At 46.2% G+C, this 71,658-nt stretch overlaps 2 protein-coding genes across 6 annotated transcripts in view; both read right to left on the reverse strand.

Moving 5' to 3' along the window:
• Window positions 1-7,796: 7,796 nt before the first annotated feature.
• Anxa2 (annexin A2) lies at window positions 7,797-46,088 on the reverse strand. Its single transcript, XM_021652653.2, has 13 exons — window positions 45,966-46,088; window positions 34,605-34,666; window positions 30,379-30,478; window positions 22,862-22,956; window positions 19,106-19,219; window positions 15,897-15,987; window positions 15,079-15,158; window positions 13,697-13,756; window positions 12,460-12,553; window positions 11,489-11,584; window positions 10,989-11,047; window positions 9,565-9,687; window positions 7,797-8,146 (listed from the first exon to the last, which is right to left on the reverse strand). The coding sequence occupies exons 2-13, from the start codon at window positions 34,650-34,652 to the stop codon at window positions 8,087-8,089; spliced, it is 1,020 nt and encodes a 339-aa protein (XP_021508328.1). The 5' UTR covers window positions 34,653-34,666; window positions 45,966-46,088; the 3' UTR covers window positions 7,797-8,086.
• Window positions 46,089-65,189: 19,101 nt separating this feature from the next.
• Ice2 (interactor of little elongation complex ELL subunit 2) overlaps window positions 65,190-71,658 on the reverse strand; it is a 43,944-nt gene continuing 37,475 nt past the window's right edge. For 2 of the 5 annotated variants that reach the window (XM_021652655.2, XM_021652656.2), the window contains 2 exons: window positions 70,340-70,598; window positions 65,190-66,825 (listed from right to left, as the gene is read on the reverse strand). In XM_021652655.2, coding sequence (XP_021508330.1) covers window positions 66,697-66,825; window positions 70,340-70,598 — 388 coding nt within the window. In that variant the 3' untranslated portion in view covers window positions 65,190-66,696. Of the gene's footprint in view, window positions 66,826-70,339; window positions 70,682-71,658 lie in introns of those variants that run through there. The other 3 variants (XR_009592231.1, XM_060384827.1, XR_009592232.1) reach the window with 3 other exon arrangements.

Below are 71,658 nucleotides of genomic sequence, written 5' to 3' on the forward strand. Positions count from 1 at the left end.
CACAGTTAAATAAACCCTTTAACCCCTTCGTTTGCCTTTTGTCTAGGAATTTTATCACAGCAACAACAATGAAACTAGAATAGGCCATCCAGCCAAACAAACCAAAGGTTGATATTGGGGTCAAACCCAGGTCTTTACAAACCTTAGGCAAGCAATCTCCCCCAGGGCCTCCACTTCTTGTTGGTTTTTGAGACAGAGTTTCACTGATGTTCCAGCCCGCCCTGGTACTAACCCTCGAGAGTGCTGGGGTTTTACATATGTGCCACCATGCCAGGCATCCGAGGCTCAAACCGCATCTTTATTACCCTGGAAGGGGAGTGCCCAGAAAGTAGGTTGAGAGGACTCACATCCACTAGTGACGATGCCCCAGTTTTGCTCAGAACTCAACACAGCTTTCAGAGCAGGAGGCTCTCCCCACCGGCCTGTGCCACTACCAGGATGCCTATACAAAGCGGCTCCTGGCCCACTCGCCCCTCTCACTCTGGTGCGAAGAACTAGGCTAAGGCATTCTGATTAGGAACGCATGGCTGGGACCAACACAAATGCAAAAGAGGGCATTGGCGGGGGCGGGCGACTGTGCTTCTCTCTAACCGGAAACCTGCTGACATAGAGGATGCTTCAGTCTTCCCACAGAAATGCTGCCTTCCGTGGACAAAATTCCAGCCACAATCAAGCTAATTGAATGCACAAATGTAATCTTTTTTTTTTTCTTCCTGGGCACCTCCAGCCTAACACCCAGCGAGATGGCTTCCTTCGCATATATTTACCAAAGCCTTTCTTCACGAGGCGATGTCAGTTCAGATGGCTTAGAGATGCTGAGATAGCAAGTCAGCCTTCTAACGTAATGAGATAAGTCATCTCCATAAACTTTGCTTGCTCAAACGCATGCAAGTAAAAGAAATCAGGCTACAGGCTTTTCTCAATAAATAGAAGGACCGGCGAGAGCTTGATGGCTGTAGCATGCTCTGCCTCATTGCTATGAGAGGCTTCAAATCGCTCCCTTCCCTACCCCCTCTCCTTCCCTCTGTCCTTTTCCCTCTCCTTCCCTTCTGTCCCCCCACCCACCCACTCACTTTCTCCCTTGCACCAGAGTTTTCATTTTGATCATAGACAGAAAAAGGAGGGAAAAGAAACAACCTGTATATCAAGTCATGGGGAGAAGCCTAGTCTCTGGAGTCCTCGGCAGCCTCAACTTTGATCTAAACAATTTTTGCCCACAAATCATTCCTCTTGCTAAGTGTAGCTATCTACTTTGTGAGCCTGCTTTCCCCTGCATTAGCTCTTCCTACTAACAATCTGCATTCTGGAAACTTCGTGTTCTGAGGAAGATTCTCATACATCATCATTTTCCCTCTGCCCAGTGACCAAGCCAAGGAGATGTGGGACCTCCAGGGTCTCCCCAGCTTCCGGTTGGATATTTGTCTCTTAACTTTTTATTTATCTTATTATCTTGTTTAATTTTTAGCACAGGCTTGCCTCGGTCTCCATGAAACTGAGGCTAATCTTGAACTTCTAACCCTCCTGCTCCCGCCTCCTAAGTGCTGGCCTAGCATACATGCACAGCCGTGTCCAATGGACGCGGTGCTAGGCATCAAGCCCAAGGCTTCGTGAAGGAGCCATGCTTCACCTACCACCAGCTGAGGCCCAGCCCTTGCCTTGTTTTCTTGCTTCTTCATCCGGAAGCCCACTTCCTAGAAAAATCCCAACAGACCATTTCATACAGGCCTTGGGAGCTGCAGTATAGACCCATCCTGCCTGGACACTGGAGATGTAAACTGCACAACGTCACGGGTGAATGCATGTACATGGATTTCAATGTGCAGAGCACCTCAAGTTGTGCAACATGACTGCCCTAGGCCACACTTATGTCAAGATTGAAAAAAAAACCTCACATACACGGTCAGAGTGCAACATATTTCCATGGCTCCATGGTACAACCATTGCCTTTTACACCCCAAAGAATAAAATGAAACTTTTTGTTATGATCAGTTGACAAAATACCTAACATCTTTCCCCCATCTCTCAGCAAAATAAAATCGGTTGAGAGTGCGCCGGTCTCCAGATGGTGGTCTTTGCTTCAAGAGCTGCTTAGGACGCGCTGACTGAGGAGGGCAGGCTGCTCCAGAAGAAACTGCGATGGAACTCCAACAGCCTCTGCTGTGGCTTTTGGAAGATGCTGGACAACCATGACGCACACAAGAAGGACGCAAACAGGTTTTGATCAGTTTTCAGGGGCCCTTTCTCATCAGCCTGCCTTTTGGAGGGTCAGAGCTAGCAGGCTAGAGGCCAGGCTCTTCTGGTCCCCCTGAGTCTGGCCTTTTCTTCATTCTGACGCCTCCTCCTCCCCCACCCCACACCCTGAAGCTCATTTTCTGGAGAGAGTAGTGTGAGCCGCTCACTGGGGCAGAAGCCCTGCCCTGGCAGCCTCTATCCAGCCCTCTCGACTCGCCGTTCAGCACAATAATTTGGGGTTAAAGAGAGAGGGCCCACCCCTTGCGCAGTTCTGTGAACTCTGCCCCTAAGCACACGGATAAGTGGATTTGGGGATTCGGGGCACTGATTCTGATGTGCAGGGAGATTATTAGATCCAACAGCCTAGGTCCGTTGTAACCTGTTATTGGTAAAGACATCTTAGTAGCCTTAGAGGCACATTATGGGCCCTTCATGACCCAGGAGCCGCACTCCATCTGAATTCCCACCTCAAGGGTCACAGTAGCAACGCAGTCAGCTCACAGACACATTTAGCTTGCTCAGCGCTGCTGCTGCTTTTGCTGCTGCTGCTGCTGCTGCTGCTGCTGCTGCTGCTGCTGTCATTGTTTTAATTGCTTCTGAATTCCTAGAGCAGAGTGGTGGCGTCCACATTTCCACACTTCCCGCTTCTGTCTGTGGCTCATCTGACATACAAGTCCCGTGCCTGGTTAATAATGCCTGCAGACTGTTGAGCACAGCCTTTGGCAGCCAGGTATCTCCTGATAGGAAAGTGTAGTGAGGGGCTTGGGAGGGGGTCCCTCCTGCTCGGGGACAGTACTGACACAAACTGCTGTCAACAGGACGCTGGACCAGCAGCCTACACTCAGCGTGTTCACACGTGTGATCACACATGGTGATATAAAAACACACATGCTTATCTCACGTAGCCCATTCACACAAAGATCGGCCAGAGACCAGAGACTCTAAGGAAGGCCACTGGCTGGCCAGACAGAAGACAGAGGACCATGATGAATTCTCATTGTATTACCATTGTGTTACCAAGGCAAAGTCTCCATATAAAGATAAATAAAGATAAACTCACTTTATTTCCTCTTGGATGACTCAAAAATCACAAATTTGGGCTGGTGGGATTGTTGACTTGTCCAGGGTCATTATGGAAATCAGTAAGGGGATTCGTCAAAAATACTAACAATACCCCAGCTATGCCACTCCGGGGTATGTAGTCCAGAGATACTTGCACATCAGCACTGACCGCCAGCGAGGACTAGTCACAGCAAGGAAATTATGAGAATAACCTAGATGTCCAGCAACAGGGGAATGGATAAGGGAAGATGCTTTACAAACACAGTGACTTTTTTTCTCCCATAACAAAAGAACAAAGTTACGTCATTTACAGGAAAATCAACACAAGTGGAGATGATCATACTAAGTGCACCAAGCCAGTGGCAGAAAAGACAAATGTCATTGTTTTTTCCATTTAAACGTTAATGGTTTTGTCATTTGTGGCTCCTAGGTTTTATACATTCACACAAAAAAATTGTGTGTGTGTGTGTGTGTGTGTGTGTGTGTGTGTGTTAAATGAAAGCAGATGTAAAACTGTCTAGGGGAGATAGGGATTAATGGGTGGGATGGGGATAGGCGGGATGGAGAAGGTCAGAGAAAGACTACGCTCAGCATACAGTATGTATGCGCACACAACAAACTTAGAACACCATCAGTGCTGACGGCCATACAGTTAGACAATACATCATTTGCCTCCCAGTAGCCTTGTGGAGGGCACTGGGCTGGCTATGACCATTACCTAAGCTACTTTCCAGGGACTCTCAGCATCTCTCACTGAGACCTGCACCAGTCTCACAGGTGACCAGAACACAAGAAAGATATCTTTGACATCTGTCTTCACATTTGTCTGTCTCCTTTGTGGTCTTAACCTTTGGGCTGTAGACACCTGTGGTGACTTGAATAGATTCATGTGTTTGGATGCTTGGCCCATAGGGAGTGGCACTATTAGGAGGTGTGGCTTTATTGGAGGAGGGGTGGCCTTATTGGGGGAGGTGTGGCCTTATTGGAGGAGGTGTGTCCTTATTGGAGGAGGGGTGGCCTTATTGGAGGAGGTGTGGCCTTATGGCGTAAGTGTGTCACTGTGTAGGTGGGCTTTGAGGGCTCCTGTGCCTCCTCCTGGCTTCCTGTGGCAGACACTCTCCTTCTGGCTGCCTTCAGATTAAGATGGAGAACTCTCAGCTCCTTCTCCAGCACCATGTGTGCCTGCATGCTGCCATGCTTCCTGCCATGATGATAATGGACTAAACCTCTGAAGCTGTAAGCCAGCTCCAATTAAATGTTTGCCTTTATAAGAGTTGCCTTGATCATGGTATCTCCTTTCAGCAATAAAACCCTAAGACAACACCTACCAGCTTCCATGAGTGGAAGTACAAAGATATGACAGGAACAGAAAAGCGTTGCACTAGGGCGTTGGGAGCTAACCAGTGGGTAGGTACTCAGTAGTTCAGTGGTAGTGTTCACTTAGCATGCATGAAGCTCTGGGTTTGATCCCCAGTACGAGAGTTTGATGGTTTTAAATGTCAACTTGCCACCACTTGGCCTCAGCTGAGCAGGGGCATCAATTTAGAAACAGTCTGTATCAGGTTGGCATGTTGGAATCTGTGGAGGATTCTGTTTCTCTAGCGGGTGTGAGAAGGTCCAGGTGTGAGCAGCAGCCTCTGGCAGCAGCCCAGACCAAGAAGGATATGGGAGAAGGAAGGTTATCGGCTTTTTGCTGCTCGGCCTTTGACGAGTTAGTTTACCCCAACTCTCCTGCTGCTGCTGCTGCTGCTGCTGATGATGATGACGGTGGTGATGGTGGTGATGGTGGTGGTGATAATGCTGCTGCTGGTCCTTTCACTGATACTAGCCTTTCCAGACCTCCAGATGATGACCAGCAGCTGTCCAGGAACCCTCTAGGCCTTTAGTACCATAATGGGCCTGCTGAGGCATCCAGTCCTGAGGATTGAACAACTATCAAGTTTTATACCTTTCAGGTGTGAGACAGCCACTGTTGGAGTGATTTTGACCCTATTGTGTAAGCTGATTGAACAAGTCTTTATATATATATTCACTATGTAATTTCTTCCTAAGGCTGCAACCCTTTAAATACAGTTCCTCATGCTGTGGTGACCCCCCAACCATAAAATTGTTTCACTGTTTCTTCATAACTGCAGTTTTGCCACTGTTATGAATCATAATGTAGTTATATGCTGTCAGGATATCTGATATGCAATCCCTGTGAAAGGGTTATTCAACTCCCTAAAGGGTCTCGACCCACAGTTTGAAAACTGCTGCTCTAGAATCTAAAGGACCCTGACTAATCCCAGGGAAGGGCTAGACACGAACATTCAGTATTCCCCTGACTCTGTAACTCCTTTCCCCTGACCTGAGCCTGCTGTGCCAGCAAGGCTCCTGCTCTTCCACTCTTTGGCCAACTGCATAAAGCTTGCTCTTCTGTCACCTTGTCTCTTAAGTCAGTGACTTTATCAAGTGGCTGCAGAAATGAACCATTTATTGGGCTGCAGTTGGACCTTTTTCCAGTTGTATGAATGGCCTGTCCATCGATGTACTCTGAACTCTGGATGGCAGGTCCCTCTCAGCTATAAAGACCCTCCAGGCTGTAGGGCCCAGAGCAAATGTTTCTTTCTTGATGTTATCTCCCTCAGTCCTCTCCATAAAGAAGTGTCCTTCCTCCTCATGTTCCAGATCTACTCTGGGTAGCCTAGTCCTGCTATATGAGCACACTTGTAGCCTGACTCACTCGGCAGGCAGGCTCCTGAGTTTGGGATTGGATGCAGTTTATCTTAAAAGTCTAATGACTTCCAGAGACATTTGCAACACTGGCTACAGAATCCAGGCTACAGAATTCAGCTCAGTAGTAGAGTGCCTGCTAGCACTCTATGAAGCCCTGGGTTCAATCCCCAGTATTGCATAGGTTGGGCAGGGTGGTATTGTAAAAAAGGGTTTTTCCTCTTGCCATAAGCTCCTGGAATAATGGCTCATGAGACTCAATTATTATTTACAATACCTAGGCCATATAGCTAGGCTCTTCTCTGGAAAGTTCATAATTTAAAATAACCCATTTATACTAATTTACATTCTGCCATGTGGCTGGTTACCTGGGCTCGGGTGCTGTGTGTCCGTCCTTCTCACATCTTGCTGGTGGGCTCTCACATGCCTGCCTCTATCCCAGAATTCTTTCTGCCTGCCAGATGTTCTACTTCCCACTTCCTGCCTAAACTATAGGCCATCAGATTTATCATGCTACATCCACATAATACACAAGATTTTCCTTCTACATGGTGGCACATGCCTATAATCCCAGCACTTGGGAACTGGAAGCAGAAAGTCATCCCTAGCTACACAATGAGTTTGAGACCACATGAGGTTGCCTGAAATACTTGAGCCTCTATGAAATAAATAAATAAGCAAAGAAGAAATAAAAGGGACTGGAAGGATGGCTCAGATGTTAAGAGCACATACTGCTTTTGCTGAGGACTTGAGTGCCATTTCTAGCACCTACATCAGATGGCTCACAACTCCAGCTCCAGGAGACCCGATGCCCTCTTCTGGCCTCTTCAGTTACCTGCACTCACATGCACACACATACACACAGGTGCACACACACATACATATAATTAAAATAAAAATGAATCTTTTAAAAGTAGTCACAAACAACAAACCCACCACAACAACCAAAGAAAACCGAAAGTATCCCATCCTATGTCAGAGTTCTCCCTAGTTTATCGCAGCCTGCTTTCCTCTACCCCCCCAGCAGAAGAGTTACTGGCCCTTGCCTTCCAAGCCCTCTCACCTATCGGTGTATGGAGCAACCCAAAAAAACTCCCGTTAGCGTGAAGATGTTCTCTTTGCACCAGAAACGGTTACTGAGCTTTTGAAGTGTGGACAGACTGACCGAAGCGGCTAATTTTTTTCTTTTTTGTGGGTAGGGCTGGGCTCTTATACACAGGTGTTGTAGGACACTGTCTTCCAGAACATGGCCTGGTCTTTGCCCACCTGAAATCTCAGCAGCTGTGATACCCATTCAAGAACAGTCCACTTGAAGCAGAGAGGGGCCTGGGAGAGCCTCTCCCTTCTCTGGGGTGTACTCGTCCTTAGTATGTTACTGCGTGGGTGAGGAGAAGTATATTGCCCACACTACCCCCATGCTCCTGTGAGTAACCCTTGACCCCATGTTCTTGTAAGTAACGCTAACTGAGCTCGTTGTTCACCAGGTTAGACTGGATGAAATCATTTCTTTGGTGTGTTGTCGGTGTTTATCTGCGTGAATAACACGTTTGTTGTCTTCAAGGAAAAGTACACACAAACTCAGATGAGGGCTATGGTCCTTGCCTAAGAACTGAATTTTGAACTGTGTATATTTAAACTCACTTGTCCTTAAGAAGCCACCTCTGTATACCAGAGGAGAGAGCTCAGTTCTAGAACTGTCTTCCTCCGGGGACAGCCTCCTGGGGTGGACAACCAATCCCGGGCACGTTTGACTTCTGAACAACGGGAGGGAAACAAAGGCGATGGCGCTGTTGTTCCTAAAGTAAAAATGGTTTATTCACCGGCACAGTACATAAGTACCATCAGGTCACAGATGGTACGTCCAACTCCCTGGAATGTTCATTTCTTTGGCATAAAGGAGAGAATGAGGGGGGAGCCAGGCAATGCTAAGGCAGCTAGGGTGGGGGACGGGTCAGCAGCTCCATCGTCATCTTCACAGGGAGGAGGAGCCCAGGGGTCCATTAGTGGCAAGCTGATTCTCTAAGACGTTAGTGGGGGCACAGGTAGGGCCACTTCCGGGTAATCCACCATGCCAAGGCCTTTAGTCGTCCCCACCACACAGGTACAGAAGTGCCTTCTGGTAGTCACCCTTGGTGTCTTGCTGCAAGTGCCAGAAAGGGGAGAAAAAAACAATTTTAGTGTCAGAAAAAAAGAAACAACTCCATAGCAACCTGCCATAGCCTTGGGATGCCATGAACATATTGCAGGCCTGTAGAGTGTACCAAGGCCCTGGCCCTCCGAGGCACCATGAGAAATGGTGCTCCGAGTCCTACCGTGACTGCAAGGGTGGAGAACACACACTGCATTCTCCTGCAGGGAGTCCTGCAGCAACCCACTCTTCTCCTGCACCTTCACCCTTCTGAGGAGGACAGCGTGGCCCCTCAGCTGCCTCCCTTTCAAGTTCTGTGGGTTCTTAAAGTCTCGTGAAAATAGCTAGTGAAGTGAAGACATGATATCTAAGAGTTTCACTGGCTTGAAATGTGCCCCAAGAATGGCTGCGCTCACCCCCGACCCCTCTGTGATTGCCCTTGGTGACTACAGACCAAGACAGATATGGAAACGCCAGGATCTTTTGTGAAGGGGAATTGTAGCCTGGCCTGGCAATGGATGGGGCAGGAGGAGCGCAAGTTCAAGGCCAGCTCAGTAAGAACTCAAAGTGAAAAGGGACTGGCCGGAGAGAAAGTTTAATCCATACAGTGCTTTCCACACAAGCACAGTGATCTGAGTTCAATCCCCCGCTTTAAAAAGTCACCATTGGTGATACATAATGTGATTCCAGAACTGGGGAGCAGAGACAGGAAGATCTCTGGGGGCTGCTAGTCAGCTAGCCTCATTCACTCAGTAAGTACCAAGTCTCAGTGAGAAATTTTGTCCCAACAAACAGGTGGACAGTTCCTGAGGAATGACACCAGAGGTTGACCACTGGCTCTCTCTCTCTCTCTCTCTCTCTCTCTCTCTCTCTCTCTCTCACACACACACATGATTTAAAAAGCTGTGGATGCTAGCTCAGTGCTTAGCAAATGCAAGGGACTTGTGGGAGCTGAGCACAGTGGGAACCCTGGGAAACTCCATCCTTCCAAAGGGCACAGACGCTAAGCTGACTGAAGAGGCGGGAGTGGTAAGTGACAAACTGTCAGGCCCTTCTGACGACCTTTGAGACGCAGGAGTATCACAGAACACAAAATGTCTTTGAGCTTCAAAGCGTCTCAGATTGTCACCGAGTCTTACAGGGTGATGACCACTGTCAAGTGACACATGTGGGAAACGTATGATCCTGCTCGGGACCTCCAGAGTCCATGACAAATCACAGAGATTGCTTTCCATAGAAATTCCCGATATGTGGTGCCCAGCGTCAATTCTCCACAACATGGGAAAACAGAAAGGTCACCTCTCTGCCATTGTTCTCTCCAGCCACCTGCCCACACACACACATGCACACACACACACACACACACACACACACACACACACACACACACACCATGCCTGCTGGAGCAAGCCCAGTGCCACAGGCCTTACCTGGATATAGTAGTACAGGGACTTGCCATATTTCCTCTTGAATTCAGATCTGATCTTCAACATGTCCACTTCACTTCGAGAGACCATAATTCTAATCAGGACCTTGTCCCGAGTCCCCTTGCCCTGAAAGTCAAATTGATGGTCCGAGTTAATTTCCTTGACAGTGTTATCATTATAAAAAGCATTTACTACATTTTTCTGGCTGGTGTGTGTGTGTGTGTGTGTGTGTGTGTGTGTGTTTTAAGATTGATTTTCTATTTTTTTTTTCTTAAACTTGTATGTGTTGGGGCAGGGGGTGGCCCTCCAGAGTCCAGAAAAGAGTGTTAGATGCCCTGGATCTGTATATGTAGGGGCACAAAGAGGCCAGAAGAGGGCATCCGATCCCCTGTAGCTGAAGCTACAGGAGCCTATGAGTGACTCAAAGTAGATGCTGGGAACTAAACTCAGGCCCTCTGCAGGGGCCATCTGTGCACTTTTCTGCTGAGCCACCTCCCCAGTCGGCTCTGTGCTCACAAAGGCCAGCCTGCAAGCTTGTATGTGCAACAAAGGGTTGCTGATGCTTAGGAGTCAGGATCATGCCGTTTCCATGATCCTGTGTGAATGCATGGAACCGTCTGCATAGACGAAATTATCTGTGGCAGGGAACCCCAGCAGAGCGGGCAGAGGGGTGGTGTGGGAAGGGAGGTGCTCCAGAGAGGAAAAGCAGAGGCCCAAAAAGCGGAACACTCATGATGGGGTGAGGGATGGGAGATGGGCTGGTCTGGGGCCTTTCATGCAGGAAGAACACACAGCTCTAGATCTGCTGTGTGACTGCAAGCTGGCTGAGGGTCCTGGAGCGCCAGCATCCTTCGTAATCAAGAAGGTAAAACCCTGCAGGGTTTCCCGCCAAGACTTAAGGGAGGGAACTGGAAAGCTGTTGCATAGTACCTGCTGACGGTCTCTTTCATCCTGTTTGTTTTTATCCTGGGGATAACAGGAGGCCATCGCTGAAACCCTTGGCAGGAATCAGACACCTTTGTCACCTAACCCTTTCCCACTTCATTCTGGAGCTGCATCACTCATACATAGAGGGTTGAGGGAAGATGGATTGGGGCTTTCTCACCTGACAAACACAATTTCAGCTAGCTAGCAGGAACACTTCCTCTAAACCAGCGGTTCTCAACCTATGGGTTGAGACCTCTTTGGGGGTGCATATCAGATATCCTGCGTATCAGATATTTACATTACGATTCATAACATTAGCCAAAGTACAGTTCTGAAGGAGCAACCAAATAACTTCATGGTTGGGGTCACCACAACACGAGAAACTGTTATTAAAGGGTTGCAGCATTAGGAAGCCTGCTAAGCATTAGTCAAAAAGATTCAGTTTGAGCCAGAGAGGAGGAGCCTAGTGGAAATGGGGCCTCCGGGCCAACTGCCCTTACCTTCATGGAGTCATACAGCCGGTCAGCAAAGTACAGGGGCTTGTTCTGTATGCACTGGACTGTGAAAAGAAGACACAGGTCAGGGTGAGGCTGCTTGCCTTTTCTTGAAATGAGGAAGATGATGCCCTGGCCCTGACCAGAATAGGCCTGTCATACGGATTCAGGATGTAGATATAAGGAAAACTCAGACTCCTGGGAGCCGCTATGTTCTGCCCACTGTGGTATTTTCAATCATGAATGGGGTGGAGGTCAGTGATGACCCCGCGGAGTGTCCCCATCACAGCCCTCTCCTCTCCAGCTGCGCTAGCAGCTAGCAACTCTCAGCTCTGCTGACTTAAGGCCATCTGCAGCTTCACATCTTTAAACCTACAACCCTGAAACTCCCCAGGGCATGCAGAAAAGCCACTGCACTTCCCAAGTGCCCTGGAGGTAAAGAGCTAGCCATTCGCCCCTCCTGCCTCTGACCTCCCTGTCAGGGAGAAAGGGCCACACTTGCTTACCCAGGTTCAGGAAGGCGTTTTCCAAGTCTCCTTTGACTTCCTTCTTGATGCTCTCCAGCATGTCATAAGGGCTGTAGCTCTTGTACCTTTCAAACACTAAGAAAAGCAATAAACACTATCAGAAGTGCTAGTTAAAGCTGTACTGATGACCTATGTAATTACACAGCATAAATAATAATAATAATAATAAAGAAAACCAGCAACAAGCAAAGGTGATCACAGATGCCATCCAGGGGTTGGAGGTCACCCTGGCAGACCAGACCTGATTTGCACTTGTCTTGCCAGTGGACCCAGATCTAGCTCCTGTCCTTAATGGCTCTGTCTAGGCCACATAACATGACCATCATCACCCTCTCTGACTGGAACCCATCTACCTGGATGTCGTGAGAAACAGTACAGAGCCAGCAGGTCATGTCCATCCTCTACTTCAACAGACACAGCAAGAGCAAAGGCTCCTCCAACAAGAAGGGGAATAAGCCAGGGCTAGGGAGATGGCTCAGTTGGCAACATGCTTGTCTTACAAGCATGAAGAATGAAACTCATGTTTAAAAAAAAAAAAAAAAAGCCAAGCTTGGGGTTATGTGATTACAATCCCAGTGCTAAGAAGGCCTAGGCAGGTAGATGGCGGCTCTCTGGCCAGCCTGCCTAGCCTAGTTGTTGAACTCAAGGCCAATGAGTCTCAAACAAAAAACCCAGGGCGAAAGGTATAACACCTGTGGTTGACCTCTGGCTCCTACACGCACTCCACACATATGTGCACCCATTTGACTATGCACACACATGTACACTCTGACACACATACGGGGTGAAACAAGCTAATACACCAAATATAGAACATATCTGGGGACAGAGGTTCCAGAACGAGAAAGGCGGCCAAATGATAAAGGAAACAGAGAGCCTCGTAGAGAGTGAGCCTGCACCTGTGCCACCTGAGAGCCCCCTGAGGGCCTCCCTGGCACCACAGCACCCACCTTTCTGGAGGTGGCACACGCTGCGCTCAGTCATGATGCTGATCCACTTGGGAACGTCAGTTCCTTTCCTCTTCACTCCAGCATCATAGAGATCCTGTGAGAGATGCAGCCAACCGGGAAGTTACCCCCACCACCCTGAGCAAGCGTTACTCCAAAGTCCATTCCAAACAGCATGTGAACATGCCAGCCCACACAGAAGCTCTTAGAAAAGGTGCTTCAACTCTTGGGCTTCTTGGGGGTCACAATGAGCACAAAGCCCACTTCTAGCACTTATTAAAAATCGTTCTCTCATACCCAGAACTACACAGGATTTTAAAACCGAGGGACCTGATTTTGTCAAAAGCTTTCGTGACATGCTTTGAGATAACCCAACAGCTGACCCTCTAGGCGAAGCATACCTACCTCACAGCTATCTAAATCAGGTTTATGAGGAAGTGACAGGCCCCTGTCACCTTCCTCTGTCCCCACTGAGTGGAGCAGGGAGCCTTGCTATCCTGGTTGTCCCCACGCTGTTTAGCCCAGCTTCTCCACTAGCTTACTGTCAGGGCCTAACTTCCAATTAACCAAAGCCTGAATGAGCCAGCAGGAGCCGGGTACACATGGCTAATTAACACCAGCATTACAAGTCTGGGTCCCAGGAAGTAGAAACAAACCTCATCTTCTCGGATGGGTTGAGGCTTAAAAGGTGCCATTACTCCCTTGTAAGGGACATTACTTAGCTGTAGCCCTCCCATGACTGTGAGGTGGGCTGGACTCATGGACTCACTTCTAATGATCAGAGTAGGACAGTAGTGCCAGTATGACACTCGGGACTGGGCCATAAAAGCACGAGGGCGTCTGGACCCGTCTGGGGTCACTCGCTCTAGGGAAGCCAGCCGCCATGTTGTTAGGACGTTCATGCAGCCCCATGGAGGCCCGAGTGGAGGAACACTAACATCTCTGGCCAGCAGTAAGTCACACATGAGCCACACAGGGAAGATCCCTTTGACCCAGCCGCACTCTCAACAACTGCAGCCCTAACCAACCACTTGTCTACAACCAAATGAAAGGCCTTGAGCCAGAACCATCTGGTCAACCCAGTCTCCATCCCTGACCTAGACAATCTAAGCGATAACAAATGTTACTCTGAGGTTATTTGCTGTATATAAATAAATGGTCGTGTGGGATACAATGCTCCCCCCCCTTCCCCGCAAATGCACACACCATGTAAACTTCAGCCAAGAAGCTTGGCACATACCCGGGCATCTTGGTCAATCAGTTCGTAGTCGATGACTGAACCATCCTCTGTTCGTCTGCCCTACAGGAAAAGAACAAGAGGGACCGTCAGACCTAGCTCTTAGTGCATTATGAAACTTGAGGTGTCGCCTCTCCAACTGAGGTGAGCCATAGCTTCATTCCTAAACAAACACCACCTACAAGTTTTCACATGTTAATTTACACCAGGACAAGGAAGAGAGAAAACGGTCAGCGAAGGAAGTGGGCACACTGTGTCTCACCATCATTAGCCATCGCTGGATACCCAGCGCTGAGTAAGCATCTTACAGAATTCCCTGACCCACACCGCAGAGAAGCCGAAGCTCTTTAAGGCTCTTCCCTCAAACTGTGCATAGTGGTAACACTCATGGCAGCTCAGAGTGCCATGGCGACGCGATGTGCAAACAACGGGAAAACTCTTGAAGTAAACAGGAAGCTCAGTCAGGAATAACAGGACGGGACCTGAGCTAAACCCTCGGGGGCCAGCGGCACGGTGGCAGGGTGGGACACTGCACGAGACAGGCAAAAGTGGAACAGGCTTACAGGTGAGTGACACGCCGCCCAGGGGGATCACAGAGCAGAAGGACAGAATCACAGTGATGAAGATGAGGACTGACGGGCCCAGGGTGAGGGAGGTGGGGCTTTCTGGAAGGGTGCAGCAGCAATGGGTTTTAGTCAAAGAAGCAAAATGATGCCAGTGGATTCTAAAAAGACCCCGAGACTGTGGTGCCCAGAGAGGGGCAAATGAAGACAGGAGGGTCATGGAGGTGTAGGTGAGCCAGGCTGCAGCGCTCGCCTCAGTCATTTGCCGCAGGGCTCCCTGAGAGAAGAGTCCCCTTCCCTTGACAGACAGGTGTCCAGGTGCCGGGGAGCCAGAACTAGATTCCTGGGAGACACACCTTAATGTGCTAACATTAGCGAAAGAGCCCACAAAGACCTACACACATTCCAAAGGAATATGAAGGCAACATTTGCACACACACACACACACACACACACACAAAGTAAAAGGTGGAAGAAATAAGGTCACTTTAATGGGTCTGGTGTGGCCACAGAGAGAGGCAATGTGACCTTCCTTAAAGTCACTCAGTGCAGGTTAGCACAGAAATCCAGGCCAGAGCTTGGGAGCTGCCCACCTCCCCCCCCCCAAGCCCCGGAGTCCAGTTGTCCACACGGTTCTGCAGGATAAGAAATCCTATTAACAAATATGACAACTCTGCAGCGACAGGAATGCAATGGATTTAGTTAATTCCCTCCCCAGTAGAGAAGGAGCTGTGCCTGCCGAGGAAGAAAGCAAAGGGCGGGGGTGGGGCGGGGGGAGAGGAGAGGAGAGAGAGAGAGAGAGAGAGAGAGAGAGAGACCAACCTTTGCAAGGGCGACCATCAGCTTTCGGAAGTCGCCAGATGTGTCAGAAATGATGTCCTTCTCCAGATCTGTCTTGTACACTGAGGAGACAACATATCCGGCTTGATGTTTCCCGCTGGTATACGCAATCCACCCCAACTATCTGTCACCCACCAGGCTTCAAAAAGCAGGCACTGTTGTGTTAGCATGGAAAGAGCCCTATTCCTGAGTCGCCAACTGAAGATGAAGTCTGTAGAGGAATGGTCACTCCCACGAGATCAGAGCTGGGGTGAGCGTCAGTGCCAACAGACAGACAGGTCTAAATCTAACCCGAAGTCCTGGGGCTCTCCTTAATCAGCCACCTCTTTTCTAATTAACATCCCGTTTCCCAGGCTGGTGAGGTGGCTCAGTGTTATAAGGGCTGGCCACACCTGATGACCTGAGTTCTATCCCCTGGATCCCTGACAGTAGCAGGATAGCATCAGCTGCTTTGGGGGCTGTCCTCTGACTTCTCTAAGTGTACATAACGTGGCAACTGTGTGCTTGTAATCCCAGCGGTGGGGAGGCAGACACTGGGGCACCCCTGGATCTCACTGGCCAGCCAGCCTAGCCTAATCGGTGAGCTCCAGGTTTAGCGAAAGGCTTGTCGAAAAAGAAGGTGGATGGCTCCTGAAAATAATACCTGAGGTTGACCCTTATCTTCATACTCATGCATGGTGTTCACACACACACACACACACACACACACACACACACACGCATGCACACTCACTCACTCATGATCACAAAGGGCAAAGTATCTGGGCTAAGAGGATGGATGTCAAGAACAGGCCACTCACTTTCCTTATACACTCTGTTAATCTCCTGCAGCTCCTGGTTGGTTCTTGAGCAGATGATCTCGATGAGGGAGTCCTCATCAGTCCCCAGGCCCTGCAAAGCAACAGGCCCAGACGTGAGCAGCGCAGCCTTCCTCCCCTTTGCCTACCCCACTGGCCTCCATCACTGCAAGCACAAAGCTCCCTTCGCTCTCCTTGCTAAAGCCCTCCCGAGGAGCCTGTGCTCTGCTCCTTAAGCACTAAATAAGGCTGGTTTTCGGTCACATCGCCACATCCCAGGCGGTGTAAGTGGCAGGTCTCCGTTCAACTATGTTTAAAAAGTGACTGAGAAGAGACAGCCTTAGACTATCCCTCTGTGCTGGCGGAGGCCACGGGACGCCTGCCTGCTGTTTGTCTGGTTAGTTTCTACCACTGACACCGACTCTTTTAATAAACAGGAAATAGTTGTCTTCGTCGTGTAAGAAATGGCATGTGGCCACTGTCAGGCAGCTGCTGGAGATTAGAGCACCTACTCAGCAGAGAAAGGTGCCGTTGGGATAAAAATTAGCCTCTCTTCTTTGAAACTCAAAAATTGGCTTAATGTTTAAAGAAAAAAAATGCATCCTGCTACTTCCATTTTTGCTTGATTACTCCGCACTTTGGAAGTATTTTAGTGAAGGAAAAGGAAATAACAAAAGTGCCAAATAAGCCTAGATGCCAGCACTGTATCAGGAAGTGAGAGTTTAGAGAGCGAGATATTCAGGTTGGATATGTACACTTTGAGCACGCTGGAGAGCTTGAAAGGACTCAGGAAACATGTATTTCAAAGCTGGCTTCCTGATCAAAGTAGAGACTTAATAACCAGGGTCCTCCAGCACAAGAACAGAGAGGTACCACTTTGAACTAAGTAGCATTACAACTGTTTAAAATGTAAATCAATTATAAGGTGTTAATACAATAAGAAAGAGACTTATCCACATGAAAAGTGTGTCAGCTATTAATTAAACTTATTAGAGTGTATATGCCCCTTTAAAAATGTGCCTTGTATAATCTAAGCTAAGCCCCGGGTTAACGGTTAATTTTGAATTTTAGTCTTAATCTAATCTTGTACTCTTCTCGCAGAGATTTTAACCATGATTTTTCACAGGTTCCAACAGCCCCTCCCCAGTTCTTCCCTTGTTGCAGCACTCTGAGCCTCTGAAGGGGTGTTCTGAGAGGACCACGGAGCATCTTTGAATATCTCCAGAGAGTGGCAGTTTTCTTCAAAGGTGACAGAGATGGAGGGTGGCACTAAGTTCTGTGCCCGGAGGAAAGTGAGAAGAGCACACCAGCCCTCCTTCCATCACCCGCAGAGCCGACGATTCTAATAGGGTCTTATCTCTGCCTTCAAAGGTGACCTTGGCAATTTCTGAAACTTCCCCAAGCCTTCCACAGCTTCCCCACGATTCTTATCACAGAAGCGACTTCTCCTGTGACATGCGGCAAGACACTGCCACTGGTGTTGTCCGAAGTGAAAACCGATTTTTTTTTTTTTAAGAAGGCATCGTTTTCGTTAACATCGCCTCAAGATTTGTGTATTTCAGAAGGGTCACCCAACCGTGATAGCTAATGGAAGAGCTGGCATCAGGTCAAAGATGGCACAGTTAAAGCACCTTTCTCTGGGTTCAGTTCCTCAAGATTAGTGGAGTGACTGGCAGCTCACTCAGGCCTGCTTCAGGTCAATAATACCTAATAATAGACACCAGTGAGATCACTCGAATCACAGCTAAGAAGATTCCTCACAAAAATAAGATGAACCGATCTAAGCATTGATAGTTAAAGAAACCCAGGAAAAAAAATTGGCTCACGAATGGCCCCAGTGGTGCTTATCTCCGGTATGTTCCCGTCATCAAGCTGTGTTGACATGAAACTTCTTTATTCTTTCTTTCTTTCTTTCTTTCTTCTTTCTTTCTTTCTTTCTTTCTTTCTTTCTTTCTTTCTTTTTCTTTCTTTCTTTCTTTCTTTCTTTCTCTTTCTTTCTTTCTTTCTTCCTTTCTTCCTTTTTTCTTTCTTTCTTCCTTTCTTCCTTTTTTCTTTCTTTCTTCCTTTCTTTCTTCCTTCCTTTCTTTTTTTCTTTCTTTCTTTCTTCTTTCCTTCCTTCCTTTCTTCTTCCTTTTTTGTCTCATGTAGCCAAGAAAGACTGAATTTCTGTCCCCCCTGCCTCCACCTCTGGAGTGCTGGGGTTATTAGCCTGCACCCCATTCCTACTTTGACCCTGCACCAGTCTTCTTGCTATCTCCCCTGCAGTACAGCCTGCTTAGGACACTTGACGCAAGCCTGCCCCAATACACCCTGTGCCGTTTGAACTACGCTGAAGAACTAAAGAAACAGAGATCTAACAGGTCCCGCAGTGGCTGTGGTGACACCCTGTGTGTGAAGTGGAACACACTCATTCCCCTCACTGCAGATGCCTTACCAACCTGCACCAGCAGAGGGCAGCATCCGATTGGCCAACATGCCACAAGCACAGAGAAAAGTGGCTCTGAGCTTTGCTGCGTCCGGACAGTTCTGTATCTCTTGCATTTAAGTAATATTGTGTAGCTTAGCTGGCCACAAAATCCAAAGGTGCTTCTGAGCTAGAATTTGCTAATTTAACCTCAAATCCCATGTTCAAAATAACCTTGTAACATCAAAACTTAGATAGCCGTATCATGTCTTGACGAAACGTCCCATCGAATCTAGGTGCCATTTCCAACCTGCGGTCGGCCCCCACCTGCACTCCACGGCTGATTTTTGAACCAGATCTGAAATTTGGCCCAGGACTGGATGGGGGGTGGGGTGAGGAGAGTGTGAGAAAGCAGCAGCCAGGAGGGCATGGGCGGAATCTGCAAGCTTTGCGGAACAAAAGCTGTTTCTCTTTCTCCCTAGTACCACACACATCCTCCTTAAAGAGGAAGTGTAATCAGGGAAGCAGTTTTCCCGAAAGGCATTCCAATCGCCCAGGTGCCGAGTGTGAGCAGCTGCTATCTGGCTTCTCAGCACCAGGAAATTTCTTTGCAGTCTTTAAAAGAGAAAGATTGAAATATTTTTGGTTCAAATCCTGACAACTTATAGCATTGGTGGTGGTGGGGGAGGATGGAAATGACTTCAAATAAGAATTCAACACAACTGACAATCACCTAATTACACTCAAAAGGCTGTAATTCCCAAACATTAATGGGCGGGCTGACAGATGACATCCCACACGTGTTTACCTTCATGGAAGCTTTCAGTTCAGAAGCATCGTACTGGGCAGGTGTCTTCAATAGGCCCAAAATCACCGTCTCCAGGTGGCCAGATAAAGCTGACTTCAGCGCTGACGGTAGCTCCTGCAAAAATGGAAGTGTCTTAAGAGCCAACTTGTGACCAATATCCACTCTAAAACCAGTGTGTCAGAAATGAGATGGCTCTGTCTAAAGGGCAGGCTGTGAGTCTTTGACCAGTCTGTGGTCTGGGGAGCGCTTCCTCCTCTCCGTTCCCTTCATCCCACAGGAGGGCAGGAGCCACATGCTAACGACACCCATTAACATCCAGGCCGGCCACTAGACAGAAAGCAGTGTAGCGTAGGTCCCAGGGGAAGAGAGAGAGAGAAAGAGAGCTAAGAGTGGAACTTCGGGTTACAGCAGGGACACCCTGTGGAGGACAGGGCACTTTCCAAGGTCAAAGTAAAGATGAAAAAGAAGTGAGGTAGAACAAGGGAGTCTTCCAGGTCTTCTGAGATCCCAAGGAAGGCATCTACGGTGGGGCCTCTGCGTAGCCTGAGGAAGGAGGTAGACGCCTCTAGCAGGGCTGGGAGTGATGCCGAACCTTCCCTGTGCAAAGCACCGCCCCTCACGAAGAGCCATCTCCTCCTCCAAATCAGGATGACCCCAATGAATAAGATGTGGACTCTAGTTCCCTTTTGGCTTCCTGATGGATATCATTTCTTGGGTGGAGGGCTCCTATCATTGCGAACACGTGATTTTAATAAAGTCAGAGGTTTAAGGCAGCACTCACGTATGCAATAGACAGGTGTCTTTAATTCAGGGTGGCTCTTAAAGATGTTTCCTCCATGACTGGACCAGCCATGGGTAGGGACTGGGCCACAGCTGAACTGAGCTGCAATTGTTTCGTGTGTGTGTGTGTGTGTGTGTGTGTGTTGTGCACGTGTGGGCATGTGTGAAAATGCACGTGTGTAAAGGACACAAGGACAAACTTAGGTGTCATTCCTCAGGTGCTCTCCCAATTTCTGTTTGAGAAAGGGTCTTTCGTTGGCCCTGTAGGCTGGCTGGCCGATCATTTCTAGGATCCAGCTGTCCCTGCCTGGAAAGGCGACACGCACTCTGCTTTAGAGACGCTCTTTCAGAGCTCACAGGCGTCACGAATGTCAGCACTGATGCGACCCTGAAGAAGCGCTCAGAACAGCCCATTCACCTTCTTTCTCTGGCTTCTGATGTCCAAAACAGGCATGAGAGGTAGGAGAATCTTTCCAAAACAACGCATCCCAATTATAACACCAACTTTCCAAATTGGAACCCTGAGGTTAAGTGATTTCCAGCTCAGTCTGTCCACCCTTCACACCCCCCACCGCCATCTCTGCTCTAACCTCAAAGGACATTCCGGGCACCTACTGGATTTTTCCACTTTGACTTCCATGGCTCAGAATGTCCAATCTAGGACGAGGGTCAAAAAAACACCCCCAGAAGGGATTAACAAAAGAACAGTCGTTCTCCGTATAGAGAGACTTCACGTTTAGCACTGGTTTGAATGTGCAAAACACAAAATCCAAATTTCCTTCCTCCTCGAGGCCTGCTTTTACTAGCTGCACTAGGGTCTGCAGCTCACTGCCTGGGCAGGTATCTGTATCCCTCCAGATCAGTGGTTCTCAACCTTCCTGATGCTGTGACCCTTTAACCCAGTTCCTCATGTTGTGGTGGCCCCAACCACAAAATTATTTTTGTTGCTACTTCATAATTGTAACTTTGCTACTGTTGTGAATCATAATATAAATATCTGTGTTTTCCCAATGGTCTTAGGTGACCCCTGTGAAAAGCCCCCCCCTCCCGCAAAGGAGTCAGACCCACAGATTGAAAATCACCGCTCTAGACTACATCTTGACAACCAATGCACCTGCTAGGACGTGTCCTTCAGAAATCACCTCAAGCAGTTGTAGCATCTCTCTGTGGCAATCATCCCGGGCCATCAAGAGCCATCAGGGCAGCAGGCTGTCCCTAGCACATGGCAATATGTGTATCTGTTGACCCTTCTCGCAACTCGGATAATATCTTTACTCCAACAGGCTATGAAGGCTCTGTGCTCTCCAGCTATCTAACCTGAAATCAGGCTCTGTTTGTGTGCATGCCCAGTTCTGAGACCACGCTGAATGAGCAGTTGTGTCCTACTCTCCAAAGTGCTGCTCCTCCTGTTCCCACAGGAACGTGGCTCTCCCATCTCTCAGATCCTCTGGGAAAGCTAGAGACATAAAACCCTCCCTTCCGTGCCTCCCTGAGGAAGATTAATACAAGTCTAGAGAAGGAATGATTTTAATGCACACAGGATGAAGGGAGCCAGCTGCTTTCCCATTTATGTCCTTTCCAACCACTTCAGAGCGAGGAGGAGGGAGCTACACCCAGGCTTGACCTGTAACTCCCAGGACCTGGTGGTCACGTCACCTCCAGGAACACAGAGTCTCTCCCGGCATCCTTTCAGGCCCCCTCCACTGTGGCTGGAAGCCTCCAGTCAGTCGGGAGCTGGATGAAACCACCCTGATGGCCCCGTCCGAGAATAAATCAAGAGCGTTTAATAGCAAAAAGTTGAAAACTAAGTAGCACATCCTTAAAAATAAAATTTCCTAAAGCTGTGTCAAAACAAGGTGAAGAAAGGGGGGGCTGCTTTTAACCACCAGAAGACCAGCAAAGGAAAAAAAAAAAAACCACAAACACTCCCTAAATAGCATGAGGGAGGCTGCTGAGGATAGCAAGGTGGACTTCAGGCAAGCTTCAGGCAAGCCCACGCCTGCAACAATTTGAAGAAAGAAAACGTGGGGGGGGGGGTGTTCATGTGCATACATGTGTTTACATGTGGAGGTTGATGTTTGCTTCTTTCCTCAATTGAGTTCCATCTAATTTTTGAGACAGGATCTCTCACTGAACTCAGAGCCCAGGAATCTGGAATCCTCCCGTTTAGACTCCCCAGCACTGCGGTTACACAGACTTAGCTTGTTTTACGTGGACGCTGGGGATTGAACCCAGGTCCTCATGCTTGTGTGACAAGCGCTTTACCAGCGAAGCTGTCTCCGCAGCCCCTCGGGGCAAGGGAGAAGAACCTATTAGGATTCTTGCCCAGTGGAGGAAACTATCCTAAAACTAAGTTCAAAACCTCTGATGGAGAAGCATGAGAAGCCATCAGAGGAGGCAAGCTGCTCCCTCTAAAGTACTGAGCACAGTACCCAACACAAGGAAGCACATAATGAGTGGTGCCGTGGCCTGTTCCAGAGCTCACGTGCTCCGGTGTTGCCATTATCTTCCAGCTCCCACATGTGTGAGTAGCAACTGTCATAAGGATATAAGAGGGAACCTTGGACATTCAAAGGTTCCAGAAGGCTCTTTTCTGTGAAAGAAGGGCCACAACTCTCAAAAAAAAAAGTACTGTTGGACAGGGGTTGGGGAACGGCTCAGCAGGTAATTGGATGCTAGATGTAAGAAGGCCAGATGTGGTAGCATACATCTGTAAACGCCAACACTTCCGTGACAAGATGGGAGGCGAAGACTCAGAGCTCTCTGAATTAGCAAGTCTGGTTGTCCAGGGGGCCCAGGAATCCTCCTGTTTAGACTCCCCAGCACTGAATCACAAGGATGCTTCAGGGCCTGCCACCTTGAGGAATGCAGGTCAACACAAACAAGGGACGGACACACACACACTTATTAATGAACAGGCAATATCTGAGCACATCGGTTCGGCAAGGCCTGCCCTCCACCCTAAGATCCCAGTACCTTTTTGGTCCTTCTCTGATAGGCGAAAGCAATGTCCTGCCTCTGCGCGTTGCTGCGGTTCGTCAGGATGTTGACAATGGTGACCTCGTCCACTCCTGTGGAGAACCAGGTTGTGAACAGTTACCCCACCATGCACTCTGAGACTTTACATCCATATATTCTTTTCCAAATTCAACACTAGGCTGTCACAGCCGGCTCTTCCCTCTTCCCAACCCAACACAGACACCCTCATTTCGCTCTTTCCCAGAAAGCCTTACACCTCTGGCCTTAACCCTTCAAAGATTTGTACTTAAAAAGCCATTTTATTCATGAACTGGTTTCCAAAATTAACAGTGGGAGGTGCATGTGTGTGGAATGCTGGCAGTCAGACGGAACGAACAATAAAGACTTCAGAGGAGTTTAAAGGAGGGTCCTCAAAATGCCAGTTAACTGGAGAATTAATAGACAGAAACTTCAGAATGAATTAATAAAGACAATTATTTATATTTATTGCAAGATTACGGCTGTATAAATGGCTAGGTGTAATTTTTATAATCATACCAGCTGCCATGACAAATGAGTCAGGCTTAATATGGCAGTTATGTTTTAATAGCTAATTGATTAATAGAACCACACTTATTGAAGACGAGATTGTCTCACAAGGAAAATACACATCCTGTGCTTTCAATCTTCAATAGGTGACTTTAATAATCAATTTTACAACTGTATTAAAAAAGAGTAAGTGTTTTAATCTAAATTAAATCTAAATTGGGAGTTTTGAAGTGCCACCCAAATGTTTCAGTGCCCATTTTAATTGGAACATGTGTATATGCAAAGATAAGCAAGGCCTAGTAGTGTCTGAAAGTTTCCAATTTTCTCTCAGAATTATTCCTCATGTGTCATCTAACTCGGGAGAGCTCTGCTTTGAGGATTCAGGTGGCGAGAGGGCTTTCTCCTGCCCGACTATGAACTTTGTTTAATAAAATAGAAAGACTTTGCCGTAACTGGGAAGGTAATTCTGGAGTCTCTGAGCCCACAAGGTCACTTACAGAGTGCACACAGCGTGTCTTACAGTCAGAAGCATCCGAAGCAGTAAGAGCACAGAGGAGTGATGTTTGAGGCCAAAACAATGAAAAGAGAGACAGGGGAAGCATCCTGATACTTCACGCACATTTAGAAAGTTAGGATTTCTGGGCATAAGAATAAAGATGGTTTAACATTCAGCATGGGTTAAAGCTGCAGAGATCAATGGAGGTGGCCCAAACTCAGGCACCCAGGTGGTCACTGCAATCAATACTGACGGCCAGGTGCTTTCTCAAGGTTGAGTTCCAGAAGCCTAGAGAAGAAGGCCGCGTGTCCCTGGACCGGGTTCTTTCTAAGGTCTCACTTCACACCAGGAAGGATCGGCTTGGGAAAAGGGTCTGGAATCTAGAAGAAATGGTGGGCTAGATGAAAGCTTTTGGAGCTCCAGCAACCAGAGCAGGAGTTGTGAACAGCTCGACGGGGGTATCAGAAACCAAACTTGGGTCCTCTGCAAGGGCAGTAAGCTTTCTTAACTGCTGAACCCCACTCAGGTGATCTTTTAAAACTTTATCAAAGAGACAGAAGCTGAAGCTGCAAACGGTTGAAAAAGACTCAAGACGCATGCATTTGGCCTCAGGTGAGAAGATAGCACATAGCTACAGGCTCAAGGTTAAGTACGTTTTCCCTGGATGGAAATGGTTAGCTAGATCTAATTGTCCACATATTCTCAATGTTCCAACTGAGAACATGGCAGTGGTCGGCCATTGTTGTAAGTACCAGTCACCTAAAGAAGGGCTTTGCTAATTAACAGCTCTAAGAAGGCATGGCTGACAGCTGGGCTCCAGCAGTGACTTCGGTGGTGGTGGTGGTGGGGGTCTGGGTCTTTTCAACCACCCACCACGTTTTTCAAGAACCAAAAAGTTTCAAGTTTTGGCTGAATCCAAACCCCCAAAGCCGGCCCCCGGCCCTCCTCCTCTCTGTGGGTAGAAATTCCAAGTCTGCTCCGTACTCCAGCATTCCACGGAAAGTGCGTGTCTCCACTGTCCGTGGCAAGGAACCAAGAACCGTTTGGAACAGGACGCTGACTCACAGCGGCAGAGAGACATGCTGACTGCACAGAGAGTGGATTTCATTTGTCTGAGGAGGGCTCAAGAGGCCTCAGGGCGGGAGCTGTCTGGTTGGAAGGAAAAGGAAATTTGCCTTATCTGTTCGGGAAGGGGGCGTTGGGACAGCTCGGGTTGCTGGATATCTTGGTATGTTTGGCTTAGAAGGAACCATCTGTCATTACAATAGTGTCTGAAGTATGCCCAACAGAGGACTGGGCCAGGATTACCATGACCGTTAATATTACCAACCTGACAAGATCTAAAATCACCCAGGAGACAAACGTCTAGGCATGACTGTGAAGGATGGCTGAGAAAGGGCTGACTGAGATGGGAAGGCCCATGGCCACCATGGGCAGCAGCATCCTGTAGGCCTGGGTCCTGGGCGGTATAACACGGAGAGGGTGAGCTGAGCGCCAGCGCTCACCCCAGCTGCTTCGCCACCCTATACTCCCGCTGCCATGCCTTCCTCACCATGGAGAACTATGTGCTCCATTTGTGAGCCAGAATAAAGCCTCTTCCCCTTAATTGCTTTTGTGTGTGTGTGTGTGTGTGTGTGTGTGTGTGTGTGTGTGTGTGTGTGTGTAGGGGGGTGTACTTTGACAGGAGGCCTCTGCAAAGGCAGCAGCAGCAGAGGCTGGAACTCAGGCCTGTATGACCTTGGGGCATAATGCTTCTCTGTCTCTACACTTGGCTTTCACGTATATAAAACAGAGACCACTGTTAACACTTTCCTAGAACACAGAAAGACTGAATGAATGATAGGAGGCAAGTCCTTCCCTCGGCCTCTCTGCCACTGGCCCAGCCCCTGCCTGGATTCAATTATTGGCCTATGAAAATACAGAGCAGAGAGAGGACAGGCCCATGTTTGCTAATAGCTCCCATGAGATTAGCTGCGCAGTTTCAGGGTAAATTATAGAAGCTCAGAGAGCTGGGAGACAAACTGTATACACAGGGTAGGCACTGAGGATGACAGAGGTTGTATAGCTGAGGGACATGGACCCAGTTCAAGGATAGCCTTGCTCAGCTAAGTACCCAAGAAGGCCTTTAGCCCAGAGTTCAAACTTCTGTTCCCATTCTGTTCTGACGTCTCCTCAGCTAAGTTTCTTAGAAAGGACCTAGGGCCTATCAACATGAGATGCATTCATAATCTGGAGCCCAGAGCTGAGGACAGAGCTCAGTAGGTAGAAGGCTAGTCTACATGCATGAAGTCCTGAGTTTGGAAGTAGCACCACAGCCCTGGGCGTCATGGTGCATACCTGTAATCCTAGCACTTGGGAGGTTAGAAACCAGAGGACTAGAAACTTAAAGTCATCCTTGGATATATAGCAAGTTCTGAAATACAAGAGACTAACTTAAAAACAAACAAACAAACAAAAAAACCTCTCTTCTAATTCTTAGAGAATAATCTAGTGTGTTTCTAAAATTCCATGGAGTACCAGCAGGAAAACACGGAGAAGTAAATCCAATCAGAAGGAGAGTAACACACATGTGAAATGCGGGCACCTTTTTATGCCCTGCTACCCCAGCCACCTCGTGGAACAGGAAAGAAAAACCTGAACAGCTGCACCAGAAACCAGCAGACCCACCCTTCACTCAAGCCAGATAACAATCTAGTTTCTTCGGCTGTTCCTGGGCGAAACTGGTATTTGGATCTCCTCAGTGGAAAAAAAAGGGCAGTTCTTACAAAGAAGAAAGGGCTGAGGAGAGGCAGCCAAAGAAGGCTGATGCCAGCAATGAAAGATCCCTGGGGCCCCCCTCCCCCATGTTTCACAGCCGCCTGGGTACCTACACTGCTCTACAGACCGCACCCTTAGAGGGATAAGCTGCCATAAGGACTTCAAGCAGCTGTGACCCCTCCCGGGCCTTGTCTGTCTCTGGGAATAGCTATAAAATGAGGGCTGGTGCGGCAGTGAGTGACCTTGACCCCCTTTGCAGAGAGAGGCCTCTGCAAAGGGAAGAGCGGATAGGTTCTCTCCTAGCAGAATGAGATGGCCCCGGGCCAATGAGTTACGAAGGCCTTCCTCAAGGGGTATGCCCCACAGCAGCAGGGTTTCCTCTCCTTGCCACCCCAATCCCCTGGTGCCCTCCAGACAGTACACTCTCGTGATTGCTGCAAGGGGCTGCTTGCACCCACCTCCAGGTGTGCAAGTGAAACCAAAACGGCCTGTCCTGCCTCACCGTCCAGTGCATAGGACAGTGGCCTTGCAGCCTTGCTGGGGAATCTTAGGAGGTTCTATTTTCAAACTTAAGAGGAAAGAAGTGCAGAAACTCACTTCTATAGTTGGGCTTGCTCGTGAGGAGGGGGGAGGGAGGGCCTCACCCTTCCGGAGAACACAAACACTGCTCAAATCAAAACTGGCGAGAATAGAGCAACTCCGGGCCCTCCCCTCTGCAGGCGCCAAAGCTGCTCCGATTCATTGGCACCAGCGCTAACTCCAGGGCCGTGCTGCTGCTAATTACCATCTATTTCATGGAGTTGAGATTCATCCTTTTCTAATTTAGCTGACTTTCCTTTCTAGTTATTTGGACCCATATGGTAAACCATCCCCAGCTGTGTTGAACACTTGGAGTATATATTTAACCCAAGGCCAATCTAGACCAAGAGACTCCTACAGATCAAGCCTCAGAAACCTCTTGTTAATTAAGCAATATTACTACTTTCGCATGGCCAAACTCAGCTTCTAACTAGACATAAATTAACGTAAGGTGTTGCACAGTCTACCTCAGGCCAGAGAGTAAACATGTGGCAACCACGCTCTGGGTGCAGGTAATGCAGGGAAGACATAGTCCACCTCCCTCTGACCAGAAACAAGGCTGGCTCAAGAGAGTGAGCTCAATTCATCTGCTGAATGTGGATCAAAGCTCTTGGGGACTCTTCACTCCTCTGGGCAACACCCAAACTCTGTAACGAACCTTTGCTGCCCATCCCGAAAATGCGTCTGTGCTCCCTCTGTGCCCTGAGACCTGTGCATCTTCTGAATACTATGTGGGTTTTACCTCCTCACGCTGTCTCATGGTCCTGGGCATTTTTCAAAGTTTAAGAAATAAAAGCACATAAGACGAGACAGATCTAGAGGTTAATGAGTATAACAGTGTGACAAGAACTATGATGGAGGCGTGAAGCGGGAACACAGGAGTCATTCGGTAATCATCTCTACAAAGCTGTAGAGTCATAGGGAGACAGGGGAGGATCGAGAGAGTGAGCTAGCCTGAGCTACATTGCAAGACCATGCCTGCGGGATGGGGAAGGAGGAGCACTGGAGTAGAGCCATGCTTGACAACTCTGAGGGAGAAAAAGCCACACACCCCTTGAGTAGCAAAGGCAGAGACACCATCTGCTTGGCAGTGGTTCTCAGCTTCCAAATGCTGTGACCCTTTAATGCAGTTCCTCATGTTGTGGTGACCCCCAACCACAAAGTTATGTCGCTGATACTTCATAACTGTAACTTTGCTACTGTTACGGATTGTAATGAAAATATCTGATTATGCAGGATATCTGATATGCGACCCCTTGTGGGCGGTCAAGGCCTACAGGTTGAGAACCACTGCCTGAAGAGCACTGTGTGGAATAGGAGATGTAGCTAGAACAACAGAAGCAGCACAGAAGCCCATTAAAAAAAAAAAAAAAAAAAAAAAAAAAGGAGCCACCATAATGTCCAAAGTGAGCTCTCACAGGTACTGGAAGATGGGATGGAAAGGAGTTACTGGGTAGGGCCAGATCCTCTGACCTCAGACCAAGCTTCCTCCCATGCCCAGTCCTCGGGTTTCATACCAACTATTGAGTTTCAGGCAGTGGACTCCCGGAACCTCCCCTCCTTGTGCTTTTCAGCCTGCTCACCTTAGCAGCCCAGCCCACCTCCCCTGCGTCAGATGCATGGTCACTAGGGAGCAGCAGCCTTCCTTCAGCCCCTGGTTTGTGTCTCAGCGGACACTCAAGGTTTAGCCTATTTCCTTTGATGCCAAGATAGAGCAAGCTCCTAATGAAGCTGCTGAGGTGAAGGTGTTCCGGAATGTTTTAACCACTCAAGATTCCTCTCAGCTCATTACCTAAGTGGTGTGGCTTATCTAAAATAGCAGGGGCATGTTTTTAATAAGCTTGTCCTGCAATACATAACAATCATGGAAAATTTGGAAGACACAGAGATAATATATTGAAAGCAAGAATCAATAATTCATAATTTCATAATTCAGCTACCCATGCCAGCTTTTTTTTTTTCTCTTTTTGAGTAAAAAAAAAATGTAACTGTCATAATAACATATAATATAGTCTATTTTATTGCCATTTTCTGCAGAACTGACTAGCTTAGAGTGACTAAATGAGCACATTAAATTGTCAATATTGATAGATAAACATCTTCAAAACACACTTAAAATAATACATGTTAAATCTTTTACTGTAAAGAGCAACAAACTTAAGAAAACTGTTAGTCACAAAAACCACTGGGCACAAAAAGCAAATGACAGAGGGGTCCCAGCTGCAACCCTGAGCACTAATGCTGGGGCTTGGATGGGATAAAAGAAACAGGAAACAGGTGCCCTTGCTAATGCTGGACCACAACTGTGACGAGTATCCGATGACAACAGGATCAGACTGCTCGCTGGTTTTCATGCCTGGACATGGTCTAAGTCAAGACAAAGGAATGATCTACTCCTAACAGCTGGGTGCTGTGACACAGTCTGGGGACGGGCAGAACTATGTTCAAATCCATGTAGGAACCACAGTCAAGACATGTGAGGCATGTTAACTAACCCTCGGCCGTGTCATATGTAAATAGGGAATGGCACAACATGACGTCCGAAATCAACCTGAAGGTCAGCTGAGCTGGAAGCTTCAGAGCAGCTCAATGCAATATCTGCCCATGATGAGCACTTAATAAATACTGGTGAAGGCTGCGGAGATGAGGATGGTGGTGGTGGTGATGTCAGCCACTCCTGCCCACACAGAAATGTGGGAGTCACGTCTCGACCCTCAGGACTTTTCTTTGCTTGGCAAGTGTCTTTCTGCTGACTCGGGGAAGGTCTGGAAGTGTTTTTATTAGCATGCGAGTTTCAGCTGCGGCCAGAGTTCATCTGTGCAGTCTTTATATTCCAGTAGGCTGAGAGCTTTCTCACACAGGGATAAAAAGCACCCTTTGTGCTAAGCTTGTAAGAGACACCATCTTTGTCAAGTGAGTTGATGATTAACTTCGGGGTGTTTTCTGCAAAAGCATGTGGAGAAACCACAAGAATCTAGGCATGCCCAATGGTGAAAGAGGAATTGTTTTAGGAAAGTGGACCATATGGATTTGTGCGCGCGTGTGCTCACACACAAGAGTGTGGTGCCTGAAGAGGGCATCCTATACTCTGGAGCTGGAACCCCAGGTGGTTGTGAGGCCACGCTCAGGAGAAGATGACAAGTGGGTGGCCTACCTTTGGTCTTGACAGCCGTCTCGATGTTCAGGGCGTCCCTCTCAGCGTCAAAGTTGGTGTAGGGTTTGACTGACCCATAAGCACTTGGGGGTGTGGAGTGCTGAGATGAGAACACACATACAATCAAAGAATGCATTACAAATCCTCTCACTGAGAGAACACTTCTGAAACCACATTTTGCACTCCCATCTCTCGTAATGCTTCTAACCATGCAGAGTAAATAGGTATCAACAGGCCATCTCATCAGCTGTCTTTTTTTTTTTTTTAATAAGCAGGTTCATTTTGATACTGGAAATGCAATGCTTATACCACACAGAAAAAGGCCAGAATTCCATCTCCCAGCAACCACATAAACTGGGCTCGGTAGCCCATACCAATCCTAACACTCTGGAGGTAGTGGCGGGAGGAGGATCAGAAGTTCAAAGTCATCCTTGGCAGAGGGCACCAAGCCAGGATCTGGGACCACCAACTACTCAAGTTTCTGAAGAGAGAGAAACTGGTCTGACAAGAATTGAACTAAGTTAAAACTGTGGAAATGCCTGAAAGATGAGTGTGCGCTGACAACTGTTCACTGCAGATGTGGGCTGCCCAGATCCCAACTCTTTAAACACTCCGTGCAGGGCGTGCCCCTCACGCATGAATACCTGAGTTTGACCCCTAGCAGGGTCTGAGCGGGAATGGTAATTCTAGCTCTGGGGAGGTAGAGCCAGGGGGATCAGTTCAGAGTAATTCTCAGCTACGTGTCGAGTTTCAGGTTAGCCTGGGCTACAGGACGCCCTGGCCCCCAAATCAAACAAGCTAATTAATGGGCAAGGCTCATCCTCGTGCCTCTGAGCTGTGCAAGGGAAGGGACTCTCTCCAACACTGTTGTGACCACCTTTGTGGCACCGAGGTGGGTGCCACATCCTCTTTACTGTGACAAGTTCCTGTTCCTCTCCCTTCCGCCTTACCAGAGCTCGCTTTGGCCTTCTCCAGGTTCCCCTGCCTACTGCTCTGCCTGGCACAGTTTCCTTATTGTCTTTTAAATAGTCCTTCCTTTCTGGATTCCTGTCAGAGCCTATGACTCTCCTGGGCTGACGGCTGGGGATCCCTGTCCGCCCCCACTCCCAAGGATAATGGCCTGCTTCTCTATTCATTCTCTCTTCTACACATTTAACATCTCTCTTCCTTTGAAATGTCCCTGCAGGGACAGGGGATCGGTGGGTGGTCCTGGACCACTCACCACTGATCACTCCCCTACACACTGGCTCTTCACCCAGCAGTGGCCCATCACGGCCTCACCGGTATGTACAAGTGATGGTGTCACACGGCAATGGTCAACTTCAGAGCAGCTTCTGAAGAGTCAGTGGACTGTGGCGATGTCAGTGATCTCCTCACCCACAGGTCTCCTGAGCCAGCCCAGCACCCACACCTTTGGGCTTTCTTAGTAGGGAAATGACACATGGAAGCAACTGAGATACACGTGCCCAAGTGTCCCTCAGGAGAAGCCGGAACTCTAAGTTCAGGGTCACCTATTAAATGGGGCCAAATGGCAAATCCATGTTTATAGTTCTGAAACACAAACACATTATCAAAGTTTGTCCTTGCCAAATCTCACCACTTCTGGGCACGGCCAACCTTGTGATGTAACATTACCATCTACAAAGTTCATTGTAGCAGAAATTTAGCAGAACCGGTATTATCTGGCATGAATCTGGAGTGATGACACCTAAGCTTTGCAGTAACCTTTTGCCAGCAATTGTTATCTGAGATTTTACCGGGTCCATATTTTGAAGGATTCTCGGAGCCTTTGCATAACTTAGTCTCCAGAGATGCTCGGCAAAACAGGAAGTCTGAGAAGTGCTTAGGTGATGGATCTTTCAAGACAACCCCAAGATCAGATAAGAAGTTTTGGTATGCAGACATTGACTTGCTAAAGGTGCTTTTTTTATGTAACAATTAAGAGAGCTTCTAGGAAGCAGTCAGGGTTCAGTCCCTCAGAGGCTGATCCCCCCCTGCTACTGAGGAGCCTAAATTCATCCTGCAAGGGCTCTCTTTTCTTGGTTCAGTCATTCTGTATAACCCAGACACTGATAGTTCATGCTTAAAAATGAGGTGACCTGAGTTACAGAAATAAGGTCCCCTGGTATTTTAAGCAAGTTTCCAATTTTGTGGTGGCTCCTGTCCATAGCTCTCTCAGGGTGCCTGTGGTCTACACGGTTATATGTTGGACGCCAGTGGCTCAGGTAGGGGAAATCCTCTGGGAAGATTGATAATGTGATGCAGCATCAAGGAAATTTCAAGTGAAATGTCTTCTGGAAATGTTTTCTGTATTTGTCCTTGGTAGCTCCAAAAAAAAAAAAAAAAAAAAAAAAAAAGTGGGCAGAAATCTAAGGGAAATTTTGTTCTCCTTCGTGACTTCTGGACAAGGGCAGACAGTTCGTCATGCATGCATGCCACATGGCTTCACTGATCAAGCGGCACACCGTCGTCATATCAGTGAGCCGGGGAAAGGTGGGTGTGGTTCTGTGGTAGCCCCAGAAGCAGAAAGAAGTGAATAATTGAATGTCTATAAAACTCATTTGTCTGAAAATTAACTTATTAGGTAACAAGTGATCTTTCCTTCCCTTAAAATATTGGGCAATAACGGGACATTTTCTGGGTTAGCTAGTTTAGTCCCATCTCTCCACACAGGGAAACGTGTAAAACCAGGGTAAAGTGACATCAAGAGATGACTGAAAGGCTCTCTCACAAAACTTTTTTTTAAGGGTCTCACATAGTCCAGGCTAGCCTCAAACTTGATATATAGCCAAGGGAGACTTAGAACTTTTATTCCTCCAGCCTCTATGTCCCACGTGCTGAGATTACAAATGTGTACCAACACACCTGGTTTATGCAGAGCTGTGGATAGGAACTTATGGCTTCACACACGCTGAGCTAGGCGTGTATTCTACCAACCTGCCATAGCCACAGCCACAGCTACCTCTCATGAAACCTGACACCCAGAACAATCCTGTCATCAAAGGTATTAGATAAAGTCCGTCGGAGAAACAAATTATGTAACAGCAAGACTTGTCTAGGCCTTAACAGTAGGCCAGTTCCAAGAAGAGGAAAAATTTAAATGAAACAACAAAAAGGCTTTAATATTCCACACAATCTGTGTTCAAACAGGCCCATTCATTTGCACATTAAGAGACAACAAAGAGGGTCTTGTACATGTGACCCTAGCTGTCACCTGTCTTTTGAGTGTCTCTTTAAAAGACAAATTTTAATTCTGTGTTCCGTGATAGAAAAAAAGAAAAACAAAATAAGACAACAAAAAGCCCTATGATTAACTGCATAATTATATATTTTTTTAAAAATACATACATTCTGGTTTATTTTGGAGAAAAGATTCCCCAAGTGTTAGAGATTAAAGACAGAAAGGCAGAGGCTTCTGAGGTGCCCCCCCCTCTAACTGAGGAACTACCATTGTGAATGTTACTTTGAGAGAGACTTTCTTTGGAAATGTGGTCATTAGTAGGTTGTCCATAGTCCAGGGGAAGCAGACTGACTCATGTACATATGGCCAGCACTAACCGGACTCAGTGGGTTAAGAGGAAGGAGGAGGAAGAGGAGGAGGAGGAGGAAGAGGAGGAGGAGGAGGAAGAGGAGGAGGAGGAGGAGGAGGAGGAGGAGGAGAAGGAGAAGGAGAAGGAGAAGAAGGAGAAGGAGAAGAAGGAGAAGAAGGAGAAGAAGGAGAAGAAGAAGAAGAAGAAGAAGAAGAAGAAGAAGAAGAAGAAGAAGAAGAAGAAGAAGAAGAAGAAGAAGAAGAAGAAGCAGCCATAAACCATTGCCTAGAAGAATACTCCAGATATTCCAAGAAGCCTACAAGATGTAAGGATTGCTTTTTGACATGGTTGAAGTTTATGATAAATAAAGCCTCAAGGCTTGACATTAAAAACTTGCATGTCATCAGAGCAATAATTACCACTCAAAGTCTGACGGAACACAGTTCCAGCCATTGCCTTCTCAGCGATGCTGTCCAAGTTTCATTCAATGCCAAAAAAGGTTTTAGCACCATGACATTTACTTCAAATGAAACAGCTAGGAACAGTTAAAGCAGTGAGGAAACCGGGGCATGGGAGACACCTAATAATGACTGAATTATGGCCCCATTCTCTTTGTGTATACACAAAGAGAGCATAACACAGTTCAACAGATGTCCAATTTGCAAAATCGCACAAAGTGAGAGATTAGATACTTACATCACCCTCCAAGCTGAGCTTGCACAGGATTTCGTGGACAGTAGACATTTTGAAAAGAAAAGCTGAAAAAAAAAGAAAGAACACAAGGCTTTATAAGGAAGCTTCCTTTCCCCTGAAGCACAGGAATTCATCACACTAATGTCTTCTTGGACCATTGCATTGGAGGCTGTTATAGCAAGAATTTTTTGAAGCAGGCAATTCTCAATCTTACCATTGAGAAAAAATTAAAGCTTAGAGATGGGTGCCTTAGGTTGGGGATGGCTTCCTCAGCTGGTCTGTCTCTTGCTCTGGTTAAAGAGGACCTGGCAATTCTGGTCTGTGATTGCAAAACCTGAAAGCTTCCTGTGGCGAACACCACATGTTCAAACAGAGAATGCGCTCTTCCATCAAAAGTGATAAGCACATCAAAACTGCCATGACTCGTGTGTCACTCACAAGTGACTTCACATAGTACGAAAGGCAGGAACTGTGATCCACAGCCGCTCCATGTTGGCTGGATCCTAACAGAACCTTTTACTATTAGCCTCACAATCATTCCTCTACTGATGATACTCAGAAGATACTGCGGCTAAGCGATGGGTTCATTGATAGTGTGCGTGGCTAAAGAGCACAAGAATGTCAATTTGATCCCCAGAGCCCTTATGAAAAAGGCTGGGAATCTCCCGGCACTGGGTGATGGATCTCTGGAGCTCAGTGGCCAGACAGGCCAACCTAATTGACAAGGCTCCACCCGATGAGAGTTCTTGCCTCCAAAAGCAAGGTGGAAACCACCTGAGGAGAAATGACACCGGGTGGTGACCTCTGGCCTCCACACACGAGAGCGCCCAGGCACACAAATATGCACATGCATGTACACACATGCAAAGTGGGTCATTGAACTGTTTATGAAATGCAAACAGACCAACTTTCTGATCTGAACACATCTCACTGAGGGCTGACCTTGCATTTAAGATTTAGAGCGGTTGCAATGTCTTCCTCGTCCGCTGAATACATTTTATCAGCCGGGGCTGCCATGCTGATGAAGGGCCTTATTTGCGGAGGAAGTTCCTGGAATTGATAGCCCCACACGCCCAGCCCCTACCACTGAGAGTGATTACTACTGAGGCAAGATTCTGCATAATCACCCCAAAGAAGAACACAGCCACCTCCCCAAAAGGTTACCAACAGTGTTTGCACCAGTAATGCCCTGGGTACTTGTGGGAATTAAACTCTCTATTCTGTTCAAGGAGCTTGCTTTACCTAAATGTTTTCTTAAAACTGCTGTGAAGACAATAGATGACACAGCCATTTGCCAACTTACAGGGACATTCTGAACTAAGAGAATTCTAGGCTGAATGAGGTAGGAGGCTGGGGTCAGATGATTCACGGTCATTTGTGGTCAAGATGTACTTTTGCAAAATGCTTGTCCTCTCCCTCTGTCTTTCTCCTCTCTATATCACTGAAACCTTCTAAGGCAGACAAAGATCAAGTCACCTCCACTCCCTTACCGCCCCTTCTCCCTGTGTGTCCATGCTATTCCTCATGGTGAAAAGTCCCACTCTATTGGTAAACTGTGGTGCATCCAAAAACTGGAATAGTATTCAGTGAGAAAAAGTTCCCAGTCCCATCAGAAGACACAGAGGGGTTTCACGTGCTCATTACGGAGGGACAGGAGCTGCTCTGAGAGTCTGCACGTGGTTGACTCCACTTACAGGGCGTTCTAGAAGAGGCAGCTCTGTGGAGACAGTGAGCCGATGAACGGTTGCCAAGGCAGGAGAAGAGCACAGTGGAGCACAGGGTGTGTGCGTGTGTGTGTGTGTGTGTGTGTGTGTGTGTGTGTGTGTGTCTGTCTGTCTGTGTGTGCATGCGTGCGTGCGTGCGTGTGTGTGTGTGTGTGTGTGTGTGTGTGTGTGTGAAGAGGTTGTTGGATCCCCTGGAGCTGGAGTTCAGGTGATTGTAAGCCACTGATGCCACTGATGCGAGTGCTGGTTCAAACTCAAAACCTCAGCAAGAAGAACAAGAGCTCTAACCTCTAAGGTGTCTCCAGCCCTTCCACCTATTTCATCCTCATTAGTAGTATCAATATTAGTATTATAATAAATATAGTAAATATTTATTATAATAAATATATAATAAACTGAAATTAGCTGCTGGTCTAAATGAATTCCCTAAAACCACAGCCCTATCTCAGCCCCAGAGCCTTTTTTGCAGACTATATAGACAAATTAACATTTTCCTTAGTGGACCAGCCCTATGTTCTAGCTGGGCCCAAACCTGCCAGAGGCTCCCATCAGATTCACTTGGCCTGAGAGCTTCCAGAGCAGATAAGAGCAGTTGGCATCTGCCTTGCAAAATTCCAGACCATGGAATGAAAGGGCAAAGCAGAAGGAGACAAGGGAAAAGCACCGGCCCAAGGGGCATGGTTGTGCCCACTGATACAGTGTGGATACGATCCACAGTGTGTAGACGAGGCTCCTCCCCCAGCCCTGCTGTCCTGGCGATTTCAGCCACACAGCACAGCAAGTTTTTACTGAGTTGTTCTTCCCAGCTCGGGGGCTGCTCTGCAGACAGCTGTGCACAGGGAGCCCTCCCCCAAGTGCTGATGTACCACTTCACCCTCTCCGCTCCTGCTAATTCTTCTCCCACAGCCCCAGCACCTTGAGAGGACAAATAAGAGGGATTTTTGGAAGCCTCACAAATCTTGCTCTCTGTGCCAGCATTTCTAATCAGCTGTTCTTTCATCAAGTTGGTCCTCCCTGCTGCTACTAACTCAATCTCCCCATCTGATCTTGTCAGATGGTTAGAAATCAGGGGCAGTGACTCCTCTAAATCCAGCTGAGCACAGCCTTTGGAGATTAGCATCAGGACCCAGCCACATACCTCCCTCTATCTGTTACACACACACACACACACACACACACACACACACATACACCCCACCCCTGCAAAAGAAGATTAGTTCTCAAAGTGCTCCCTGCCTTGGCTTTCTCTGTAGCAAATTGGTTTACCTTCTCTCTGGCTCCTGTCCTTCCCACCCCTTAAAACAGGGTGTCATGAAACTGGGGAGACGCTCAGGGGATAAAGTGCTGGCCGCACAGGTCTAAGGATCAGGGTTCAGATCCCTAGCACCCACGTAAAGCCACATGGCTGTGACGGTCCACCTGTAATCCCAGTGCTCCAGAGGCAAAGACTGGAGATCTCTGGAGTAAGATGGCCCACTAGTCTAGCTAAATAGGAGAGCTTCTCCTTCTCCGGGAGACCCTGCCTTGGTAAATAAAAGAGGAACACAATCAAGGAAAGCACTGACATCAAACTCTGGTCTCCATGTGCATGCACACATCACATATGCCTGTGCACCCACGCCTCCACCCTCACGCACACACACACATGCATGCATGCCATGCAAAACAGAGATCCAGCGGGGCGTTCGTCACACACGCCTTTAATCCCAGCGCTAGGGAGGCAGAGGCAGGCGGATCTCTGTGAGGTCAGTGCAAGCCTGGTCTACAGAATGAGTTCCAGGACAGTAACACACACACACACACACACACACAGAGAGAAAGACAGAGAGAGACAGAGAGAGAGACAGAGAGACAGAGAAAAACAGAGAGAACAAAAAGCCAGGATGTCACTATGTAGCCCAGGATGGCTTCAAACTCACAGTCTTCTTGCTTGGGATTACAAGTGTTTGTCGCCACACCCGACTCTCACTTTATTTTATGACACACTGTGCATTCTTCATGTGAGCACTACTTCGGCAGTGCTTCAGTGAGGTCAGAAGAACCCCATTCCGTGCAGCTTTCTCTCTCTCTCCTTTCTACACCAATGCCTTCATTTATTCAGTGTTGGGCTATTTGAGAAGCAGTGAAATGCACACGTTACATATGACTCAAAGCTGGAAGTGTACTTGTCCTGTCTCCTCCACAAGTGTCAAGTCTCAGACCCCAACACAAATGAAAAGCATATATTCCACACAAACTCCCCCCCCCGTGTGTGTATGTGTGTATCTGTCTGTCTGTGTGTGTCTTTTCAAACATATCTGTGTGGTCATGAGAACACACAGATGTAGGAGAAGAAACCAGAAGAGGACGCTGTGCGTCCTACTCTACCCCTCTCCACTCCTTTGGAAGCACGGTCTCTCTCCCCGCATCTGAAGCTTACGTTCTCTGGCGTAAGCTGAAGCCGGCAGCCCAGAGATGCTCCTGGTCTGGCCCGTTTCAGAACTGGGAGGCCCGGCTTGGTACCTGTGTGCTGACATTGGAAGGCTGGTGCTCACTGCACAGCAAGCACTCTTCACCACTTAGGCATCTCTCCAGCTGCCAAATATGCACTTAAGAACAGTTTTTAATATAAGTCACCTATATATCACAACCATTCTGCACCAAAAAAAAAAAAAATCCAAAAATAGCGTAACTCCAAAGTCACAGCGACTGACGGCAATATCTAAGTGCCCATATCCATAAACACTTCCTAGCTCATGCAAGTTTAATGGCAACCCTATTTTAGCTTAGAAATAAAATACAGCCTTTGCTTCTTCACTTCATCCCCTGGTTGGGCAGTTTCTTTGAATAGGACTGAGCAGTTGGTAGGAAAAAAAAAAAAAAAAAAAACAGTGGGCTTTGGCTCTTGCCAAAATATTAGCTTGACTAATAAGAACGGGTCAGTGTGTTGTGATCCCTAAGGTCAGAAAAGGCCTTTGCAGTGCCAGTGAAGTTTATAGACCCTGGTAACGGTCAGGTCACCCACAAACTCAGAATAAACACACACCAAGGCTGCGCTCAAGAGACGGAGAGTTCTCAACTACAGCTTCCTCCCCCACCCCCACGCTGGGAAATCTTTTCTGTGGACTGGAGTGTGAGGGATTTCCTAGTTTCGGGTCATTCAAAAGGGAAGACCCATCTTAAACGGGAGTGGCACCGTGCCGCAAGCTTCTGTCAGAGACTACAAAAACAAGGAAAACGAAGACAATGTGCTGAGAACCAGCATTCATGTCTCTCTGCTTCCTCTCCGTGCAATGTGACCAGCTGCCTCAGGCTCCTGTGCCTTCCCTGCTGTTATGGACAGCGTCCACTTACACTGGTAGCTGAAATAAGCCCCTCCTCCTTCAAGGTGCTTGTGGTTAGCTAGGTGTTTGCTCACAACAACCAGAGAAGTAAGGAATAGGCCGCGTGTCTGAGAGACACTTAAGAGATTAGCTGTGGCCCACAGCAGGACAGGGCCGTAATCCAGGACCTTAGAGTCCTCTACCTTTGTGCTTTAGACCTCACCCCAATGGCTCTTCGGTGGAGATATATTACAAAGATCATGGAAGTAGAGTGGCTCAGGCCTGGGCCTAATGGCGAGGCCTCTGTGCATAGGCTGAGAGGGCTGAGTCACTAGCCAGATTAAGGTGCCAGGATGGAGGGAGAACAGGACTGGAGAGGGATACATCCCATCGTACTCAGGAAAACAAGGGAAAGGTTTGTTTGTAAGTCATGTCCATGTGGGACCCCAAAGCCCAAGGATGAGTGAATGACGAAAACAGAAACGGTGGAAGGTGTGAGGACCAAAGTGATTAGGCCCAATGCTCATATCTACCCATGTGCCAAAACACAAGATCTAAAAAGGGGTCTACCTAAGGTGCATGAAGATACACACCTGTGATCTGATCTCAGCTCTTAGGAGCTGGAGGTGGGAGGATGAGAAGTTCATCCTTGGCTACATTTTGAGTTTGCAGCTAACTTGAGCTACATGAGACCCTGTCTTTATATATAGAATGTCGTTCCACATGAGGGGCTCCTCCCTGAACTAACTCCTAGCTCCTCCAAGATATAAAATTCAGGGTGCCTTAACTGCAGAGCCACCCTCCCTTTCTGGCAGTCTGCTCCCAAGAACTGACTCTCTCTTCCCGGCACCTCAACCTCACCCAGCTGACAGACTAGTTTCAACCTGCATACCAGCGAGAGCTATCTGGTGAGCTATCTGTGGATGAGAACACTGTGCCATGCTCCCAGGGCGGGCTGGGACCTGGCTACACCACCCCCCACCCCCCACCCCCGTGAAAAGGGCCCTTTCCCAGGAAGGTGTTTCTGTTTAAGAAAATAAACCAGCCAAGTCTCAGGAGAAAAGCCACACCCCCCGCAGCCACACCAGTAGCCACCCCCACCCCACCGCCACCGGTGAGAAACAGTGACTGCCTCAACTCCTCCCCGTAATGAAGGGAACAGACTGTCTCCTGTGGCCTTGAACACATTAATAAATGAGGCTTAACCTGCTGGCACAAGGCTCTCCGGGGACAAAGCCCAGTAGTAATGGAATCTGTGGAGCAGTCGCAAAGCCGGTCAGTCATTTACGTGTAACAAATAATCTGTTTTACACAGAATTTACGGTTTGTCGGAAATAAAAATAAAAACCTAATAACTAGATCTTATTACATCTTATTGTTTTGTTCCAAAACCTGTAGTTACATCAGTGACCAAAAAGTACAAATGAAGTTGTTTTTAACCTCTCTCCCCAAAAAGGAAAGCAAACACAAACATTTACAAGAAGTCTAAGAGGAAAAAAAAAAAATCTTACAGGCAATGCTGGAAACAATTCGCTGAGTTAAAAAAGTGTTAGTTTCCAGATATTAATTTGCAAAAACAAAACAAAACAAAACAAAACAAAACAAAAAACCCAAGAGCCTGTTGGGACAGGGCTGGTCTGTAAGAGACTCCAACCCGGCAGTTTCTGAGACACACCCACTTGGAGGGTAGTTGAAAAGACAGAGCAGTGTTGTGGGGTTACCCCAAAACAGATGCCTAGCAACCAGGATGAATCAATCAGGGAACGGAATGACCTCAAGCCAGGATTTTAAAGCCAAAATGGGTGGGGGTGGGAACGTTGCGGGCTGGGTTTCCCCCCCTGCAGCCCTGACTGTGGGTCCCGGGCACCACCGTGTGCAAACCACAATGGGATTTCAAACAAAAAAGCGCAGGAATGATGGGAGAGGGAGTTCCCGTCGCACCCCACCCTCTACCCGCTAAATCATCTTCAGCTAACAGAACCTTCTTGAAGGCATACTTTCCCCCCCTGGCTTTATGGTTCTGATTAATGCTTGAGTCACAGGGCCAAGTCAAGCCCCAGGATTCCTGGAATTCTGCCCCTGGCTTGATCAGACTCAGTCTCAGCAAGAGGCCCCTCCTCGAGCTTGCTGTCCCTCTGGCTGTCTGATCTGAATCAATATTTGTTTGCTAGCTACACACACTGCCGCTTCCTGCCCAGGGAGTTGGAGTGTGTGGAAAGAGACCAGCGAGGAAGAAATGATGTCATTTTGGCATGAGATGTGTTCAAGGTTGGGAAATGCAGCCTGGGCTTCTATAATTCAATCTCAGTGTCTTATATGGCCCACATACTAGGCTTCCAACAGGGCTCGGCTGCCAGAGAAAAGTCCAGGTTCAAGATAATCCACTGTACTCCATCATCAGACAAGGTCTTTCTTGTAGTCTCTCATGTAGCACAGGTTGGCTACTCATTATTTAGCCGAGGATGACGATCTTGAACTTCTGATCCTCCAGCCTCCGGTTTAACGTGGAGCTGTGGATGGAATCCGGGGCTTTCGAGTGTTAGGCCAGTACTACACACACTCACTGTGCCACACGACGGGTCCGTCAATACCAACTTCGCACAGCCGCACCGACGCGCACATGCACAGGCCCCCTACACATAAGTCAGGCCAGGCCACTAGCTCTCCTTTCGCCATGCTCAGTACTGCCTGCCCCTCTAGCAGGAACACTCTGTCTTGATCAGTGGGCATCTAAGTGAGACTTTAAGCCATAGAGATTCATAACAAATGTCACCTTGCCCAGACCACCTGCCAGTCTTCCTGCATCTGTGAGATACCAGAGTTGGGTGTATCGGGGACATCTTCTACTCCATCCACCCATGGGGCTTCTGACTCAGAGGTCTCACAGTACCTGGGCCAGTGGCCAGTTGGAATGGTTCACAGTGCATTGGGTCTTTCTGTGTTAGGCCTACTTTGTTCTTTTCCAACACAGTCTCCTTCCTCAATTTCTTTTCTCTATCTAGGACTGCATGTTTAAAATCCAGGCCTTTCAGACCTGGGACCCCCTATCCCCAGCCTCTGAGCATCTTCCTACTGACTGGCAGCTCATCTTAGATCAGCCTCTTCCCATTTGTAGCAAGCAGCTGGTACCCAGCCCCATCTCTGCATTGTCTGGATTCAATGGCCCAAGCTCTGGCTCAGGACAGCATGGGAACCACAGCATCCACAGGAACAAGCAGAGACCAGAGGGCAGACAGATAGCAGAAGGGAGGCAAGAGATCCACGTGGCCTTATGACTCCTCTGAGCTGTGAGTGAGTGTCCTCTGGGTGTGGCCAGGAGGAGACAAAGGGCACAAACAGTTTCCTGTCATGGCCACTTCCTATGGTCAGAGTGTCCACAAAAAGTCTGGGATTAGCACCAGACCCCTTGGTGCTACAGACAGGTTCCCTAAGAAGATCTGAGCACAGACCACTTACAAGCTTCAGTGTGCTTATGGGAGCATCTGGAGATCATGTCTGTGGACACACCCGGAATCACAAGCCCCCCTCGACAACACGGATGGGCACTGACTCTGGCAACAAAAGGAAAACCACACCATGCTGTGAATGGGTGGAAAGAATTTCTGTTAAGCCCTGGAATTTCCTCCCTCGGTGGCTCACAGCTACAGAAGGGTGTGGTCTGGGAGAAGCCAAAGGGGGGGGGGGTATTTGTAGGTGCAGAAAAAGAGAACAGACAACTTCTACCCAAGTCTCAGGGGTGCCTCTGAAGGACAGGTTAAATCCAGGGATTCTGTACTCGTCTTTGGGATAAGTTCAGCTCCGTGTCCAGTTCTATGGAACAACCGGTTAGAAGGCAAGGAAAGAAGACCCAGCTGGGTTTGGGAGTGAATATTAATTTGGGAGAACCTAAAATGCCAAATTGCTATTGGTACCATTAATTCACTTATCATTTCTCTCTTTTCTTTCCCCAACTGATTCAAGATCTAAAAAAAAAAAAAAAAAAAAAAGGATTGTGTGTTTGTGTGAGCACATGGAGTGCAGATGCATGCCTGGGTGTGTCTAATCCACGGCTGTATCCTCAGCACCATAACTCTGATTAGGACACAGCAGATACATAAAAGACAGTTTGTGAAAACAAATAGATGTTTGAAGCGGCCCACGGTGTCCTGGACTACTGCTGTAACAGGGTAACAGGGATCTGATGAAACAGATCCCTGCAGAAGCCAAGAATCAGAGCACAAGTTCCCATGAACGCTCCCTCACACGCATTAATCCAGGCTCAAAGGTGCAGGGAGAAACCACAGTCTTCAAAAAATCAATAGCAATTTAGAAGAGTGCCCACCTCGCCAGGAAAACTATTTAAATCAGAAATTAGCCAGGAAGCCAATGACCAAGACTGCCTGCCTAATGCCAATCAATAGGGTACTTTAATAGCTCTTCGAAGACACAGGATGTGAAACACCCCAGGCGCCAGGCCCAGCCCAAGCTCTCAGTCAAAGCCTCAAGCGCTGTCTGCAGAGTTGGCAAAACTTCCTGAACCTATACACCAAACCGGAAACCCTAGATGCAGCAGAGTGGTGGGCCCTTCTGGAGAAACCCCCAGGGAAGACCTCATGGTGTTCGCCAGGTCTCCTCTGCCATCTCCAAGTTCGCTGACTCAAAGCCACAGTCTGGCTGGGTGCAGCGGGCTCTGAAACCAGGAGGAAGTGGGTGTGGAGAGGGACGGCCCATCCCCAGAGCCGAGGTAACACGTCACGGGACACAGGCTGCAACATGGTGGAAGGGAAGCAGGGAAAAGAAATGGGAGAAGGGGCAAAAAGACTCGAGTTTCCAATTAACATGATTTAATCAAGACTCTTTAAAGGTAAGCGAAAAAACTGAAACCCACATCAGTGATTTTCTTCATCCTACCCACAGATCACCCCTGGCCCTCCCACTTTGCGTACTGTTCCCTGCCATTAGGAAGCACTCAGATACAGTGCAAATTAATTTTTTTTCTGGTGCTAGTTTGGAATTCCAAACACATTCTAAAGCGTTGTTGAGGTGGGGCAGGGAAGTGGCTTCCCCATCCAAGCTGCAGACCCACTTAATAATACCCTTGTATGTTACAGTCTAAGGACCTTGGATTCCAAGAGTTCATCGTTGTTGTTACGCGCTGGAGTTGAATACGGCAAACTACTACACAAATGAACAGCTCTTTTCAGTTCTGGGAATGACGCTCGCCCTAGATCAGCAGCTCTTGTTTTGTTTTTTTTTTTGTTTGTTTTTGTTTTTTTGTTGTTGTTGTTTGTTTGTTTTTTGTTTGTTTGTTTTGTTTTGTTTTTGTTTTGAGTTTACTGTGTAGCTCAGGCCGGATTCAAACTCGGGATCTTGCTGCCTCAGCCTCCTGAGTGTTCAGATTACCGCTAAGTTTCAAGTAACAGGTTTTCTTTCTTCTTTTTACATTTGTATGACGCTGTGTTTGCAGTGCTCTTTACTTACTATTTTTGAATGAACTTGCTTTCGGAAACCTTCAATAAACTCAGTGTGGGTGGCCCTAAGAACAGGAGCTCGCAAACCACTCTCTTAGATAAAGAAACTTCTGGAACCACAGCCCTCCATACCAGCACTGGAACCCGCGACCCAGGAGCCACGCCCTTTTCCACAGAACTTATCAACTGACTCATGGTGGCATCAGTGCAGTCAAAGCAACTTTCCCTACAGTTACCCGGGGACACTTCATCCTGCAAATGTTCTAGCCAGTGGCAAACTCCCCAGAAAGAATGAAGTCTAAGGTCATTGTCCTACCAGACAGAGACTGAGCTGAGATTATTCTCTGGGTAAAAGAGGACTTGAGGTTCTGGGGTCCCCGGGACATCCCCCCACCATGTATCCCGCTCAGACTTCACAAATGCACGTCTGTCAGTTGCAAGGAAATTCACCTGAAATTGCAGATATTACAGTCCAGAGTGAGAGAACACAGCGCCGAAGGCTGAGGGGAAAGTCCAGACCTCTCACTGCTGGGCCCGAGGCTCCCCAGCGGCCACACCCAGTTCCCCGTTGGCACCTAGCACGCTTGGAATGCCGCACCCCTCGACTCCCCGCCCGCACACAGGGTCTCCCCGCTTCCTAGGAGACCTCACGGGGAAGCACGACCTCCCCCTTCCTCTGCCCTGAAGCCCCAGGAGAGCGGCATGCAAAGAGCCCAGTCACGACCCAGCGCGGGACACTTTGCAACTCTGCTGCAGGACCCTCAGACCACCCGGTGGGGCAGCTTCCTCTTTGTGCCTCCGGGGGTCCCCATCGCCAGAGCCTGCCGCTCCCCGTTCAGCACCGCAACCCCGAGGCCATAGCGGGCGGCCGGGCCGCGCCCCGCTTACCTGGGCCGGGCACCTAGCGCCGAGAGCGTCCCTAGAAGCCGAGCGGCCCGACTGGGCTGGGTGGGGCTTTTATACCCGCCCGTCCTCCTTGCGCCAGGCCGCCCCGCCTCCCCTCCCTCCCCGGTGTGACTCACCCTCCCTGGAACGCAGCCCAGGCCCTGCCCTGCCCTACGTGACAGCTCTGCCACCTCCCCAGACTCATCGAGCCTCCATCCGTCCTCCCCACCTCCCTCACTTCTAGGGTACGGGTATGGGCCCAGAGCTCGATCTGAGTTAAGATTTCAGCCAACTGGCTTGCCCAATTCACTTCTTTTGCTTTTAGGCCTTTAGGCGGCGGCGAGGTAATGGAGGGTAGAATTGTTTCAAGACACATAAATTTGGATTCCTCTGAGCTGGGCTGTTTGCACCCAGCTCTCCATGACCGTCTGCAAACATATTAGCTTAACCTCTGGTCACCAGCTGGAGGAGCGTGGGGAGGGCGTTTGGCTGGGCCCTGCCCTACACAGCCTTGGAAACCAAAGCAGGGTGGCCTCGGACAGTCAGGGAGTGCCTCCTTCCCTCAGAAAGCACCACTTAGTGCTCTCTATTCCTCAGGTCCTGCTGTCTTTCCTGATTGTAGGTTACTGAGTTTTTTGTTTTCTCATTCCTTCACCAACGGTTCCTCTTGAGTTTTACTGTTTTCTTTCTAGCCTGCTTTTCCGGGGGAGTTGCACAGACAACTCGGGTGCCCACTGTGTTTTTGTGTGACTGCGCACAAGACTCCTGAACACCTTTTACACTAGCTGCTTTGATTTGTTTTTGTTTTTCGAGACAGATTGCTCCATGAAGCCCTGGCTGTCCTGGAATTCACTCAGTAGACAGGGCTTGTCTCACACTCAGAGATCTGCCTGGCTCTGCCTCCAGAGTGCTGTGATCACAGGTGTGCACCGCCACCACTGCCCAGCCACACTTTAAATTTCCTCCTTGCACATCCCACCTCCGTCTTTTCTCCTGGTCCTGACGGTTCTTTCCCATCCAGTCGTGTGTCACCGGTGGAAGGCAACAGATGTCAGCCTCCAGGATGCTGCTCCTCGGAAAGGCACAGTCCACCTTGTTACACAGTTTGAGACGAGGTGTTTCTTTGGCCTGAAGCTCACAAAATTAGGCTGGACTGGCTGGCGGATAAGCTTTTTCCTTGAACTGGGGACAGAACTCCAGTTCTCCTGCCTGGGCCACAAGATCTTTTCCAGCTGGGCTATCTTCCCAGGCCCATCCCTTCTGACTTCAACATCTGTTTATACTTTTCATGCCAGTCTCTGTTCACTCCGAGGAACCAGAGGACCGCAGTGAGGGGAACAGATACGAGGTTCAGTGCCCTCTGTCACATAGTTAGCTGTGAAGTTGGGGGTCTCATCTCCCGGCTCAGTCTCTGGGTTGCCCAGCGCTGTCACTAGGAGTTACACGTAAGCCCCAGCAGAAAGACAAGTAGAAAACAACTTATCCTTTTGATACGCTGTTTGATTTGCACTCAGAGGCCTTCAATGCGGACAGCTTTAAAGACAGCAACCATGTTTATCTGTCTACTGGGTGTAAACACCTTGGAACGTAACAAGACGCGGGCGCACAGTATGAGCGGGAGTCTGCTCCTCTGAGTTCGTTCTCCACCCAGCCCCACAGGCCCCACACTCCTGCTTGTGTGGGGGAGAGTGGGAGGTCTTCTAGTGGAAATGAGGTTTAATGGGCATCATGTGAAATATATAAAAGCCACCAAACATCCAAAAGCTTCTTGTGGACATCTGGCAAAGCTGAATGTATAGAGCGCTGTATGTGGCTGGACCCTCATTTGCATTCTGCTAAGCTTTGCAGTGATCTCATCTGAACACCAGGCCTTTGTTCTTGTCCTGTCTTCTTGGTGTCCTACATTCTGTGTGGAAATCTCATTGGTTCTGTCTGTAAGTTCATTGGACACATGTTTTATCAAAAGCCAGTCTGAGGGTACCCTCACTGACACACGTTCGGGACAGTTTGGAAATCTAACCATTGCCAGGCAACAGTTGTATCACATTGAATACCCTGAACGGATAGTTTATAAAAATCCACAAAAAGGTCAGATGGAGTGTGGGGGTGGAAGGGGGAGAAAAAGTGCCCGCCTTGAAAGCATGAGGGCCAGAGTTTAACCCCCAGAATCCACATTAAAAAGCTGACTGTGGGTGCTGAAGAGATGGCTCAGTGGTTAAGAGCACTGGATATTCTTCCAGAGGACCTGGGTTCAAGTCATGGCAGCCCACACTTGTCTGTAACTCCAGTTCCAGGAGATCCACACCCTCCCAGGGACATAAATGTAGGGTAATACCAATGCACATTAAAAATAAAAAAATAGAATAAAACAAAGCTGACTGTCTTATCTGAGTTGGTCCCAAGGTCAAATACAGGGCTTTGAGTTGGCCCACCCCAACACCTACCCCTCTGTGGACAGCTGGAGTGCTTGAAGGGGCCGGTCCTGCAGATCCAAAGCCGCAGGGTCTCCATGACATAGGGCAACATCAGCATCTCCGAGAGGAGCCCGGCGAGGAGCCAGCATTGATAGTGCAGGATTAGCCAGAGGTCTTGAGCCAGACCAACGACTCACTGCAGTGAACATCCGCAAGTAAAGCTCTTCGGGCAAAAGGCTACACTGTGTGACACTCCGTGTGTGACACCGCAGCTTCCATGAAGAGATTTTTTTTTTTTTCTTTAAAAATTTTTCTTTGGAATTTTTGTTTTCTGTTAGGGGGAGGTTGTGCCTGTAAAGCCCAGCAAGGAAGCGTAGAGACTAGAAGAGCTGAGGTCCAGGTCATCCCCAGCTACACGGTGAATTCAAGGCCAGCCAGGGGTACCCAAGCCCCTGCTTCAAAAAAACAAATAAAACCCAAGCCAAACAAACTAAAAAAAAAAAAAAAAAAAAAAAAACCGGAAATGCCTTTTAGCAAGGTCGTTCTGGCTGCTTTGTATTAAACCAGTGGGGGGGGGGGGAGGGGGGAAGGACCTGTGATGTTTGAGGACAACACTGGTGTCCTGCAGTGGTTTCTGACGTATCTCAAAACCAAGTGGTTTGTCCACATGGCGGCCTCTGTGTGGCTCAGGTCATGACTCAAGCTTAACAAAATCTGTCTGGGGTCTTATTATGAGTCCAGAGCAGCTAGAGATAAAGAGGCTTAAAAGCTGGTAAAGTGACCACTGTCCTCAAGACCCGCAGGGGACCTGAGATAGTCCTGCTGAGGAGAAAAATGTGGTTTTTCAGAGGTCAACCTGACACTGTTAAAAATGGCTGTGCAGCTGGAATGAGAGCTTTTCCTGTATATGTGTGAGTGTGAAGAATATACAGCAAAAGTCTCACTTGAGGTTGGTTCTCTACTGGCAATTTCTGATTGAACAATCAAAGCAGGGTGTACAGCTAGAGTTTATGAAGAACACAAATATACGCAGGGCAGGTAAATCCAACCAGATAAGTGGTGGCATGAAGTGTATGGGCAGGTAGAGTCCATGTCTTTATTCCCACAACCCTTGCATGTTTGTTTTCTATCTTTATCTCCTGGTGCTGTGTGTGTGTGTGTGTGTGTGTGTGTGTGTGTGTGTGTGCGCGCGTGTGTGTGTCAGGCTTCACTCTCAGACTGAGGGCTTCTGGGTCTTCTTTGTAAAGGCCTGTCCCTGGCTTTACAGTGTGAGCCTCCTAACAAATGTCCCCATGCTGAGGAGCTGATTTGATTGAAATGGACTCTAGCCAGTACTGGAAACCATGGACTTGGAGTGAAAAAAAAAAGCATCACATTCTCTTTCAGCTTTAAGCCTAGAGCCTTAATGTGCACAGGGCACACTATATTTAGGTCTAGTGATCTTGCACACACACATAAGCACTGTTTCACAGAAACAGGTTTTATTTATTCATTGGAAAGCCCAGGTATTTTTTTCTAAATGGAAATGCTTTGAATAATTAAACTCTGGCTTAACAAATACATCAATAAAAGCCAGGCACTGGTGGTGCACGCCTTTAATCCCAGCACTCGGGAGGCAGAGGCAGGTGGATCTCTGAGAGTGCAAGGCCAGCCTGGTTCTTCAGAGTGAGTTCTAGGACAGCCTAGGCTACATTTGAGAAACCATTTCTCAAAAAAAAAAAACAAACCAAACCAACCAACAAACAAAATAGTTCAATAAATCAGTTTTCTTCTAAGTATAATTAGTCTTCCTCTTCCTTGGATTCCTTTTCTATGTAAAGCAGAAAGAGTATCCAGAGTATCCTTGTGTTAGTGAAGATAACTGACCCTTCACATGCATGGGTTCCACATCCAGGTGTTTGAACACCTGCTCACTGAAAATCTTTGAGAATGAATCATGTGTCTCATTGAATTTTGACACTATTCCCTAAACACGCTAAGACAACTACTTAGAGGGTGCTCACTATATGTTCGACCTTATAAGCAATAAAGATGGTGTAAAGCAGAAGCATCCAACTTTTTCATACTGCAACATGATACTAACGTGTGAAAATGTTGGGCCATGTTGGAAACTCTCTAGGGCCACATAGCTCTCTACGGTCCACAGTTGCACATAACTGGAAAGTACATGGGCGAGTGTGCATACTTATAATGCAAATGCCATGCCATTTTATTTACTTTTAAAATTTATTTATTTTTATTTATTACAATTTATTCACTTTGTATCCCTGCTGAAGCCCCCTCCCTCATCTCCTCCTAGTCCCACCCACCTTCCCTCTTCTGCCCCTATGCCTCTCCTCTGGTCCCCTGATAGGACCTCCTCCCCTTCTATCTGACCCTCGCCTATCTGGTCTCATCAAGGTTAGCTGCATCATCTTCATTTTATTTAATTTTATTTTCATTTCTGTAGTTTCAAATCAGTACGGTATGAAATAAAGTTCAATTGGTGTCAAGCTGGTCTTTGCTCAGCCTTCAGTGCTGAAGATGAAGCAGAACTGAGTCCCAGGCGCACAAGCACACCCTCTTACAGCATTAGTACAAGGCAAGTGAACAAGGGGCTCTAGCCCCAACATCACCTGATGAGCTAAAGGAGGGTGGTGAGGACAGGCTCTTCTTTCTCTCATGGTACTGACTGAGAATGTGACTCCAGGAAGGAACCAGAGTAGGTCGTAGCTACTGGGGATGCATTAGGCCACTCCTGGCATTGTCAGGGAGTGGGATGCTAGCCACCAGAAAAGAAGCAAGTGGTTCCAGTTGCCACCCAGGCTGTTCCCTAGCCTTTAGGGTTTCGGATGGTCTGACCTTCTCTAGGTTTTCATAATCCACGATGACTTTGGTCCCGATGAGCCAAAGACTAGAAGATCTCAGCATTGGGCAGCTATAACTTCAAACATTGTTTATGCCAATGGGGTCTATCCCCAGCTCCTGTGGCAAACAAGGTTGGAACCCACCAGCATCATAAGGGGGTCCCCCACAGCTCTGGCTGTTCCTGCCATTTGTTTACCTGCACTGAGAGCCTTCCATTTCATTTTCCAGATTTTTTATCACTGGGTCTTTTGAGGGGGTTATGGCCATTGGAAGTACCAGGTAGCTTGATGTGGTCATGGATCAGTATGGTAACCCCAACCTCTTAAAGCTGAGCCATATAGCTCATTAGTGACCACACAGGTGTCTACAACCAGCAGCTAGAAAACACCTCACTGGGAATGTCACTTTCAGAGTGGCTACACTGCATGCCTATGGGATTTGTCCTGCATCATCACACAGGCTTAGCCATGCAGGAACCCAAACCCCAGTTGATCAGCATAACTTGGCCCTATGCTTTGGACAAAGCTAGGCATCTCAGCATGGTCAAAGATCTGGGCTAGTGTTAACTTATCAGTTAGACTTCCTACACCATAACTGCAGATCGCTGCTAGTTTAGACTGGTGCTCAGTGTGAGAGAGGAGCCACCCTGCAGCATTCCAGAACCCTCACGTATAAATCTGTCTCCAGACTCTCATGATGGCCACCTGCCCACTGGCTTACTTGGTCCACTCTGCTCTGTGTCTGGGTCTGGTCTGTGTCATTTTAAAGAAGGGATTCGAGCATCTTAAGGTTTTGTTATCCATGGCAAGGGGAGCCCTGGAACCCATTTCCATTGGAAAACAAAAAAACTGGCTATGTACAAAAGAGTCAATGCTTTAGTTCAGACTCTTTGGACTGTAGTATTTCAGCACGTGTTTAGACCCTACATTGTTTAAATGTGGTTAAGAAATGGTCCTTTAAAGTCAAAAGTTGGGCAAAGCTTTATTGTTATTATTATTATTATTATTATTATTATTATTTATTGACAGAATTTCTCTGTATAGCTCTGACTGTTTGGGAACTCACTATATAGGGAAGGCTGGCCTTGAACTCACGGAAATCCACCTGCCTCCGTCTCCTAGATGCTGGGATTAAAGGCATGTACAACCATGCCCAGTGGACACATCATTATTAAAAATAGCGAGAGAGCTGCTAAATATCCTTAATGTAGTGTATCGGTGATACTCTGTGACATACATACCTGTGAGAACTAGGCAGCCAGAGATGGGACCATATGGTGGGGACACATGCTATCGCCATTGATAGACCCAGGGAGCCGGGAAAGAGCCGTTCGTTACTCACAGGGCCAGAGTTGAGGCAGGAAGTCTGTAAGAGGATGCAGGGGGCTGAGGTAGAGCTCGGCTAGACACCAACGGAAGCCTGGGGCACTACAATCCATCAAAATCTAAAGGGCAGGAGTAGAACAGAAACAGGAGGTGAAACCAAGGCTCCCCAGCTGGAAGAACAGAGAACCTGCCAGAAGGGAAGTCAGGGAGGTGGAGGACAGGCTGTGGGTGGGAAGAGGGGGTCACCTGCTCTGTCATGCTCATTGAAGGACGGCAGAGGTCAGGCCTATGGATACAAAGTCAGCTCCGCCATTTCTTCAGACCATGGAGCCAAGAGAGAGCAAGGAAGGAGTGGAGACTTAGGAAGGAGGGGTGAATAAGGGAGAGCCCAGGAGGGTGCATACTGTGCACAGAGGGACAGGGGTGGGTCTGGGGTCCCACCCTGGGTACACCTGGCTGTTTTCTGTTCTTTAACCTTCTCAGTGTTAGTCTCTCAACATCTGGGAACCATCAGGTTACTTCTAAGTCCCTTACAAGCTCCTAAATTAAAAACGTTCTGCAAAGATAGAGTCTCAAGTATTGTAAGACTGTTAGGTCAATCACTGAATGATTCATAATCCAGCTTTATTACTCAGGCAATTGAACTTCAGCATTCTCCCCTAGTGTGCCAGCATCGGCTTCTCCCGGGGCCTTGGGGATGCCTGACTGCTTTCTAAGAGGAGGGGACTCTGGAGTGTTCTAGAAGTCAAAGGCAAAGGAATGGACAAGCTGTTCACTCTATCCTAGCAGCATTGTTTCTCTCTTCTTGGTCATCCCCACATCCCAGCCCTCCACTCCCTGATCTGGAGCCTGGCCAGATGAGTTCACTGGTCTTTCCCGATTCTGGTTTCTATGATTCACCAGCTATAGCAACTAGGGTGGGGTAAAAAACACAGCTCCAGTCTCAGGTTACACAGCTCAAAAGGAAGGACTCAAGAAGACTGTTAAAATGAGAGAGAGAAAGAGAGGGATAGAGAACTTCCTTTCTTAACAAAAGTTTTACAATATTTTTCTATGAAATTTGAGGAAAAAAAAAAGAGAGAGAGACAAGAAAATCTTATCCTGTAACAGATGAAAACATACTTGGTTTTGATCCTCCATACTCCACCCCTCCCCCACACACACACACCAAAAAGCTGCCAGGATCAATCTGGTTATAACACTCAAGGGCTCCTGGATGGGTTCATTCAATCTAACCAACATTAGACCCCACTAAGTGCCAGGCACAAGGCAGGGCTGGGCAACAAGAAATAACTCCTCCACAAGGTCTCACGGAAGCAAATAATTATAGGTTAGTAAATGTATCAGAAAAGAAACACAAGTGTCCATGAACACGGAAAGAAAAGGCTAGCCCTGTGAGGGGCAGTTAACCATTAGAAAAGAGCAAGCCACTCCTGAACCAACGTTTCAGTTACTCAGTATTCTTTGAAGTTATTGCACAATACAAAAGTAAAAGAGGAAATAGAAACACACCCATGCATTCTGGCCAGGCAGGAAGTGGTCAGGCAGAGGTGTGACTGTTTATTTTTACACAACTCATCCAGAATAAATGCTGGTTGCAACGTTGGTCACATGATTAATCGTTCCATTGTGAGGCTACCTTCCTTTGCTTAAGTATTTGTGTCAGAAACAAATCTTGGTCATTGGAGAAGAGTTTTGAGGAAAAGCTAACGGTCATTTTGAGCCAAGGATGGTGACTAAGAGGGCAAAGGTTAGCAGGAGGCTAGAAAACTGCCCCATTGGGGTTGGAAGTATACAAAGCCACAACCAGGCCCTTAGTTGAGGACACTAACTTATGAATGCAGCAGGATTCCTTTTCTTGTTTTAAAGACAATCATTTTGATATGAGGTTTAAAGTATTCAAAGTAGAGCTCTATCAGCCCAGTCAAGCTTTTATAGTTGCCGATACGCCGAATAATTTAAAAAAAGGAACAATACTACTTTAAAAACTGATTAGTTTAGAGGGAAGGATAAAGTAGTAAAAATATAAGGGCTGAAGCAGACTCCTCAGTGATGGCATATCTATGAATAATGAACTGATGAAACAACAGGACTCTTAGAAACAAACATTCCAAGCTGGTGGCGCACGCCTTTGATCCCAGCACTCGGGAGGCAGAGGCAGAGGCAGAGGCAGAGGCAGAGGTAGAGGCAGAGGCAGGCAGATCCCTGTGAGTTCGAGGCTAGCCTAGTCTACAAAGGGGCTCGATTACACAGAGGAAACCTGGTCTTGAAGGAGGAGGAGGAGAAGAAGAAAAACAACAACCAAAAATCAAACCACCTAACACTCCAAGGTGTGAATTGGGGTATACAGTGTCGTGCCAGTAGAGGCAGGAAGATCAGTTCAAGGCCTTTCTCAGTCACAGATGCGGGCTGGCCATGGGCCATGGCCGAGGATGACCTTCAACGTCTGATCCTCCTGCTTTGACTTCCTCAGTGCTGAGGTTGTTGCTTGTGCCACTATTTTCAATCAAACCAGGGGCATCGCACATGCTAGGTGGGGGCTCTACCAGCTGAGATACATCCTCAAACCTCAGTCATTATTTTACTTTTAGATTTATTTTTACTTTGTTTATATGAATGTTTTGCCTATGTACATGTATGTATACCATGTTCATGTCTGTGGATTCCCTATAATTGGGAGGACAGCTGGTTGTGAGCCACCATATGATACTGGGACTCAAACTTGGGTCCTTTGCAAGAACAATAAATGTTGTGAACTGCCGAGTCATCGCTTCAGCCCCTGAGCTATTATGTCTTCAGTGGCTTTCTTGGAAAGTCCCAGGTCTTTTTTCAGAGTCAGTCTTTTCGAATGATGCACTTGGAGCTTAATTCTCCACAGAGAAAGTGCAGAAAGAAAGCCCTCCCTTTTTAGCTCTGTGCCGTCAAGCAAGCACAGACATCTGATTTGCTCAGGGGAAGGCTGCAGCATGCACCACCCTTCTGCATTCCCATCTAGTGCATTTGCCACTGAACCTCTGGGCCAGGGCGTGGCTGCACTTCCATAATTATGGAAGGTCTGGTTGGCCCTTAAAGCATAGGGTGGTTGGCTTGCCAGGGAAGCGTGGTCACTGTGCCCTTAGGTCTACATCAAAGGGCAGCTTGCCAGTACTGGCCTCAGACTTCCTTCATTCCAGACCTGTCCCCATCTCCTGCACATTGACTCTCCTTAGAGAAGGTCAGCCATGTTGCCTTATGTACTCCCAAGTCCCAGGAAAACCTTTTGACTAACCCCATGTCAGCAGGGTGCACCCAACAGTCCCCCCACAGGTCCCCAGCACACCTTATGAGCTGGCTCCTCCTCTCCTTTCACGGAGGAGAGGCCTTCACCCTGCTGGACGACCTAACCATTCCAGCAGCTCGTGGGTGGACCTGCTCCTCTGTAGAGTTACTTTTCTCCCAGCTTCAAGTTTCCAAAACTCCTTTCAAAGCTCAGCCCCAATGTAGTGCCCCTCACTGATTCAATCTGACATCATTGTACAGTTACAGTGACTTGTGACCTGAAAGAGCTTTTCTGTCCGTTACTATTAAGTGGCTACTGCAGCCTGTAGGGCACTCTGGAGAACCTTACCATGAGGACTGCAGGGACAGAGACCCAGGCCCACAACCATTGGTAGGGGTGAGACTCCACCTCAGTGCTACACCCAACCGCTCCCCTGTCTCTTCTAACAGTCACCAGCCCTGGGGGGCTAAGGAGAGGGCTCATTTGACAAGATGCCTGCTGTGTAATTCCCCGAACCCCCATGGAAAGGCTGGGTATGGCAATGAACTTGCAGCCCCAGCACTAGAGAAATGGAGACAGACGGATCTCTGGGTCTTAGACTAGCTTATCCAGAGAGCTCCAGACACAGCGAGGTGGAGAAAAACTGAAAAAGATTCCCAAGGCTGGCCTCTGGCCTCTACAACACACATACACATACAGACACACCCCACCACACACAAACACACACCTTGCACACAAAAACATACACCACACACACACTATACTACACACACCCACACCCACACAGAGCTGGCTACCTCCAAGCTTAGCCTCTCATATTTCTTGGCACTGGCTGCTGAGAGGCAGAAGGCTTGGCTGTCAGCACACTCAGCATTCCCCTGGATACAGAATGACATTTTGGCCCGAGGCACTTACTAAGTTACACAGTGCTGGCTCCTTAAGAGTAAAAGTTTCCAGGCACGAGGGTGTAGCATTAAAAAGAGCCAAACTGAATTAGGACTGACCGACCACTCTATTAACCTCCCATCCAACCCCCTACCCCCAAACACTGGGACACGGAGATGGCTAAGCCTAATGCTCCATGGTTTCACAACTTCCTTCAGCACTCTTTCTGTACTCTGAGGCCACTAACTTGTGCAATTATGTGAGATTGCAGGTTGGAGCTGGACAGAAAGGACTGTCGTCTGCCTGAAGAGGCACTCTTGGTGGGGCAGAGGGCAGACATGCAAAATGTATTCTGTTGTTATTTTGCACCACAGTCAATGTATCTGCAGTATCATTGAGGCCTAGACTACGTGATCAAACACAAGACTCTGATTCCACAATACACAAACTAAATGTAAAATACACTATACTTTAAAAGGACTTATTTTTCTTTTTATGCAGGCTGTTTTGTCTGCATGGCTTTGTGGAACATGTATGAGGTATGCACTACTTTTGGAAGCCAGAAGAGAGGGTCCAAATCCTGAAACTGGAGTTAAAGACAGTTGTGAGCTGCCATGAGCTGGAAATTGAACCTAGGTTTCTGGATGAGTAGCCAGATCTCTTCCTACCATGGAGCCAACTCTCTAATCCCAATACATCTATTTCTTAGTGGTATAGGATCAACTCAAGCAATAAAACAGAGATCTCAGAGCCATCATTCAATCTGAAACTATTTATGTGCCAGCCTCTATTATTGAAGATGTGTTCTTCAGTGTTTAGCTGATTGTGTTTAACTGATAGATGAAACTTGTAAGTAAATTATGGAGCATCATCTCATGTTTTGAACCGTGTACACATCATGTAATATTCAAACTGGGTGAGTATATCTGGCACCTTAAACATTCATCATTTAAGTTGAAATCTTGTTTGAATGTGATGAAATACGTAGTACCTTAACTTTTCCTGCTGTGTCTGTGGGGCAGCAGCACGGCAGGGCTTATTTCTCCTACCTCATGAATGCTCTGTACTCACTGATTAGCCCTTTTTGGCTAACATAAATACTGCCTCATGAATTACAGAGTCAGTAAAACTGAAACTGGACACAATATTGTCCTTTTTTTTTTTTGGAGTCCCAGCTAATAGGTGGAATGGGGGTGGGGTGGGGAAAGTTTACAGTTTAAAGTCTGTTTCAGCAGTTTAGGTTGGATGGGGGTCTGTGGAGAGACTGGTTTGCAAACACACTCACTGCACTGGAGAATGTTCTGTGCCAGTGGTGAGGTTCTGAGAGTGGAATGTTGGTGTTTTCTCAGCACTCCAGAGACTGCAGATAAGCTTTTGGCACTTGATGGTGAAATTACAAAGCAAGCAGAGGCCATGTATTCAAGTACAGACAAGCTTTGCAGCTGGAAAGAAGGTTTGAAGATGTTTCAAAACATGTTATCTTCCAAATTGTTGACTCTACCCTGAATCTTCACTTTTGCTCCCTCTCTTTTTTTGGAGACAGGGCCCCACAGTGTAGCCCAGGCTGATCCTCATGCCTCAGTTTCCTAAGGGCTGCTGGGATTATGGATGCCATGCTCCTCCACACCTGGCATTCTTAAGTGAGTTAGGCTAGCATTAAATGGATTAATATTGCAAAAACATGTCTGAACATGGAACACTATTCTTAAGAGGTGTATGTGTGTGTGTTCATCTGGCTTTGTGCTCATAAGAGATCAGAAGAGGGTGTCGGCTCTTCCAGAGCTGGAATTATATGTGGTTTCGAGCTGCCTGACACTGGTTTTGGGACCCTAACTCAGGTCCTCTGCAAGAGAAGTACAGGCTCACTAAGCCACTTTAGCTCCTGGAACTCTATCTTTTTTGGCAGGGAACAACTGTGACCTTTAATTTCTTTCTCATTGCCCAGCTGCCCACAGAGTTGGGCCCAGAAATTGAAAAGGTGGGAATAATGAAGATACAGAACCAGCTTAATGTCCACCAACAGATGAATGGATAAAGAAAACAGCATACATGGCGAGACAGTGGGTTCACTCAATTCCACCAAGTGTCATGGCAGCCATAGGACAGGGGAAACAGATGGGTTTACAGGAACAGGGGAGGGAGTGACTCTTCCAAATGGAACCTTCGTAAGTGGTATCCTGACCTTCCCCAGATGGCTTTCAGCCCTTTCCAGGGTCTCCCAACTAGTTGTTACCAGCACTTTTTTTCTGCTGACTGCTAAGTTTTTCAGTATGCACCTATTTTATCAACTTTCAGTCAGATGTCCTGAAACCTGGAAATACAAGTTCACACCACTCTAACACAAAAATACCCCTCCTTCAAGTATTCTTTTTGGACTTACCTTTCCACATACTGCTCAGTACTTTTCTGCTCTCCCCGCTCTCCTTCCTCACCACTCAGCTCTCAACTTGCTGTTCTGCTACTGTTTCACATTAAGAAATCTGCAGATGGCTGAATCTAGTAACACTTCCCTGGTCGTTCTTTATTTCCCCCAACAATGTGAACGGTACCTTTCAAAAGGACCTACTCTGCAATAACCCTAGTTCATACAAACATTGCAGAAATATGTCTAAGTACACGCATTGCTCTTGTGTACCTAACATCAACCCTTCATGCTACCCTTTCCACTTTTAAGTCTTCCAATTTGTATGTACGTGGGTTACAGACATCACGTCTCGTATTAACACACACACAGGCATTTACTTCCCAAGTATGGGGCACTCTCTGGCCTCACATGTTAAAACAAGACTAGTCTCCATCTACCATTACTCACTAACCCACATGTCCACATGTTATGCTGCCCTGATGATACCTCATTGGAGCAGGAATGAAGTCATAAGTCACATTTAGTTAGTCAGTGTCCACTATCAGAAACAGCTTGACAGCCTTCCCCTGTCTCTCATCAGAAAGATGGGATTCCTAAAAATCTCCAACCACTTGTTTTATAAACTGTTTCTGGCTTGGGTTCTCTGGGTGTGTCTCCATGATGGATATCTGTATGCCAGACAGATGCTACATTATTGACAATGTACTTTCTCTTGGTGCAAACCAAGAAACTTAACTGTTGTGTTCCTGTATCTTATTAGTGAATACCTTCTGCCTTAGGGCAGTTTCTGCCAAGTTTCTTCAACTGTAATTGATAAACCCTATATTCACCAAATAATAACAATTTCCAGGGTGATTCTTTAAATAAGACTATGTGTTTGTTCCTATTTATCACCAAACCCTTGCTAACTTTAATATCTGACTGCAAAATAATTATTAACTTTAGCACTTATAAATGGGTGATTTTTCTAACTCCATCTTTCCATTTGTTGGTTGGCCTTCTTTAGAAATGCATGGGCCCCTCCTGTTTGTTTATTCACTTATAATCAATACAGACTCTTGAATAACTATTTTACTCAGAAGATTACAGATGATTACTATAGCCTATTTAATGTTTATATTTTCTCTGACCTGGGATCCTTTCAGCTAGCCCTGTGTCCTTCTGATGTGCCCCCACCACTCTGAGCATTTTCTGGTACAACCCAAATGTCCAGATTCCCCTGCTACCTTTTTTCCTATTCATTTTTGCTGACCTGTCCTTTGCTCCAATTTAATTCACCACGGATACATCAGTGACTCTGAAATTTGTACCAAAGTAGTTTCTAGCTTGAGCTCAAATCTTTAAGACACAGTCATATCTATCTTATATTTAATATGTTGATAGTATCTGACATCTTCTGAACCCGGGTCCTGCAGTGTAGCCCAGATTGACCTCAAACTCATAAATCTTCCTGCTTCAGCCTCTCGGGTGCTAGATAGTAGTTTCTTAAAAAAGTCTTTCTTTTCTTTCCACACAATAAGTCTAATTCTTTTATACCCCTAAATGAGTTCATGGCGTATAGGGTGGTTTAAAAATAGATTCATACCTATGAGCTATCTTAACAACTGGCCTGGCATAAGGCCACTAGGGCAATAGTGGCACAAATGCTATAGAACCAACCAACTACTGTCTGACAGATTTAAGTCCCACTCTATGAGATAGAAGACATACTTGCCACTGTTAATGGGGCCAAGAACCTGTGACTACGTAAGTCACAGGCCCTAGGGGAGAATCTACCATTATTCTGCTAATAATACAGTATTAAAAAAGACTCATAATGGTTTACTGCTATAACCATAGATCAATGCATCTTTTGACCATCAAAGAAGCCATTTCTTGCAGCAGATGACCATAAATAGAGACTACAGCTAATCAGTATGCAGAGCATAAGAAAGCAGGGATTCACATTCCTAACTGGGATGCCTGTATCATACCCTTCTCCACAAGGTTAAGGACCTTCATTAAAGAGTCCGCAGAAAAATCTGAAGAGTCAGAATGATGGATCACTAAAAGGAAACAGCACTTCCCAGACACAACAGGGCAGATAGATATGCAGATATACAGGGCAGAACTTTAGTGATCATGATAGCATACACAGGATCTTCATAAGCTCAAGCTAGACAAATCCCAGCATGGAGGAGGGGAGGTGGGAACTAAGTCCTATCCCTAAAACTATTATTATGCTATTGACAAATGATAGCTGCTGGGAGAGGGAGTCAGTTTTTTTTTTTTTTTAAGAGTTTGGCTCCTTAGTAGGTTGACCAAGCTCCAGGGTAGGTCCCATAACCAAGACTATCTGGACAACACAAATTGGAATTCATGTGTTTATAAACCAAAAATAAACAAACAAACAAAGAATCCAAAGTTGAGTAGGAAGGGAGGTGGAGTGAATATAGAAGTTAGGGGAGAGTGAATATGATCAAAACACACTGTATAAAATTCTCAATAAATATTATTTAAAAAAATAGGTTCACCTAGTCTTTGCATATTCTTCCCCTCACAGAGCTGGCATGCAAGACTGCTGACCAAGTGATTTATTTCTAACCAGGAGAATATGGCAGATGTCACTGTTCACTTCTGAGACACCATCACTTCTGCTGCTCCTTTCTAGGGCTGCCAGAGCTGGGGTGTTCAGGCTGCTGTGCCATTAGGACATTTGGGTAGTACTCCACTGCAGTCTGGACACAGAGGGCCAGTGGCCTACTGTCAGCAACAGAAGGATGAAGGCCTTCCACCTACATACATGTGTGAACCTTGGCTTAGAGGAAGTGGATGTCTCCAGTCAACATGACTATAACTAACAGAAGAGCCTTGGGGAGATAAACTGAGCTGCACCTGGACTCCAGCTCATGGAGACTGTGAGACAGTATTTGTCATTTAGGCATGTTAAGTCTGGTAACTTAACATCCAGCAACACAACATCCAAACCCAGGATCCAGGGAGTAGAAACGGTTAAAGCAAATACTTCTAATGTGCTTTATTCCCTCTCTAACCACACTTCTATTTTTTCCAGTGAATAACACCATCATTCTCCCAGCATTACAAATGCTTCTAGGTAAGCTGTACCTGATTGACAGTGCTGACTTATTAATTCTAGACCTTTCCCATTTTCAAATCCAACCTCATAATATTCAACTTTTTGCCAATGCCTTCTGTAGACTAATGCTGACAAGAGCCCTTTTCAGACACTTGATTGTGCTATTTATGTTACTAAATTTCACTACAGGTTACCAAGTTGTGTGGGACAGGATCCCAGTGTATCTGAGTCATAGTTTCCTCCATCATCTCCATGTTCACAGCCTGGGTTTCATTGTGCAGCCTTCCTTCTCTAGCCCCTACTCATTAAAAAAAAAAAAAAAAAAAGAAATCAATCAGCTGAAGCTTTATTTCAGAAACACCTTCCTTGATTATCAGGACTGGGTTGTATGCTATGTCTTTCTTTTGTTTTTGTAGTTGTAAGGATGGAACTAAGGGTCTCACGTATGCTGGGCAAGCTCTCTACCACTGAGCTATATACCCCCAGCCCAAGATGACTTTTAACAATTACTTTATCAGAGCACTCACCAAATTCTTGTACTAGAATGTACACCTACAAGGAAAAGTCTGACTCGGGACAAGGTCTCATGTAGCCATCTACTTTGGTATTTACTTCTTCACTCCTTCCTGAATATAACACTTATCTACTGAGCATGGCAAGTCTATACTATACTAGACTAGACTATACTCTTTGTTACTCAGTGGTGAACAGATATGCTTTTGTCCCTCCAGAGCTTATTGTCTACTGTCAAGCAAATGATACTGTGAGGTCTGAATGTGAAAAGTGGATAAAAATGGTGACCTAGTGGACATTTCATGCTGCAGTCAAATTCTTGAACTTGTTTTCTAAGACATTTATATAAATTATGCATTCACATAAAAGAATAAATAAGCTAGGTTTATGTTCACAATATTGCAATACCTTGTTTTCTTCCTTGCATCTACTCAGGCATGGTAGGTGAGTACTCCACCATTGAGCTAACTTTCCAGCTTGAATTTAAAATTTTTGCTATAGTATTATCGTTACTTCCTTGCTTACAAATCCTTCATACTAAAAATCAAAAACAGAGCACACCAAAAATGTGTTTAAAAAGAGCCTTTGTTAAGCACATGTGGAAAACCATGTGACTGATCTACTTGGTTAGACTTGTTCAGAGTTTTGGATTGAAAATAATCACATGGAGACAGTGGAAGCCTCTGACACTCAGACTGCAGCAAATACTGACTGTCTAACTTCGGAAAAGAGCTAATTCCAAAGGGATTCCCTACTTCCACACCCCCAAGCTGAATGTCAAATGAGTCACAACTAAAATACTTCTGAAGATTTGAATGTGTAACAAAGAGGGGGAAACCTAAGTGTTTTAAAAGGAGAGTGGCAGGTTGAGGAGATGACACACCAAGATACATATAGCAGCTGGGTATGGTACATGCTTTTAATCCCAGGACTCAGGAGGCAGAGGCAGGTGGATTTCTTTGAGTTCCAGGACAGCTAGGGCTATGTACACTCTCAAAAAAAAAACAAAAAACCAAAAACCAAAAAACAAACAAACAAACAAACAAAAACCGCATAGAATAATGTGTACTATATAAATGTGTATCAAAGACTACCTTAACCTTTAATCAGTATATAAAATTCTATACCCATGTATCAAAAATAACCTTATTTCTATATCACTATAAGAATTCTATTCCAATGAATTAAAAAATATTTGAGAATGACAATAGTTTTATAGTTGAAGAGTATATTCAATAATCTATCCTTTTCTATTATTTCTATGTATTTTTATATTCCTATATTCCCCCTTTTTATTATATTGATGTTTTTACTTTACATCCCAATCCTAGCTCCTCTCCCACCCACCCACCTACCCCATCTCTAACAAACCACCTAGCCACATCAGGACCAAGTGAATCCTCCTCCACTGAGGCCAGACAAGGCAGCCCAGCTGGGGGAAAGTAATGAAAAGTGGGCAACAGAGTCCATGTCAGAAGCAGCCCCCGCTCCACTTGCCAGGGCATGCACAAGAAAACCAAGTACCCGTCAGTTACATATGTGTTGGGGGCTGAGATCCAGTCCATGCATGCTCTTTGGTTGGTGCCTCATTCTCTGTAAGTCCCTGTGGGTCTAGCTTAGTTGATTCTATTGGTCTTCTTGTAGAGTATGTTTCTGTTCTGGAATGAGGTACTGGACTTATACAACTCATTTACAAATGTAAGGTTTACTTCTAGTCCTGTTAAAAGCTGCTACTACAAGCTGTTTAGAATAAACAGTTATACAAGTTAATGGTTAATCAATTAAACTCATGGTCGTCAGATACTAGTCTACTTTATCACAGAAATAAACATGCTAAAATGAACAGATAGTAAATATCTAGAAATAAGCAATGTTTGTCTTCATATTTACTATAGATAGATATGATTATGTATCATGTAAATATAAATGTAAATAGATGATCCTCAAAAACTTCAGAGACCTACAGAACATGGTATTTAAAGATATTTTTATTACTTTAAGGCCTTTTTGACTTGAGATATATCAGCTCCTGGCAACATCCCCAGCTTACCTCAATGGAAATGATTTTATGATGAGCATCATAAAATCTTTTGGTGATAGCTTCATTAACGGCACGCTGGCCACTAGGCAAAAATACCCTAGCTCTCTCTACAGACAACATGCTGTCCAAATGGACAAGACTTAGGCTGAGCCGACTGCCAGGCCCTGCCATGACAGGGTAAGCAAGCCCTTCATAGTTCCTGCTTCACAACTTTGTCTGCTAGATATACTGTGTCAGAAGGCTGAAGACGATGCTCCGCTGTTAGAGAGGGTGATAGTGACCATACAGAAGGCTGTCTCTATCCTCTCTTCGTTTTGGAAGCTGCTTTCCTGTACTTCCTACTAACGTAATAATTTTATGCACTCTCAGTTCTCTGATGGGGTTGAAGACTAGATAGCTATAGTTTCACAGTTAGACCTAAGTTGTTCAGAATTTAAGAAAATGTTTTAAGGTCTAGAATATTGTTTCTAAGTTGAAAATACAAGCTATGACAGAGAATGAGTTAGGTACAAAACTTTACTCACTGAGACAGGATAGATAGTACTTTCTTCAAGGTTCTCAAATACAAATGCAATAAACAATTCAAATGCCATTTTTACATATGGCTGATTGTTTCATAACTGCTCTTATTTTATGTAGTTTATTAGAAATAAACTCCATATGCAAAAAACAATAATATGTACTAATAATTTAGGTAACCAACCCCTCAGAAAATCAATGCAAAACAAAACTTGATAGTAGAAGAAAATTTCCAACTTGAAATATTTTAGAGGATTTTTTGGGTCTTTCTTTTTGTTAATTAAGAAAAATTTATGTGTATGAATGTTTTGCATATATATATATATGTGTGTATGTGTGTGTATGTGTGTGTGTGTGTGTGTGCACTGCATACATGCTGTGCCCATAGAGGCCAGAAGAGGTCATCTGAGCCCCTGAAGCTGGAGTTACAGATGGCCATGTGATTATGTGATTGAGAATCAAACCTGGGTCCTTTGCAATAAGCCACTTCTCTAGAACCCAATTCTTGGGTTTATTTTCGTATATTAACATGGAACAGTAACACACACACACAAAATTAAAAAAAACAAACCATGAAAATCGCCATATATTTCTGAGATGACAAATTCCTGATGTGTTTAGTATTTATTAAAAAACAGGTAACACAAAGTGAACATGTCTGTCCCCTCAAGCCCAAAATGGCCACACCTACTGCTGATGCTGCTTTCTAATTAATCAGGATACATGAGAATTTTTTTTTTTTTTTTTTTTAAATTCTAGGCTTAATGGCACTATCACCATGTCTGATAGAATGATGAAGCTTTTTTCCTGGAATGCATGCATCCTCATGTTGTCTCTGCTTTCAGCAATGTTTCACCACATTGACATGGAATTTGTGCAAAGAAGTAGAGGTACTGTCATCAAAGGTCACACCACAGAATGCTTTGTGTTTTTGTAAAACACATGGTGGTTGCCTACCAGGAAAATATTAATTTGCCACTTTTCAGAGATAGAGATTTTTCTTGTTTTCACAACGGAATTTCAACAGGTTTTCAAACACATCAACAGCAGTGTTAATACTGACAAAAATGGGTTATAAACAGCTGTTTCTAACAGTGGCAATATTTAACTATTTGGGCCAGTTTCATTAAACTGGCAATATAATCAAATTAACATAATACATGACAATTCCTAAACAGCAAGTGATTTTCCTACCTATGATCTTTAGAAAAAACAATGCTATAAAAATATTTCTCTTATGTGATTTGCTGCCATGCGAATGGCGCATTCTCGATTCTCCATGTACCAGTGGTGAGGAGGGACACTAACTTCTGCTGTCACTGTCTTTCCCACAGTCAGTAGGTTTCCAAGGCACTTTGTAAAAACTTCAGGATAGCAAGGGGAAACACTCTTCTTGCTATTTGATCTTTTGGGCACATTCCCCTCAAAGTTCAACATTAAACACTGTTATAACTGGTTTTTCCGAAACTTCATTTTCCACGGTCCAGCCCTTACGTTATTTTCCTTTTATTCTGAGCCACTCCTTCATTTTCAACTTGCTGAACAGGCAGGCAACTGCTTTTGGTTTCCATGGAAACTGGATTCCTGTGGCTATGGGTAGGCATTCTTGTCCCACCAACCTATGAAATGAAGCAAGAGCAGAATAACTTAATACATTCACAACTTGCCTCCAAAACACCAACTCTGCATCATTTACACAGAGACTGTCAACTTGAGAATGACCTTTTGTAAATTTTCAAGTCCTGGCCACATGGCTCCTTAAGAAGTTTTAATCTGACCCAGTTTTAAAAGCATTAAACTTCTGGTAACAATGAGGGAAAAAGCTGGAGTAGGGCTCAGCTATAAACTACTGTTACACTTGTAAGATGCTGAAATATGAAATTAGAAAACGAGGAAAGGGAAGGCCTTTTGAGAAAATGTGCAATTCTGTAGAAGGGCAAGGAAGAAAGAAGAAATGTAAGGACAGGGGAAGGAAATACAAAGAAGTGGAAAGATAAAGGGGCGGACAGAAAGAAAAATGGAGCAAGGAAAGGAGATAAGGAAAGACGAAGGTACAAGAGACAAAGAATCTAAAAAGTAAGGTATAAAAAAGAACAGGGAAAAAACCAGAGAAGGAGAAAACTGAGGGTAGAAGGAGAACAATATACCAACAGAAATGGGAGGGAAATATCTGTTAGGGAAGAGGGGATGGGCATAGGTCCCCTCATGTCAGTTCCAACTTGCACCCAGCCCCCATAGTCCAAGAGAGGGGAAAAGCCTGCTAATCGAAGTCTTGGCTAAAGAGAAGACCTGTAAATGCTATCAGCTCCCTGGTCACTTAGAGGCCTCACACAAGATCTAGGTTGTACGCAGCCTGCAACCATTCCCACAAAGCTGCATGTATCTGCCCTGCCCCACATTCCCCTAGCCACCTCGCACAAGGAGTGCAGTCAGTTCTGCAGATGGGAGGGTAAGGGTGTTTGTGATATACAAAGTCACTCACTCTCTCACAGTCTAGCCCAACAAACAGAATGCCAGTACTATGGATCACTAAGAATGTACTAGAATCAGTGTCTCCACTTTCTCTTTCCTGAGCTTTTTTGGTTTGTTTTTAAGTTATGTGTCTAGAAATGGGGCAAACTTCAGAGCTTTCAGTCAGCCACTGTGTCTGTCTGTCTCTGATGCTCATGTCTAGCAATACAGCTAGTAAGTGCTGATTCTCAAGACACCTGTCACTTCCCCATTCAGCCAGTATTTTCCCTCAAGGTACTCATTAATTGGGTTTCTGAGAAAGCCAAACATTCTGAAAACTGTGTGAGTGTTCAGTAAATGTCTATTATGGAACCTTTATACTGGTGAAAGGGGAGCAGATAAGACTCTGCAGTCTAACTCTTACTTGATGCAATAGGAGGCAGATTGAGGTCTACTGGAGTACGAATCAGGGTTCAGGACTTCAGGCACTGTCCAGGAATAAACACCTGGCTCAAGAGCACTAGCGATAAAGATCACAGCAAGGCCACTAGAAGGGATAGACAACTATTTCATACAGGCTCTGACTTCCCAGTTTTCAGAATGCTCTGATCTTTCTGAATATATGCTAAGGCTGGAAACTACAGGTGCTGAGCTTGTTTGGAATTATTAAAGACCCATTTCCATGGCCTGGCTAGGAAGGCAAGGAGGTGACATCAGGGTGGAGAACTACACAGCATATGTAGTTCATATGTACACAGCATACAGAGAACATACACAGCATATGACACTACCATTGTCGTCAACAACAACAACAGAACAATTCAAAAGTCTTCAGCATTTGTATAAAAAGCTATTTCTGAAAAGGGCTTCAAAACTGACTAATTGGGGGTGGGGGGAGGGAAAGAGGGGGAGAGAGAGAGAGAGAGAGAGAGAGAGAGAGAGAGAGAGAGAGAGAAGCAGTGTGTCCAGGGGACACAAACATGCATCTACTACAGGCTAGCTGTGGTGGGAGGGCGCTGCTGACTTTCAAAACACACCAAGGCAACATTAGTTATCTAACTGTCTCTGTCCCAGTGCTGGACTATGCAACAGTCTGGTCCCAGATAAACTCAAGGGCATCTGTCCCTGCACTGGACACACTGCCCAGTGACACACATGGCTGAATTGTTAGAATATATATTTATGTATTCAAATCCTCAGTACACAGAATTTCTTCCTGTCCAATGAATTTTCTTGTTACACTGAAGTATATTGGATCACGCTACTGAAAAAGGTCAATCTTCTAAGTATTTCTAAGGCATAAGAATTCTATGTCTGGAGCCAGTCTGTAAAAAAAACCCACCTTAAAAAAAAAACATTTTGTATAAGTATGTTTTCTTCAGCTTGAAGTTGTTCAGTGCCAAGGTATTACACTGTGTATTTTTACCAAAAAGGAATCAGATAACCCCATACAGAATTATATGTTGTAATTTGTAGACTATAATTAGTGTTTCTAAATTAAAAGAAAACTGTCTTCTTAGAATATAGATTTTCAAAAACATTTTCAATCATTATTTTAAAGTTACTTAGGAAATTTCCTTAGATTACAAAAATCACTAGTTAAGAGTATTTATAAACTAAAAATAGTCACCAAAACTGAAGATAGTGTTAACTAACTTTCTCCATTTTTTCATTTTCTCAACTAGTTTCCTACATTTATACTTTCTTGTGAAAGTTCTCTAGGAATGAGGGAGTGGCTCCTTAGCATGCACAGGGCCTGGCTTCCATCTCCATCACCAAAATATTAACAAACAAACAAAGAAAACAGAATGATCTCAAAATGGTGACATCAGGGTGGAAAACTGAAGGGCATACACAATCCTATCCAATGTGAACAATAAAAACAACATTAACAATTAAAAACTTCTCAGCATTTGTAGGAAAGCTATTTTCTCAAGAGAGTTTGGGGACAATTACAGAGTAATTGGGCATAACAGAGAAAAGGAAAAGGAGAGCATTCACAAGACACACGTGTGAGCTATTTGAGCTCCTTAGGAGCTCCCAGGGAACTGTATACAGATTAAGGGACTCAATAATCTGACTAGAAGGGTTTGGGCAACATGGCAGGAAAATACACTGGGTTTTTACTTATTGGACATTTGGATTCATTTGCAGACAGCAAAGTTCTTCCTACAACTAAGCTCAAACTGAAACTGATGACAGGACAGAAAGAATGGGTGGCATGGTACAGAGACGCTGTAGAGAGCACCTGCAGTTGTGGCTTCAAATTCTGGGTTAAAAAATGCTACTCAACTGACATTTTTAGAAGCGTTTTATAATGAGTATAGCATTAATAGCATTTCAATAAATCCTAAGTTACAAAATACTTAGCATAATATGACTTAGCTCTTAATATTTTACTGTATTTTAATAAGCCATTTCACTCACTAATTACTAATACTTACTTTTAAATATTTCCCCATCTTACTAATCAATTTTTAATTATATCAAAATTTTATTATATGGACTCTTGTACATCGCCTCAATTGTTTAAAAGAAGATGATATACACAAATAATAACTAAGAAAATACAAGTTAGCTTTGGCCAGAAACTCAAGCACTGAACTTTGTGTATGCCTCATGCTTTGCATACATACAGCAAGTAAGTAGAGAATAGGATACTTAATTGTAAGAAAGATTTACCTTTGCTTGTCCTGCAGGGTGCAGTGTTTTAGGCGGAAAAGTACAAGGTATTCGTCCATGATGGATGTGATATGGTAACAGGTAACTGGGATCTAATGGGACCCAAGGAACCGAGAGACTGGAAGGTACACCAGGAAGGTCACAATGTGCTTTATGCAAATTATATGCTGTCCTAGTAACTTTTCCATCCGAGGTCTTGTAGATCAGCAGTGAAGAATCTTCTGCTGCATGAGACAGCAAGTAGGACCCGTCCTGCAAGCTGCATCCAACACTGACACTCAATTCACAGGTTTATGGTGCCAAGCTCATCATGTTCTCCTAACCCCACAGAGCAAAACTGAGCTGCCACAGGAAGAGAATGCCATTTCTGAAAGTATTTCAGGACTAGAAAAAGGTAAAGATTTCCAGAGCCTTTAAAACTACTTTATACTTCATGCATTAATCAAGTTTTTGTTCCTAAATTCAGAAATATCTGACCACTTCCCTTATACCATTTTATTGATTTATAAATGTTAGTCATTTAATGGAAAAACAATCCATGTAACTCTCTAATCCATGATATGCTCCAACCATACATTTTCATTCATTCAGCACTATACTTACATTGTTTCTAACAGGTGAGAAAATAGACACAAAAGTGAATGTAACATGTCCAGGATTCAAAAGTGTCAGAAACAGGAAAGGAACGTGCAGGGAAGATGTAGTAATAGCAGCAGGCTTATGTGTTTATGAGCAGCTGCTGTTATACTGCCCACCAGCCGCTTTCACAATAAAGCCTATATACAAGCTTTCAAGCTTAACTCCAATTAGGCAAAATCAAACATGAGCGATGCTAAGCAGTTGTCCAGTTTGGCATAAGAAGGCTTCAATACAAATTTGGCTTTTTGGTCTGTAACAGGTCAGAGCCTCAATCACAATCCTCTGCTAACACAGTAATTGATAATGGCCAATCTACATTTTTCTTTGCTTCTTGGAAAGCTTCAAGGGATTCAGTGTATCACCACAAAGAACAAAAGGCAATGGGCAGTAGAATGTTTTCTTGGGAATACACAGCCTCTACAGAAAAGAGGTGAAAAGAACAGTTCTTTTCTACATTATTAAAATGAAAACAATCAGCTTTAGTTATAGAGATATGCCCACAAACATAATGAGTTACATTTTCACCAGCTTTTAAAACTGAAAGTAACTGGTGTTGACAAAGGAGGTCAGAGAATTATTCTTAGCTTCTAGGGAGGCTTTTTCCTCTCTCAATCACTTTCAGATAAGGAAGCAAATGATTATTTGGTAGAAAGAATAAATAACATTTTAAATACTAGTTT

Source organism: Meriones unguiculatus, chromosome 6, assembly GCF_030254825.1.
Source record: "Meriones unguiculatus strain TT.TT164.6M chromosome 6, Bangor_MerUng_6.1, whole genome shotgun sequence".
NCBI classification, from domain to species: domain Eukaryota; kingdom Metazoa; phylum Chordata; class Mammalia; order Rodentia; family Muridae; genus Meriones; species Meriones unguiculatus.

Coding starts and splice junctions, on each gene's coding strand:
- Anxa2 (XM_021652653.2), bottom strand. CDS start 34,652: ATGTCTACTGTCCACGAAATCCTGTGCAAGCTCAGCTTGGAGGGTGAT. Junction 13,757..15,078: donor TGATGGTCGCCCTTGCAAAG/GTTGGTCTCTCT, acceptor CTTTTCCTGTAG/GGCAGACGAACAGAGGATGG. Junction 12,554..13,696: donor TGATTGACCAAGATGCCCGG/GTATGTGCCAAG, acceptor CATCTCTCACAG/GATCTCTATGATGCTGGAGT.